The 59,918-nt window shown below is 37.9% G+C and overlaps 4 protein-coding genes across 6 annotated transcripts; 1 reads left to right on the top strand and 3 right to left on the bottom strand.

Annotated features, from left to right (window-relative positions):
* Positions 1-651: 651 nt before the first annotated feature.
* On the bottom strand, positions 652-10,213 carry ppp1cab (protein phosphatase 1, catalytic subunit, alpha isozyme b). The gene is made up of 7 exons (XM_051914200.1): positions 9,883-10,213; positions 8,322-8,453; positions 8,004-8,234; positions 7,333-7,437; positions 3,889-4,112; positions 2,057-2,191; positions 652-1,757 (listed from the first exon to the last, which is right to left on the bottom strand). Exons 1-7 carry the CDS (start codon positions 9,935-9,937, stop codon positions 1,641-1,643), a joined length of 999 nt encoding a protein of 332 aa, XP_051770160.1. The 5' UTR covers positions 9,938-10,213; the 3' UTR covers positions 652-1,640.
* Positions 10,214-10,511: 298 nt separating this feature from the next.
* Positions 10,512-21,161, top strand: pelo (pelota mRNA surveillance and ribosome rescue factor). Its single transcript, XM_051914199.1, has 13 exons — positions 10,512-10,760; positions 11,878-11,970; positions 12,093-12,243; positions 12,502-12,592; positions 13,145-13,308; positions 14,061-14,121; positions 14,228-14,389; positions 17,935-17,981; positions 18,068-18,141; positions 18,301-18,372; positions 18,631-18,705; positions 18,837-18,868; positions 18,954-21,161. The coding sequence occupies exons 1-13, from the start codon at positions 10,720-10,722 to the stop codon at positions 19,046-19,048; spliced, it is 1,158 nt and encodes a 385-aa protein (XP_051770159.1). The 5' UTR covers positions 10,512-10,719; the 3' UTR covers positions 19,049-21,161.
* On the bottom strand, positions 20,590-27,121 carry paqr4b (progestin and adipoQ receptor family member IVb). 3 transcript variants are annotated; one of them, XM_051914201.1, is made up of 3 exons: positions 26,868-27,121; positions 25,136-25,354; positions 20,590-23,652 (listed from the first exon to the last, which is right to left on the bottom strand). In XM_051914201.1, the coding sequence occupies exons 1-3, from the start codon at positions 27,079-27,081 to the stop codon at positions 23,219-23,221; spliced, it is 867 nt and encodes a 288-aa protein (XP_051770161.1). In that variant the 5' UTR covers positions 27,082-27,121; the 3' UTR covers positions 20,590-23,218. The 3 variants fall into 3 exon arrangements, with proteins under 3 accessions (XP_051770161.1, XP_051770163.1, XP_051770164.1); XM_051914203.1 differs by having other exon boundaries at positions 25,136-25,240; positions 26,868-27,111; XM_051914204.1 differs by lacking the exon at positions 25,136-25,354 and having other exon boundaries at positions 26,868-27,100.
* A 170-nt stretch (positions 27,122-27,291) lies between these two features.
* Positions 27,292-58,697, bottom strand: cmn (calymmin). The gene is given in 43 exon segments (XM_051915695.1): positions 27,292-27,956; positions 28,062-28,112; positions 28,391-28,639; positions 30,581-30,619; positions 30,707-30,781; positions 33,894-33,962; positions 34,111-34,170; positions 34,313-34,381; positions 34,594-34,662; positions 34,746-34,817; positions 35,049-35,108; positions 35,201-35,266; positions 35,371-35,427; positions 35,834-35,869; positions 35,988-36,047; positions 36,203-36,247; positions 36,475-36,528; positions 36,678-36,737; positions 37,763-38,183; positions 38,185-38,408; positions 38,562-38,615; positions 38,984-39,034; positions 39,144-39,200; positions 39,314-39,361; positions 39,648-39,698; positions 39,801-39,857; positions 39,970-40,017; positions 40,284-40,334; positions 40,443-40,499; positions 41,598-41,648; positions 41,756-41,812; positions 41,927-41,965; positions 49,014-49,070; positions 49,176-49,223; positions 49,763-49,819; positions 54,149-54,199; positions 54,643-54,690; positions 54,857-54,898; positions 55,728-55,778; positions 55,863-55,916; positions 56,054-56,077; positions 56,805-56,855; positions 58,518-58,697. Coding segments are annotated over 43 exon segments (3,018 nt in total). The 5' UTR covers positions 58,591-58,697; the 3' UTR covers positions 27,292-27,951.
* Between the last annotated feature and the right edge of the window lie 1,221 nt (positions 58,698-59,918).

Here is a 59,918-nt window from a genome sequence, read left to right as displayed (position 1 = left end):
GCAGAAACACGAAACGACCACAGCACCTGAACCTATGCAAGTATAGAACCATTCTTTCCAAAGCGTTCTAAGCTCGATGTGTAAGCTGAGTTTCCTTGCTGGCTCTCAAAGGTTTTAACTGTTAGTAAGTTGCCATTCCTTTGATCACCTCTGTTTTCTTGACTTTACTTTCGCTTTCTATATATGTGTATTGTTTGTGTATGTTTAGTAGTATAGCCTCTGTATCCGTAGTTTCATATATTAAATACATTATATTCATGCTCGATTGTTTTTTTTTGCTCATGCAACAAACCCAGGTCACTTTAACGTTTCGATCCAGTATCCTTGCTTTACGCATTGATGCTAGAATAGGAAGTCTTTCTCGTGGCCAGAGAAAAACCTTCCTTTTATAATCGGCTATGAGGAGCTAACGGTTTGCTGGACAAACTAATAGTTTCTCTAAATTATTATCAAACCAGAACTAATCATATATGTGATTGATTATAATTCGTTGTAATTAATTCACAATATATGTATAATTCCCTCTCGGGTCGGTATATGTATTATAATTAATCATAAAGCTTTATGATTTATTATATTCATATATTTCACCCATAAATTAATTAAATACCTGTACTGATTCGCTACAGGACACAAAATAAAAACATGAAATTTGCACCAGATTCTTACTTTATTGGCTAAATTCATGACTACTACTACTAAAAAAAAAGAAAAAGAAAAAAAAAAGTCCTTTTAACAAGAAAAAAAGTGAGCTTTGCAGTTTACAAATTAGAACAGAGCCACAATCACTCAGTGAACAGTGCATTTCTGCATTTTAAACTGAAACAGCAATGGCACCCACTTTGCAGACATTCACACCTGGTATTATTTGCACATCGTGCATGATTTTAACCTAAAAAAACAAAACAAAAACAAAACAAAAAAAAACACCCTACAACTGACCCCCATCCCACCCCACAAAAAAAAAAAAAAAAAAAAGCCAAAACAGAGCATTTCCACAGGCCAGGCTAAATACTACCTGAGTGTGCAGTTTGAAGAAGCAAAGTATACGCCAAAATAGGTATGTGTCAAAATGTTCAGGGTGCCGTCAATAACTACTGTAAACAGACACGCACTTGGACAAAGCTTCACATTAAAGAGACTGGCAGTGATTTGCACAATCACCTCCATTCAGATTGCTTTAGAGGGGAATGGAAAAGTCTGCCCCACAGAGGGGATAAAAAGCTGGACCCTGAGGCTTGGTCTGACGAGAAGGGTGTTGTAGGTGCAATAAATGACCTAAAAAGGATTATGACGTTATGGCTGAAGACGTGAAGATGTATTCGAAGGAAAATCAACCAAAACAGCTAAAAAACGCAGTAAAAGGTGCGCAGTTACCATAGAAAAAAAACCCTCACACACAAACTCGCACAACAATTTTCTACAAATACACTGTTGTTTCACATACAAACCAACACACTTCACCAAGGGCATTTCAGTCAAGCACACATATATGACCGCTCAGATTCCCAGCAGTCTCGTCTTGATGGAGACAGCTAAAAAAAGCCCTGCACTGATTTGGTGTTTGGAGTTGAAAAGGAGAAGGAAAAGGAGAGGTAGAATGATGGACAGGATGTATAGGCGCGTTGCAGTAGTTGATGTTATTTCTTGGCTTTGCCGCCCTTGGCTGCGTTTCGTGGAGGAGTTACAGGTCTACCAGATCCAAAACCTCCTGCACCACCATACGACGACATCTTCTTCTCCGCTGGTTTCAGAATCTAACAGGAAGCAGAGAGAGCGCCTTAAAAACCATTCATCAGGTAAAATGAATAGTGAGGCTAGGCTTGGGGATCTATTGAATACTTATAACATACTAAATTAAACCAACTTTACAAATAGCACTGCAAACCCAATCTTGTCATTTTTCGTGCTCTCTATACGCTAAACTCGCATTTACAGTGCAGTGCAATGCGATATTTGAATTGAATTGATGTTCTGCAAAAAACTGTTTCTAATTGTCTAAAAGTGAGAAGTTTGCATCCCCAGTAGTTACTAGTTTTAAAGAGCACATACAAACCTGAAATGAGCACATCAGGGTCTCGTCAACACTCATCATAGCACCTGCGTTGTCAAACTCTCCGCAGTAGTTAGGAGCAGAGAAAAGTGTGACTAACTGCCTCTTAGCAAAGAACTCATAGCCATCCTCTACCACCTGTTCAGAGAGCAGAAGATTTATAATTCACAAATGCTGTACAAAAAGACCATGCTATTGCTACTGGTGGATAATAGATGCTTGACATACAAGAATGCATTCTACCTCAAGCAACAAGGAGGACAGAATTAAACAAATAATTTAAATGTTTCTAGTTTGTCAAATCGATGGCAGTCTATTACTGTGGTTCTCAAATTGTTTGGCCATGGGACCCACATTTTCCTATGGTCATTAAGCTGCAACCCAAATTTGTACGAATTTGACCAAGTATAAAGCAAGGTTAAACAAAAATAAAGTTATTAAGTTGGTATAAGCCACCACAGTCATTTAAAAATATACAAAAATATAAATATAAAATATAAAAAAATAAAGCGGTATTTTGGGGTTATGAAAACTACAGTAACCATGGTCAATTCAAAAACTGACATTTGACCCCACTTATCAATTAATGGTGCAGTAGGTGATCTAGGAAATGCTAATGTTAACCTGCTAGCATTGAATGCATAAGATCCCACCCTCCCTGCAAATTGCCGTCCAAAGCCACGCCTCCTCCAAAACACATGAACGCAGACACACAATTGCTCTCGGCAAAGCGTCACAAGAGACGGTGTTAAACTACCATATGTCTCAAAGCACATAACTTAACGATAATAATGAACGTAAACAACTTAAGGCGTGTACCTGACTGCTGCAGATTCATTTCGGTGTTGATGTTGACATGGATACGCATAATTCCGAGTCTGATTGAACAGTTCCGGTTAACGTGAACGCAGCATAAGTTTGTTGTTTTGATTCGTAGGAACTGTAAAAGGTGGCTGCTGTTTGTTTGTGGTGCTCCGTGACTGAGGTCTGTCTGTATAAACTCTGCATAGCATGAAACGCGCTGATGACGTATGATGTCTGTTTGAACAGGGTGCACGAGGGTATGTAAAAAATTACGTTGACAGGCAGGTAAAAACATCGTATTATTTCATTCGGACTGAATATAATAATTGGATGAACATTTTATGGTCCTACGCCTTCCACAGATGATATATATTTATAAAAATACATTTAGACCGTTTAACAGTGATTGCCATCAGGATATAAGGAGACTTTCAAACAGTATAACAAAAAATGTTTCTGTAGACAATCACTTACTGCAACTTTAATGCAGAGTTCACACTGCACTATTTTCAAAGTCGTCAGACCACTGTTTTTTTTTTTTTTTTTTTTTCCCCACACTGCACGACAATCTGGGGTAGCATTCAGTGTGCACATTGCACGATGGATCGGTGACGGGGATTAAAAATTGCATGACTTTACAATAGGAAGAATCGCAGACAACTCTGTCTAGTCTGCAAACTATGTTTCACAACCAAACACACGCAAGAAGTGATAAGGAAGAGACTGGAATTGTTATTAAAAATGGTAGCCTGCAAGCAGCTTGCAATCCAAATTATCTGTGCGCTGATTTGCAGCGAAAAGGAGAAATATAAAAAAAATAAATAAAAAAATAAAAAAATGTGCGAGTAAAAATTGGGGCTAAAATCGTGCAGTGTGAACTTGGCATAAAGGACACTCAAGTTTAATTGGTTTAGAAACATCATTGTGATTATTCATTCTTTGAATGAGGTGTACAATGAGAAACTTTAAATCTGTGTCACTGTAGCGATCAGTTACAATGATGACAATATTCAATAACCTAAATTACTTACCTGGTGGGCCCGGCATATGAGGTCCATGTCATGTTTATGGAGGAACTTGGCCACAACATCAGACCCAAAGGTGAAAGAGACACCACGGTCGTTTTCTCCCCAGCCCATGACATCTTTATCGGGGTCAGCCCAGAGCAGATCACACAGCAAACCCTGGTCAGGAACGTCTGTGGGCCTCATCACACGGCGGATCTGTTCCATAGATTGCAGGTCTGGAGAAAGACCTGGGTGAAGAACCATTCGACTGCAGTTTAGAAGGAATATTTTGAATTTACCCATACTTGTAAGCACAAAGAACCTGAAGTCCACCATATCCTGACTATTTCACAAACCTGTTCATGTAATAAATACACATTTTACAGGAGAATAAGCTATTATGCGTTTTACAACACAGAGCTGTGAGCTGAACGCAATACTAGGGTCAACTAGTGAGTCCAACAACCCACTAATTAATACTAACTACTAGTACATACAGTCTTCAATGTCGTTGACCAATCTTTTTTCTTTAGAATAAATGTTAGTTAATATTTATGTGTATTTATCAAGACAATGTGTTAAATGTTGAAATTAAAGGCCCATTCACACTGAACCCAACATGAATGTATGAGAAAGGTCTATTCACATGTGAACAGACTTTTTGCTGAAACTTTTACCAACGGACACACCACTGTTTTAACTACAGATCCCCACAGTTAAGAATGGCTTTAGATAATTAAGATCAGGGGTGTCCAATCCTGCATAGTTTAGCCCCTGCAAACCTGCCTGAAAGTTTCCAGTGAATCTGTTTCCAGTGGTTTGCAGTGGTCCTAAAGAAGAGAACTTTTCAGGTCAGAATAGAGAATCTTCTCTCCTCTTCTGCACCAGTTACTTGTGGTGTTCCCTAAGAATGCATTTTAGGTTCTTTCTATAGATGCTCCCGTTTTATTTGCAGAAATACAATATTTCATGTGTTTGTTATACTGATGACACTCAACTTTACCTTCCTGTCAGACCTGGGTTCATTCTTTGTACCTCGCTTAATACATCTGAGATGATTTGACAGATGCCAGGTCTTCTAATCATGATAACTGACCTCTGGCTTATTTATTTCTTCAAACGAATTTGCGGATTTGATTAAAATATCTGGATTAAGTTGTGTGAGATTATTGCGTGTTCTTGTGTTAACTGGAATAGGCAGATATATCAATACTCAAAACCATGATCAGCAATGCAGCGATTGGCTGGGGGCAAGATAGCAATGTAATGACATCATATTAAAAATGAACACCACACACCTGACGAAAACATTTCTGGACCTTTACATTAAAAAAAAGCCAAGCGACCAATACAACAAAAGTTATAATAGATAAAATGTGTACCATTTCCCAATTATTTCCATCATTTTAGGATTTCTAGTAGCCTATTTATACAAGCTTTACATTTTTATTTCAATGTTGTAATTAGCAATTAATTTAAATTTTAAGTTTTAAAATCGAATGTTTAAGGACACAAAAGTGGATACAGGAAGTGAGACAGATCGCAACCGGTCATATTACTATAAGAAATACACTGGAGGGGAACGTAATCGGCGACCAACATATGCTAAACAAACAAACAAAAACAAACCATTCATTATTTTTAACCATGTCAAAGAATTATTTCACCTGTCGCCGAATACGTTCCCCTCCAATGTAGTTCTTATAGTAAAATGACACGTTGCGCTCTGTCTCACTGCCTGTATCCACTTTTGTGTCCTTAAACATTCGTTTTTTTGGGGTCGACAGCTTATAAAACTTAGTTCTGGGTTTTTTTAGCTTGTTTGCTGTACACCATGTCACATAGCAGCTTTTAGACATTGTTCTATTTTTTGTTATAAGCCAGAAATGACAAGTAGGCAGCCTCACGGTATATAAAGTCAGTGGGGACTGTTGGATTGTTTTCCCCCCCGGTGGGCGTGGTTTTCAGATTATGAAATCGTGTTGCTCTGTCTCTATCACTGTGTGTATACTCCATAGCAACGAGGTCAACCCCGCCCTTACTCTTAGCTTAAGACTTCAGTCTATTCCTTAGTAAAAGTTTGTCTCAGCAGCTTTGTGAATAGATTTTAAGAGAAAACTCTTAGCTAAGAACTTTTACTGCTATTAAGGAGAACTCTTTGTGGTAAGATAAAATGTTTTGTGAATACGGTCTCAGGTCACCCTACATTCCAGAAAAATTTACTATTAAAACAATTAGCTACAATTATGACCATGCAGAGCTGATCTTAAAATATGAGAAACACTAAAAAAAAAATCCTTGAAATTACTCCCTGAATACAGAAATGTGTGTTAAAGGTGCAATGTGTAAAATTGTCCGCTAGAGGTTGCTAGAGGCCTATTTAAAACAAAGGCGTAGCTTGACGACCTTTGAGTGCAGAATCTTGGGACATGTGGTCTTCACCTCAACGGATGGTGCAAAAGAATAGGGATAGGACTCGGGAAGAAATCATGTTCATGGATGCGATTATTAATGTTATTGTAGTATGAAGCAGAGCAGGACCTAGTGTTGTGGGAGCTGAACGAGGCCGCTGGAGCGATTGCGCAACACACGCCTTACGAGCAGAACTTTTATTATGCCACAGCCGCCGGCACCGCTTCCGCTTTTCGGTTATAAATATGAGGTAACACAGCTCTGTTTATCATATTAGATACATTTGAGAGTGTTGAAAATGATGTTACTCTGTGCGGTCACTCGGTGGTTGCTGTAAGACACTTGTTTGAGACACATTGCAGTAAGCTAGATCGATTTTAGAATATCATATTAAATGCTGGATGGCTTGTGTTTATAAATGGCATGCAATTCATTTGATAACAAATTGTATGATGGAGAAAATTCTGTATTACTGTTACTAATAATAAAGCTGCATCTGATTATGCTATGTTAGCTACTTGACAAAATAGTGTTTTTCTCTGAGGCATGGTAAAGCATGGTACTCGCGCAAAAAAAAAAAAAAAAAAAAAAATTCAAGAAAATTAGATTTAAACAATAAGACTAAACGTGTTGAGCTATATAACAACAATTAGTTTTCTGTCTATAAATATATCAAAACAGTTGTTGACTTGTCTATTAAAAAGTGTAATATATTAAAGCGTCTTTGGTGTTTCCATGGTTTCTACAAAACCGAGGCAGACCGAGGGTTAACGCGGGTATGACGCAATTGACAGGTGACTCCTCACACATCCCCGGAGCCTTGGTTAAAATTGCAATTTTCTCACGATTTACAAATAGTTGGAAACATTTGAGATATTGTAAGTACTCAAGTGAACAAAATATATAACACTGACCTAGTGGTTTTTGGATATTTTACTGCAAAAATATTACATATTGCACCTTTAAGAGGAAAAATGCTTAAAAAAAAAAAAAAAAAAAAGTGCTAAAAAAAAAATGCTAAAAAGTTTATATAAAAAAAAAAAAAAAAATGCATACCTCCATGACAACAAAAAATCTTTTCATCCACAATAGCAGCTACTGGTAAGCAGTTGAAACAGTCTGTGAATGTCTTCCAAAGCTTGATGTTATACCGCCTTTTACCTGCCAAAAAACATGTGCATGTTCAGACATTTTAAAGTTATATGCATCAATCTTGTGTACTTTGAGAGCAAAATTAAGAGCTCCAACCCCTTTTTGGCATCCAAACTGAAAAGAGAGAGAGAGAGAGAGAGAGAGAGAGAGAGAGAGAAAGAGAAAAAGTACCTGGACTTTAAAGCGGACCTAAACTTTTTAGTTGTGATGGTAGTGTCCCATTCCATAATACATTTACATAGTTTTTCGGAGAAGCCAAAAATGTATATTAATACCATTTATTATTATTATATTAATATTATTATAAATGTATATAAACCATATAACATGCTGTGTAGTGTACTTCATAACATAAAAAATCTTATATTTTAAATAGTTTTATCTTGCTTTTTAAGCTATACTTCATAACTCCTGGCAATAGCGTTTATGTTTTACACACTGTTTAAAGTCACATTACAAATTTTGGGTTTCTTCCTCTGTGGAAAACACTGCCTGGGGACAGACAGTGCCCCTATATATAATTATTCCAAATGTGACAAGCGTTTGGTCATACCATCTACCCAAAGCATACTCACATTCATCATAAAATCCATATATCCTGTTGATGGAGGCACATTCATGGTTTCCTCTGAGAAGAAAGAAGTTCTCTGGATATTTGACCTTGTAGGCAAGCAGCAGGCAGATGGTCTCCAGTGACTGCTTGCCTCTGTCTACATAATCTCCCAGAAACAGGTAGTTACTCTCTGGAGGATATCCTCCATACTCAAAAAGCCTGAGCAGGTCATAGTACTGACCATGAACATCACCTGCAGAAAGAGAAAGAGTTACATTTTTTTTTTTTTAAGTTGGCTATTTAAAATCAAAACAGAGTATAAAGTTTAGCAGAAACTTACCACAAATCTTGAGTGGTGCCTCCAGCTCCAACAGTATCGGCTGGCTAAGGAAGATTTCCCGAGATTTTAGACACAATCCACGAATCTCATTCTCAGTTAACTGAACATTTTTACCAGGTCTTGAGCCCTTCACTGAAAATGAATGACACACAAAGGTTACCTTACTAGTGTAATTGTTAGAAATAGGCATAAAAGCATTATGAATTCATATTTGTGCATGTATCTGTTTGCATGTGTAAACAAGTCTCTTTCAAGAAAAATCTGTTCATTCGTGGCCATATTTGCAACGCCTTCAGGCAGCTAGAAAGATCAAGTACTTTCTACCTGAACGGGAAAATGTTGAAATCTCAAACTACCAGCTTAAAAAAAATAAAATCATAGTATATATAGTAGGTGAAAAACAGTATGTGAAAAAATAAGTATGTCTGAATTCACAGTGCTCCTAAAAGAGTAGGCAAAAAAGTACCCTACTGCTGACATACTACTTCCGTCGAGATTCTGAAGTGTGCATATGATGGACACTTTACTATCCCATGAGGCCACAGGAGAGGATTTGTGAATGGCAGTGAAGTGACACAACTGAGGCTTGTAGGTCACATGATAATTAAAACATGGAGAATGAAGTATGTACGGATTACATACAAACACACATTCTACATAGAACATAGTTTTTTTAGCAGTCGCAAATTAATTACTTATTCAAAATAAGTACCTACTCAAGAGTATGTAATTTTGGACGCAGCCTGAATCATCCAGTAATAAAAAATATCAAGTCTTTATGAGTGAGTCAGTGCATTATTCAAACACAAAAAAATTATAATATATAACTCAAATTAATATAATATTTTTTAAAAAGACTGCGGCAATTAACATTTTGCCAGAACCTCTAGTAAACTGCATGGTTTTTTGTTGTCTATTCAGAATAATGAGAACAAAAAAAAAAATTGTGATTCTCAATTTATTATTCTTTGACCCATACAAAAATATCTATTTAAATTTCTGTTTGATGTACTGACTAACAGTTTACTCAACTGATAGATGTTTATTTCCCTTGATTTTAACTAATGAGCATGTGTTAGTGCTGGGCATAAGAAAACACCACGGTGGAACAGCAGGCAATGGTACCGTACTATGACTATATCTCATCATCAAGACTGTTGTTGATGTCGCACTGTCAAAGGCATTTCTTCCATCTCTACTTGTCAATCAAGTAGCAGTCTTAAAGAGGGGGGTAATAATCTGGCAGGAAGTCAAAATTTGGCACAACACTGCACTGGTGACATCTTTGTGGCTTCCTCCGTTTCCGAAAGCGGCGACTGATGCACTGCGCATGCGCTGAAGTTTTGTTCGGATTATATGTAATAAACATGGAAATGATGCAAATAAACATTTGAATTGGATTGATAGTGCTAGGTATTTATACATAATACTACATAACTACATATACATTCGATTATAATGAAAACACAATCATACGCTTTTTAGACGTTTAACCGTTATTAAACATTATAAAACGAGACGGTTTGTAATAAAAATAACAATAAAGAACAAAGCGCATTACCCTCCAAAAGGCGCTGGATGATCGAATCGATGTTTAATTTGTCCGATTCAGCCATTTTGTCGCTCGCTGGAGATTAGCCGGCTAACAGAGCCAGGAACAAGACGACCTCGGAATCCGCCCGATACAAATACACGATAATAACTTGTAAAATTGCCTTTATAAAAAAAATCCCACTACTGATAGTATTCCTGAGTTTGTATTATAATGTTATTGCCGCGAATGGTCCCTTCAGTAGTTCGTTGTATGAGGTAAACTAGCACCACGACCGCTGAGTAGGAAACACTGAAAAGGCGGGATAGACACTAAAGCAGGTATCTGATTGGTTATTCTCGGCTCATGACGGGCGTTTCAAATACCGCACCCGAAGAGCCAATAGGATATTCTGTGTGTCAATCTTTTCCCGTATTTAATTGTTAATAAGCAAATTAAAACCACAACCATCAGTGTATAGTCTCAGATTCATAGTATAAACTTAAAAAAAAACCTCAACCCTCGTCAAGATTGCGATGTAAAGACCGTTCTCAGGTTGGGCGGTTTATATACTTTATTAACACCGATTGCTAATTATTCATAAAATGTACTGTTAAAATTTTGAAATATAAAATTGATGCGTTCTTTCAACGTACGGAAGTAACCAAAGATAGAAATGACTTAATGACGCAATCTATTAGCCAATGACGCGATCAGAAAGCGACAGTTCGAATCGTCTGATTCATTCTAAAGTGGCAGAATGTGCCAACTCTGATGCGGAAACGTTGCCAAAATCGACGATTAAATGGAGTAGGACACTCACAATCAAATATGTATTTTGTTTTTGAATAGCTAATCTCTTTGACCATGAAGCTGGTTCATAAAGACATCGAGAAGGATAATGCCGGGTGAGTGTTTGAGAACCCATGACTGTGTATATCTGTACAGCACTTTTGGAGTGGAGTGCTGTGGCAGTGGCATCATGCAGTAATGGTATCATATGACAAAACCTGGGTTCTTACTTGGTATAAATAAAAACATGATACATTTTTGTTTGTTGAATTGATTCGGAACGCGCCTATATCCCAAAATGCTGTCAGTGTTTGTTAACCCAGTGCTTTGTTGACAAACTTGGCATGTTTCACGCACAATATTGCCACAGCCCAAAAATGTGTTTTCGTTTGCTGTATCGCACCATACAGACCGTATGGGGCGAGTCCTTTGCGCATATATAGAGAGCAGTAGGGTGGAGCTGCCTGTTTTATTAGAGAATAACGATACTAGTTAAACGCTACAAATAAAATAGGGGTTCCACTTTCTAGCACTTTACGCTTCAACTTCAAATAACTGATAATCTAAGCAAACAATATAGTTTACATTACTTCACCATTAAACTTTTACATATAGCCGCAAACAGCAATTACGGTTCCAGCAGTTTGAAAAGTAGGCTAGTGATGATTAAATAAATTTAAATTAAATGAAAATGAGAAATGCTGAAATAAAATAAGGTCAGTTTTTTATGTAATTATTATTATTTTTTTTTTTTTTTCAGTTAAATTATGCCAGAGTGCACTGTCCAACCACCTTAAGTATTTTAATGTATTTCTAATTCTGAGTGAATCAGAATATCGGATGCTAAAATTACATAGCGGGCCAGGGTTGGGTTTTGGGTTGACTCATTTGAAAACATTTTTATTGAATTGAGGTCAGACTTACTTAACTTGTAAAATATATATATATATACAATATATATAATTACTATAATTTAGTCTGACTCTCACCATTAAATAGCCATAGTAGTTGGTATAACTGCATTAAATTTCAAGCAAACAAATAAACCTGAAATATTATTTATCATCATTATTTAAGGGTAAGAAACACCATTTATGATACCTTTCCTGTCAGATTTTATACTTTTATGTCAGAGCCAATAGCCTCATGGGCAATATATATATATATATATATATATATGTCAACACAAACATGATGATTTCTGTTACCAACAATGTATATTTTTTCTTTTAGTCAGGTGACACTAATACCGGATGAAGCAGAGGATATGTGGCACACCTACAACCTGCTACAGGTGGGCGACAGCCTCAGAGCCTCAACCATCAGGTCTGCCTCTTTCCTCCCCTAACCACACTAACCTGTCTTTTTCCAGTTTTGGTTTATCACGCTTAATATCAGAGATTTTGCCCATATGTTAAATGATGAAAACAATCTGATGTCATAAACAGGAAAGTGCAGACGGAGTCCTCCACGGGCAGTGTGGGCAGTTCACGTGTGCGCACCACACTAACTTTATGTGTGGAGACGATAGACTTTGATTCCCAGGCCTGTCAGCTCAGAGTCAAAGGAACAAATATCCAGGAGAACCAGTATGTGAAGGTCAGTGTGCATTTTTAATGGTTTAGTACTTAAAAAAATATATATATTTTTTAATGTATTATTATTTTGTTTTACTGTTTACTGTATTTTAATGCTAAATTTACACCTAAAATATAATTTATACTTCATACGTTTGAATATTGATGACAAAAACATTTATAATTGGCATTGACCCTCAGGGGATATTCCATATATTATTTTAGTCTAAATGTGAAAGCTGGAATGAAAGTCATATTTCTTGTCTTGTGTCATATATAGATGGGTGCCTATCATACCATTGAGCTGGAGCTCAACAGGAAATTCACTCTCGCCAAAAAAGTCTGGGACAGTGTGGTGTTGGACAGAATTGGTAATGTCTTGGTGTGTTTTTAGTGTATTTTCGGATTAAAATGTGCTTTTCTAGCTAATAACAATTTTAAATACTATGTAATGTTTGAAATTTAGAACTATTTTGTAAAAATGGATGGTGATCATGTCTATCAGGCTGAATTTTTTTTTTTTTTTTTTTTTTTTGTCTTGCCTATTTGCATTCACTTAAGACATACCTTTAATCCGGTATCTTGTTACATTATTTCCCGCCTAATCTTGAATGCTTCCATTGGTGATCAATGGAATGAGTATAGAAATGGTCAAAAATGAGTACTGAAATGGAGCACAGAAGATAGAACGTTGTGTTCAGAATAGGTCCAAATAGATTTCAGCCAAATAGTGATACTTCACTGAATGGCCAATTTCATGTGAATTTAGTGTATTTTCAAAATACTGTATTCGTATTTAAATACTTTTTTTTTTTTTTTTTTTTTTCACACAGTATTTTGTATTTTTATTTTAAATACATTTTCATGTATTTATGCCCATCTCTGCTCATCATCAGGTTGTTTTTTTCCATCCTGATCTATAGAGCAGGCATGTGATCCCGCTCAAAAAGCAGATGTGGCTGCTGTCGTGATGCAAGAAGGTCTGGCCAATCTGGTTCTCGTAACTCCAGCGATGACCTTACTCAGGGGGAAGGTTGAGGTCACCATTCCCCGCAAGAGGAAAGGTAGCTGTGCTCAACATGACAAGGTGAACTGATAAAACTTTGCAACAATAAATCTGACAATGTTTTTGTGTTTATCATTATATTAAACACATGAAAATATCTGATACCACTAGAAGTTTATGTTGGGTAGCTATAGGTTGTTGGTAGAGTCACCCAAATCCAATTTTCCCATTAATTTTATAGTAGATCAATGTGAACTATACTTCTAACTTTACCAAGGGATTTCAACTTGAATGTATATAGGTTATGAAATGGAATGTGAAAAAAAGGAATAAAGAGACAAAGAGAATATGGCTTGTGTTAATGTTAGGATTATCTCAGCGGGCCCTCTGACGACGTGTTTCCACATTTATTAACATCATAAATCATTTGCATATTTGCTATAGTTTCACATTCACAAGTTTACCCAATTATAACGACTTCCTCTTCTGAGAACCCCAGAAATGTGATTTTTATTTTTGTTTTTAAATCCTTTTTTTTTTTTTTAATCCATTTAATCCTTGAATTTTAAATTTAACTTTTAAGAGTCTAAGAATGATAACAAGATGTTGTCACTGCTGATATTAATTCTGGTTGCGTTGTACACATTTTGTACAGAGGTAGTAGGTTCTATGCATATAAAAAATTCACAAACACTGTCCAGTAATAGGATGAGCAGGCAGTGTCTGCTTGTTTTCTGTTAGGAATATAACAGATGCAACTATTGTTACTGCATGTATGTTTCAAAATATGATACACAGGTTGTATACAGTGACACTGATGTGTTCTATTTCAGGCATTGGACCGATTTTATGAGGCTGTCATGCAGGGCATTCTGAGACACTTCAATTTTGATGGTATATTTTTTATTTTTTTTATTGGATCAGAATGTACAATGAACGAATAAATACTGTTTTTTTTTTTTTTTTTTTTTTTTTTGTATAATTTTTATGTGTTTCTCAGTGGTGAAGTGTATTCTGGTGGCCAGTCCAGGCTTTGTGAAAGATCAGTTCATCTCGTACCTCTTTAAAGAGGCGGTGAGACAAGACTGCAAAATTCTTCTGGAGAACAGATCCAAATTCATGGTGGTGCACTCCTCATCTGGACACAAGTATTCTCTCAAAGGTCAGGGTCCCTTAATCCTCTCTTCACCTTTTAAAGTAGGGATGTGCAAAACCTTAACCCCCAGTTTCACAGACAAGGCTTAAAGGAACATGCCACTGTTTTTGAAAATAGGCTAATTTTCCAACTCCCCTAGAGTTAAACAGTTGAGTTTTACCATTTTCGAATCCATTCAGCCGATCTCCGGGTCTGGCGGTACCACTTTTAGATGCAGCTTAGCATAGTTCATTGAATCTGATTAGACCGTTAGCATCTCGCTCAAAAATGACCAAAGAGTTTCAATATTTTTCCTATTTAAAACTTGACTCTTCTGTAGTTACACCGTGTACTAAGACCGACGGAAAATGAAAAGTTGTAATTTTCTAGGCTGATATGGCTAGGAACTCTACTCTCATTCCAGCGTAAAAATCAAGGTACTTTGCTGCTGTACCATGGGTGCAGCAGGCGCAATTAAATTACGGAGCCCCTGAAAATAGGCTAACTTCCGTCAACATAACCAACATGACCACCTGCTTGCACAGGGAGCATGCCTTGCAACCATGGAGACATTTGTAAGTATCTTCTGAATTCTATTTACTTTGGTGCAGATCCTGAACTGTATCTATCTGAACCGGAATACACTGAAGATGAGCTTTTGGAATGTGAAAGGCAAGAAAGTGTGGCTGAACAGACTGGGGCAGAAGGGAGGAGGAGAGCAGATTCGTTGGAAGTTACCTAGCTGGGAACTATTTTCAGGCGCTGCGTAATCATTGATATGGCAGCAAAGTTCCTTGATTATTACGCCGGAATGAGAGTATAGTTCCTAGCCATATCGCCCTAGAAATTCGCAACTTTTCATTTTCCGTCAGTCTTAGTACACAATGTAACTACAGAAGAGTCAAGTTTTAAATAGGAGAAATATCGAAACTCTTTGGTCATTTTTGAGTGAGATGCTAACGGTCTAATCAGATTCAATGATCTATGCTAAGCTGCAGCTAAAAGTGCTACCGCCAGACCCGGAGATCGTCTGAATGGATTCAAAAACGGTAAAACTCAACTGTTTAACTCTAGGGGAGTTAGAAAATGAGCCTATTTTCAAAAATAGTGCTGTGTTCCTTTTAAGCTAGTCCCAGACTAAAATGTTTGTTTGAGATGTTTTAACTGAAAGTAACTTGCACTGACACGTCCTAAAATATGTCAGTGTCATTGGTTTGTCTCAAGATGCACACCAGTAATGTTGTTTTTTTTTTTCTAAGGCACATTTATAAAAACTACTTAAATGTCCTAATTGAACTAAGGCCTAATCCTGGCTTAATCTAAGCCCGGGCCTAAATTTTCATAATGGCTTGCCAAGGTTTATGGTGATAGCAGTTATAAATGGTACAAGGGAAGAGGCTGTGAAAAGGGGAAAACATTATGTTCTTAAATCATTATCCTAATGAATAGAATAGCATTAAATAATGTCACTTGCAGCAAAACTCTGCAGGACATTGGCCCTCCAGGAGCATGATTGGAAACCACTGACATAAAGAAACACATTGAAAGTGCAGTATTGCACATACACTGACAGAAAACATTAGCTTTTATTTGACAGAAACAACTGTGTGAGGGGCAGCACAAAACCTGATTCCCAAACATGCATAGTAAGTGTGTAAAACATTAATACAGTCATGGCCAAAAGTTTTGGCAGTGACATAAATTTTGTGTTTGTGTCAGTATTTGTATATATATTTTTTCACATTTCTATGGTGTACTGAAAAACAATAAGCATTTCAAAAGTTTTAAAGGGACCTATTTTGCTCCTTTTTACAATAAAGCCTCGTTTCCACCGAAATTACCCGCAACAATTTGTCCCAGGGACATTTTTTCCAGGAACTTTTTTTCCCCAGACCTATTGCTAGCTGCGTTTCCATAGCAGTCTAAAGTACCATGAAGATAGTCACGACTTTCCAGTTCCCCATCTGGATTTTGTCCTCCGTGTATAAGCTTAATAAAGCCTGAACCTCATTGTCAGTCCAACGATTGTATTTTTTAAAAATGCTGCGTGGAGTCAACGAATCAAAATGCTGCGTGAACTCAACCAATCAGCATGTTCAGCACCAAGTCCCACCCCCCAAAAGTTCCAGAACTTTGAAAAAGTACTACCTAGCGAGCAGGTACTTTCTGAGGGAGAATTTTTTTACCCGGAACTTCATTTAGACCCTGGTTCCTGTGGTCGAAACACACCGAGTACCACCCCAAAGTTCCTGCGGTGGAAACGCGGCTTAAGTCTCAGGTGTTCCCAGAATGTGTATGTGAAGTTTCTGCTCAAATTACCCAACAGATAATTTATTATGCCATGTTGTAATTGCCTCTTTTTATGTGGAAGCAAAAACATTGTTTTCGTGTGTATATCTTTAATTGTAAATAAGATGCTGCTCCCCACCCTGCTTTTCAGAAGAGGGGGCGGAGCCTTTACATCTTATGCCTCAGATACTTCTGCAACAGATACTTTTTGATTATCATCTGAATCGTGGTTACACTAACGAGACATTGCAGTTCTTCGTCATCATCAAATGTTGTTATTATTTGCTTGCTTTTTAAAGGCATATCAGTTTAAACTTTTGATATGTGGTTTTCTGAGCATATACATCCAAAGCATGCGCACAGCTTCTGGGCCAAATCCTGACCGATGGCGATCCATTCTTGCCTTATTAGTGCTTGGGGTTAATCAGAGTTTGTGGGCTTCTGCTTGTCCACTCACCTTTTGAGGATTGTCTACAGGTTCATGTGATCACTCTGTACAATAATCTAGAAACAATGTGAATCAACACCACAACAACAGCAAAACACAAAATTTATGTCACTGCTAATACTTTTGGCCATGACTGTACAGTGAATTAAACAATGCAAAGGTATGAAGCTAGCTGCTTTTACAAGTCAGGACCATTATCAGAATAAAGATAAGCATCTGCTTGCTGGTTTGGTCAACAACACACAATTTAATCTGATTGCGCTATATTTTGTTTCATTTTCGTATTTAGTTGGTAAGTAAAAAAAATGGTGAAATTGGTTTCATCACTAACCGTATGTACACACAAATTTTGTGCGTGATGTGTACGAACATTCAAACTACACTCAAATTTATAGTAAATTTAGGAACAATTGAAACGCATATAAACAAATCACATACTCTTGGTGGCCTTATAAATGTCTTAGATTAAGATTAAGATTAAGACTAAGATTAAATGCAGATTTATGTATAGATATTTAATCTTGCATGTAATTCATCATATGTGTATGCAGTATATGAGATTTTTTTTTTGTTTGTGTGTGGAAACCCTTTATATGGGTGTGTTTTATGCAGATTATTCATCTTGAGCATGCGGAAAAATAATAAATAATTGAATATGCCATAATTCAAAAGAGCGTTTGACTGGACAAAAATGTGTATACTGAGGAGAATTTCGTTTTATTACCTTTTTATGTAGTGTGTAATATAGCTGTTTGTTTAAAAAAAGAAAAAAGTTTATTTAGTCAACTTTTAGTTTTTAAAGTGACATTATAAATTTGAGATTTTCCTTCTACAGAAGTGCTGTGTGATCCAGCAGTCACGGCTCGATTGTCTGACACCAAGGTGACAAAGTTTGGATTTGTACATTTGCACATATAGCACAGTGTAGTCTTTATTACTATGAGTTTTTTTTTTTTTTCCTGTTTTAGGCAGCTGGAGAGGTCAAGGCTTTGGAAGACTTTTACAAGATGCTTCAACAGGAGCCTGATCGAGCATTCTATGGGTGATCAAACTCCTTGCCATTTAAATGAGTCATTTCTTTCAATATTACACACAACCTGAATGAGAACACATTTGCGTTTCAGGTCAATGACTTGTAACATATTATTGATACATGATCATTTAACAGTCTTTGCATTCATTAATCTTTTGTTCTGGACAGATTGGCTCATGTGGAAAGAGCGAGTGAAGCTTTAGCCATCGACGTCCTGTTGATCAGTGACAAACTATTTAGGTACTTTTGAAAGTAATAAATTCATTATTTGCCTTGTTTGACTTCATATAGAAAAAAAAAAATGTGTGTGTATATACATATATATATATATATATATATATATATATATATATATATATATATATATATATATATATATACATATACATATACATATATATATATATATATATATATATATATATATATACATATATATATTATAATGTATGTGTGTGTGTGTGCGCATGTACTTACATTTTTTCTTCTTTATGATAGACATCAAGACATAGCCACCCGCAGCCGGTATGTTCGGCTTGTAGACAGCGTAAAGGAAAATGGAGGAAATGTCAGGTATTTATACATGACTTTGCAATTCAGTAAAGTCATATATTTATAGTTTTACCTGCTTTATGGAAAATATTTTGCTCTTGGCAGGCACCAATAATGTTGAGTCCCCCCCCTCCCCCCCCCTTTCCTTTTAGAATATTCTCAAGCCTGCATGTATCTGGAGAACGTAAGTTTCTTTTTCGATGTCTTTGTTTCAGAGAGAATTTTTTTGGATCGTCATGTGACTGAAATGGTGTGATTTGTCTCTGTAGAGTTGAATCAGCTGAGTGGAGTGGCGGCCATCCTGAGGTTCCCCATCGCTGACGTGTCTGAAGCTGAGGAGGACAGTAGCTCCGATGAAGACTAACATTATGGTCTTGTGCAAAAGGATCTAGTATGAAAGGTCGGAAATTCTTCACATTTAGGACTAAATGGAATAATAATACATAATGGCCTTAATAAAGGATTTGAAAGCAGTTAAAGCATCACAAAAACGTGGATAATTTTGGTTATTTGTGATTATGCAATTATAAAATAATCTTACTGAAAGTTCAACTTTTCTATGTACACTACTCGGAATAACACCCATTCGTTCCATTTTTGAATTTCATTTTCAGCAGTGATTGGAGTGCATTCAGAAAGTGGTTTGCTTAATAGACCAATTCTTTGTCAGTGTCACAGTTTACGTCGCACATAAGTAGTGGCAAACATACCCAAATAGTCAAACTCAGTAAAGCATAAACACAAAGTTGTTTAATCCATTTACAAACTTGCAAAATGCAAATGCAACTTACCTAGCAACACAGTTGCAATTTCCAGTCATTATGTAGCTTAGATTTAATGTAGCTACTTTCTTCGTAGACGACGACTCATGTCTTACACATCACTGTCTTGGCAATACCTCTGATCACAATACACGTGTCACACTGACAGCGTTTTGCTGTGTAACATGCTAACAGCTCTGCCACTAAAACCCAAAGTATACTTAGTTTTTTATGAATACGTTAGGGCAGGGGTGTCCAACCCTGCTCCTGGAGAGCTACCATCCTGCAGATTTCAGCTCCAACCCCAATCAAACACACCTGAACCAGCTAATCAAGGTGTTGCTTGATAATTACAGACAGGTGTGTTGGAGCAGGGTTGGAACTGAAGTCTGCAGGACGGTAGCTCTCCAGGAGCAGGGTTAGACACCGCTGCGTTAGGATATGTTTCAGGGTTGCCAATTCTGGATAGCAAAACTAGCCCAGTGACCCTATTCCAAATGATCAAAACTCAACTCAAATTATGCCACTCGCATACCTAAAATACATATTTTACAGTCACTGTTATGCGTTATATTCAATTTCAAATTGAAAATCACTATATAAAAGTAATCATAAACAGTCTGCTTTAAAGGAGCTCACAGGCTTCCTACTAGTGCCCCTCCCTCACAACCCTTCGTCTAGCACAGTTATATCATTTGTAGAATGTAAAATGGATAAAATATTTCAATACAAGCGTTTTAGTCAAATGCAATTTGTGCGCTGTCAAACTTTTTCCCCACTGAAAAAAAAACCAACCCATGGCAACAGTTTAAAAGCCCAATTCCGTGGGATAACCACAGACTTGGCAACCCTGATATGCATACAGTGTGCGTGACATAAATTTCATCATTAGCATAGTAGTATGAGCTTACTGTATACACGCAGCCTGGTTTTTCTAACCATGCATATGCATTGGTTTGAAATTTTTTGCACTAATTAATTGGTCCTAGTGTTAATTTCGTTAACAAATCAATGACAAAAATGACTTTTGTTTCTATTGTTGACGAATAAAGACAAGACTAAAATGTAGTTTTAAAAATATTTAACTTTACCAAAACCTTTACCTATTTTCTTCACCAAAAAAGAGGAGAAATATATCATAATGTTTTTATCAAGCCTCCACGAGCTTTCATGATTGGGGTTGCCAAATGTTGAGTTTAAATCCCCAAAATCTGAGCTTTTCCTAGATGAATACATTTTCTGCCCTGTGTCTCTTACTTAATCATTGCAACCTGGCAACCATGCTCGCACGCTTTCTCTACACTGTGGAAAAACTTAGGTTGGAGTTCCATTGTGATATTCTGCTCAAATGAAAGTGTAATACAGCCAGTCTGTGTTCCTTCATGAGCCGCTTGTGTTGATTGCTTTGGCTAAATCTGCAATCAAACCTTCTTGGTGATGAACTGTAATAAATCCAAACATGAATCTTAACTATGTTGTTTGCTAGTGTGGTTGCAGAATAAATGCACTTGCGCAACCGATCTGTGACAACACAAAGTCTTATTGTTTCAATAGGAAAAACCTAATTTGGAATTAATAAGAATTTCACTGTTTTAGCTTTTGAGTTTTACTAGTTGTCATAATGTAGAGCTTGTTTATTTATATAATAAATCATATTAAAAAAATTCAAGGAAATAGATGAGTAAATAAATAAAATAAAACACGTGTATGAACTGACATTCTCTTGGGCTTGTGCTTATAGGTGAAATTACAATAATTCAGACAAAATGTAAAAAAACAAAATAATTTTTTTTTTTTTTTTTTTTTTTTTTTTCCAAATGACGACAATCATAATCAGACCTCCTTTTTTTTTTTTTCTTTTTTTTTTTTTTCCCCAAAGGAGTGTGTGAGTAGTTGACTCCATTATTTTGTGCTTCTTCATAAAGTACTATATTTTAGTTGTATGTGCTGATATAAGTTCATAGTGTATTTTAAATGTTTTCTGCTTGGTTCAGAATTTCATCTTCAGTTTCCTGTGTGAAAAGTCAGTCATGATCAGTGTTGGGGGTAACGCATTACAAGTAACTTGAGTTACATAATCGGATTACTTTTCCCAAGTGACTAGTAAAGTAACTCATTACTTTTTCAATTTACAACAAAATATGTTGCTTTTTTCACATTTATTGACTGACAGCTCTCCTGTCCCCATGTTGAGAGAAATAAAGTGCAGAGGCATTGTGTGCGCTCGATGGTTATTGTAGTTCTAAATGTGAACGTGCATTTATTCATCTCACTTGCACAAAAACATTCATTATTCATTAAAAAAAAAAAAAAAAAACAGTGTGCAATCTCAGAATTTTATGCAAACCTGTAATAATTAACTATATTAAATTACACAAATATACTTTATGTATTTAATCTCACTTTATTTACGAATGTCTTTGCTGCTGACCTTCAATGATCTAATTCCACCATACTAATAAGCAAAAATTACTTTAAATTTGATTTAGAAATAGGAGTGTTGAACTTCCTTCTCCTGTATCCAATTGTTCTTTAATCCAGAATGGCAGCAGAGCTAAAAGGTTTGTTTGAGCTGCGCCCTCTACTGTACTGGCATAAATATGCATTTCCTTCAGCCTGAGGCTTATTCATTTCACTTTTGGTGTGAAAGGGCCTTAACATTTATAACTTTTTTTGTTGTTATTAAAAAACAAGCAAGCTGAGCCCAGGTGGAAAAAAAAGTAACTCAAAAGTAATGTAAGTAACACAGTTAGTTACTTTTTTTTTAGAGAGTAATGCAATATTTGTAATGCATTACTTTTAAAAGTGACTTTTCCCAACACTGGTCATGATGCTAAGGTGTTGCTGGGTGGCTGAATGAGTAGAAGAGCACATCCACAGGTTTCCGTGACTTTCTGTTCTGTATTTTTGCCCGTTTTCTAGTCTTTATCATAAGTTCAAGAAATAATAGCACACCTCAACAAGCCACACAATTTGTCATCATCAATGTCTAAAATGAAAAATACTGCACTGTTGAAAATATGAGAGTACGTGCTTTATAAACTTTCACTAAGCGTGCCTAGATTACTTCAGTGAGTTACAGAGAAAGACTTTCAAGTCCAGCTTGTTTAATTCAAATATTTTATATTGATATACATTTCATATTTCACATTTATAGCACCTTTTAAATAGAAATCAAGTTTGCCAGCAGTAATGCTCCAGGATACAGTCTTCTGGATTGAATTTCTGAACCTTGGAAGCATAAAGTGCATTCAAAGATTATCATTTCACATTGTATTGGGGTTTCCCTTCACTACATCTTATTTCATTTTTTAACAATATCTTGCCAAAAACTTCACCAAAAATGTACACACCAGTATGGCTTTACAATATATATATATATATATATATATATATATATATATAATATATTTTTAGGATTTGTACAATGGTATTCTTTGGTTCTCAACTCAAAAATAGGTCTGTTCTGATATGGCTGTAGCCAGCAGTGAAAAACAGTGCTGAATGCAAATTGTGTACAATTCAACTAACCATATAATTGTGCGTGCATAATATATAGGCCTATCAACTTTTAAAAGAAAAGGGACTCTTTCCATATATTGTCATTGACATCAAAGGTTGTGTGCCCATCTGTGGAAATTCATCTCTCATTTTGTAGATGTAAATAGGATATAGTATACCAAAGAAAGTACCATTGCATTTGATATGACGCTTGATATGACCACCATCACACTGAGATTTCTTTAAATATCATGACATATCAGTCTGCAAGTTTATTCACCAGGACAGTGATGTACCTTTAACCATGTTAAATCCTCCAGCATGCCCCAGTGTAAGTACAGAATGGACAGGATGACCATGATGTGCATTATTTGGTGACTATTTAACCAGTAGTCGAACCGTCCGGGACTGAAACGCTCAGGCAGGCGGGAAATATTGACGAGTCCTCCTAGCAATGCCAGAGCATCCATGGTGAAGTAGAGACGAAGGGAGCCGGGGCTTCCTCTGCCTGTGCCAGTCAGACGCAACATAAAGAGAAGGAAGCGGAAGAACGCCTGCCAGGCGAAAGATTGCAGGCGGTGCACATTACTTCGTGCAGTGACAGCGCAGTGAACACCATAGCCAGAGAGGAGGAGATATGCCAACATCGCCACACGACGGGAAGATGGGTAACACAACAAAGTTATGTAAATGATTGGCAGAGCACCTGCAAAAAGAAAAGTACAGTGAATGCATTGAACTTTGACCTTTGAAAGAAGCAATGATTCTTGGACTCTTGAAATTGTTCAATACATTATTAAGGTTCTCTCTCTTTTTTTTTTTTTTTTTGCAGTGATGCCATAAAAAACCTTTCAATGAACATTTTGCCATTCACCATTCAGAAAATAGTAAATGTGTCAAGTAACATATTATGACATATGAAATATAAACTTAAGCATCATATTTGACACATCAGGCTTTTATGGCTCATGTAGTATGAATATGTACAATATGGAGCTCATACTCAAAGAGGGAAAAAACACCTGAGTTTTATTCAGAGGCCCAAACTGAGCAAAAATATGCCAGTTGTGCAGTTGCTGATATTTATATGGCCAAAAAGTAAGTTGGAATTCTGATAGCTATAATGGTATAACAGACTACATAAAATACATATAAATATCAGTTGTCACTCCCAATAATATTAGTAAGATGGTATTTAAATGGTTCGTTTTATGATCAAAGCTTGGAAGTTTTAAATGTTAGGGGCAAAACCTAATGCAACACAAGATGATGATTAAGAGATAACTGAGAGTACAAATAAACGTTCTTCCAAAGCCTGATATATCACATTTGACACATTTTAACATGCTTTTTCAAAAACAAAATAAAGATGATCAAAAAGGGGGACATATTTACAGTAATACTAAAAGGCATTTTACTTCTTTATGATTCTCCCATGATAGAACGTATATGGAAAATGCAAATTCCTTTTACTTGGGTTTAAGAAAAAAAAAATCCTGACTTTATATTCATGCAGTAGTGTGAATGAGAAAATGTACCGTGAAAACATGTCCTGTTACATGGAGGCCTGGAGGCCTGGAGGCCTCCCACCACAGCACATTTTCCAAGTGTTAAATATTTTTACTGTAGCCTACCAATATTTTATGGTAGGCACTTGAACTTCACATACAGGACATTGAGGACAAGTTATTTCTGTTGCCTTAAATTTAAATATATTTAAATTTTCTGTACAAGTCATTTAAACTCTTTTTTTTACATAGTTGAATCTTAAAAATGAAGTTGAAATTGGTTAAATTATTTTTGTAGATTAAAGTAATGGAAAAACATGTCATGACTTATTGATCGTATATTTTTTAAATGTACTTTTTTTTTTTCATTTGCGATAAATCATTACACTCATATGTACACCAAAATATGAAAGAAATGATCTATCGCTCCCATTTCATCTTCACTTTAATATGACTGAAGTTGATTCATATTTAGCTGTAGAAGCCCTATGATGGGCTGGCCATCTGTCCAGAAAGTTTCCCCTGCCTTCCTGCCTTCCTCTTCCTTCCTAATCTCATCAAATAAACCTGGCATTGTATTATGAATATTGTTGGCTCCTTGCTTTTGTTCCTCTCTTCTGAATTGCTGACTTGCTAAATACATATATGTAAACGCAAATTCTAAATTTGGTAGGCACTCACCAAGAGTGTTGACAAGACAGACGCCAACCATGTCGAAGCACAGCAGTGTGTCATAAATAGGCGCTCCACCCTCATGATTCATGAAGAGATGGTAGAAGACTGAACAAACAGTGGGAGACAGACAAGCCAGATAATGCACCACACCAATCCACCACTCATCAACTTCAGCCCATGGGATACTCACAGGCAAAAACAGCAAAAAACAGATGAAGGGGATACCTGATGGACAAAATACCAAGAAGAGAACATGTTACTGGTTTAGAATGAGTGAAATTAACTACTGCAATAGAGTTGGTACAGTGAGCAATCCAAATATGTATTCATTAACAAACTTAATAATAATGTTTTTTAACCCAGCATGCACTGTAAATAGGAAAATATGCAATTTGATGCAGTTGCTGATATTTGTATGGTCTATAAGTAAGAAAAAATTCTCATGTAAATCAGATTTTCTTGTAATGTAAATCAGATCTTTACAGTATAGCAGACTATTTCCATAAAATGAATATATCAGTTGTCACCCAATAATGTCTTAGTACACTGAAGTAAACCCGAATAAGTTGGCAAAACTCAAAAAAATTGAGGTAGTCAGTTTAAGCAAGCAGAACTGGCTCATAAATTATTTTTGTACTTGTACATTTTAATTTAACTTGAAATATTTGAGGAAGCTAATTCATACATTTAACTTAAAATATAACGCAATCTGAACTTAAATATTTTAGTAATGGAAACTTGGCTAGCTTTAACTAGCTAATTTAATGAATTCTAACTTGCTAATTGGTAACAAAGTTTTGATAGCATAGCATAGCAATTGCTAAATGAGTACAGCAATAATAGAACATTTAACATCTGTTCTTAAACCAAGCCCATGCTCCACCTGTCACCATGATGGTAACCCCAACTCTTCTCAAATTAGCATAGCAAAACATCAAACACTACTAAAGCTCCCACTTAAAATTAATCTTGCACAAAACATATTATATAACACTTAATTTTAGCATTTTCTCTACCTTTTGAATGTCATGGTGTGTCAATGAGTGTCAATGTAAACGTTATTTTTAGGTTTACTATATAAAATGCCTTTAACTTCCTAACAAAGCATGACCTATCAGTCAGACGACAGAAGGCATGTAGTAGATTGTGTACAACAGGTTTTTCAGCAAAGCTTTGTTGATAACCATGTTGATATTTTAGAGTCCTTAGAAATTTGCGTATGAAATATGATACAGTAGGCTTTATCGGTCTTTTTAACATGAAGACATGGCTTAAAATGTGTTACTTCTTAATTCTAAAGTCCAATAAAATTCCAAAAATAAAAATCCATTAAAATAATCCTAAAAACTGGTTTTAGTTCCTTCCAAAATATAGGCCTCCAGAATTTTTACTGCACTTTTACTGATCACACCAATTATACATCATCACTTCCAAACCAGCAACTCTCTAACGCGGATTAGGTGTAATCCCATGTAATGCAATTTACGCACCCTTCTGAAGAGAGTTAGTGGGTGAACAGTGGAGAAAGTAGCCCTGTATTTCATGTTCAGAAGGTTCCCCTCCTCTGTGAGAGCCTTAGGATTTCCCCACCTTGTTTCTTTCCCATCAGTGGCATAATGCAGGCATTAATTGAATTTTAACATGCCACAAAATTCCTTTACAGATCCCTTAGTTTACAGTACACTGTATATTAAATTTCTAGACGTTACAGTACAAATTATGCATTTTTTTTCCATACCATGTGTATAGATGTTCCCAAATTCATTATGCAGATAGAACAAACTTCGCAGACAGTCTCTGTAAGTGGATATAGGCCGGTATCCTGTCAGGACATACTTGTTGAACTGAAGATGTGGTGGTGAATTCTTAAAATCCAGAAGTTTTGGCCCAGCAAATAAATCCATAGTAGAAAAAGTTAAATGTGCTCGAGTGTCCTTGACCACCTTCTTCATCTTCCTTTGGCAGGAAAGCCTGTAATCTCTTCAGATGTCTTAAATCAATCTATGAATGCATAGTCAGTTAGTTTTTAGCTAACTAGCTATTTTAGCTAACTAGTGATTGTAAAAGTTACTTTCTGACACCAGATACCCATTGTCTTGAAAGTACTGACAGGTAGAACTGCAGCAACTAGTTGCTTGCAGAGAAGCTGTGGGCCAATTTACTGCTACTTAGTGTGTAGCCAATCAGCAGGCAGCAGTCAGGCTCAGCAGAGGTCAGCTCATGGAAGATTACAGTTCCTTAAGTACAAACACTAGCCTGCTGATAGACTTCGACACATCTGCTTTTTAATTCTTATTACTAACATTTATTTCAGAAACTGTCAATATAATCCTGGGATTTTTTGAAGTATAGGGAATAGGTATAAGTATAAGTATAGGGAAAACTGGATTTAAATGAAAGATTTAAATGAAGGTTGGATTTAGAGTTTATCTGTATTTATTCAAAACCATACATAGCCTTACCACAAGAAATTAAAAAGTAATAAATAACAATGGCTTCTAAAAAAAAAAAAAAAAAAAACAACTACATAAAAAAAAAAATACAAGGAATTAAAGAATTTAAAAACAAAGAAAAGAAAAAAAGATGCATCAGATATAATTATATTTAATCTAAAATGTCTTCATTTGTACAAGCAGCTGTTTATTTTTATGGCAAGGTACCAAATATTAAAAATACATTAAAATACAAAACTAGAGGCTAAGGAGAACAAAGGCCTCAAATAAAATGACAGAAAATGTACAACATTCACAGAAACATTGTGTAAAAAAAAGAGAAATCAAGTGAAAATACACATTCTTGCAGCATGAACTTCCACTTCAAAATTATCCTAAGAAAAAAAAGGGAGGTATGGGTTAGAAAAAAGCATTATTAGGATTCATATGATTTAATTTTTATTATTGTTAAATGTGTTTATACTGTACATTACCCATACCTTGGTATTTATTTCCAAAGAATCCATTCAATTTGTATTTGCCTTCCTTTCCTGTTAAAAAGAACCAAATTTTAATGTATTAAGTTTAGAAATGGCTAAATTTAGATTTTAAGATTTTTTTTGTTTGTTTTATTTTGATAGGATAGGTGTCATGCATTAAATTGGTGGAAAATATTACATGGCTAATTGCAGGTGAAAATATGATAAAAATGTCAATATTCAATATATAGTTAACAGTTCATTAGTCTAGCTGTTATCAGTTGTAAAGCAACTTTGCATGATGAAATAGAATGTATGATCTCTCAAGAGTGCTTTTATTAGCATCTTACCTGTCTGAGAGTCGTCATGTGGGTGGATATGGAACTTGAGGTGCTGCTGGATGTGGATCTGTTGTGGTGGTGCGGGCTGCAGCATTAGAGCGGGCAGCTCAGGCTGAGGGACGATGGGTGAGACAGGCACCTCGGGAACAGTGACGGGGACCGAGGAGGAGCCGTCCAGTGAAAGGGTGCTGTCTAGTGAGGTGACAGCTGGGATGTGAGGAGCGGGGCCCACAGTGGGAACACCAGGGAAAGAGACAACTGCAGGACAGTCAAGAAAGACAAATGGTGGAATAATTGGATTTGAGTTCTCTCTCAATTTATTTGAAATGGAAGAATATGTGGCGATCGGTCAACGGCAAGGTTAGAAATTAACGGGGTTTGGGACAAAAAATTCCACCAAAATTAACAAAAATGTCCCCCAAATTCAAAAAATGCCCCTCTGCTGCAATTATGAAATATACAATTATCACGTCTATGAAAGGTTATAATCCAATTTTTAACTCCATTCACAACCACACAGTCTGTAAATAACAGATACAATGGTGGTCAGAATTATTGACACCCTTGGTAAATATGAACAAAGATGACTGTAAAAAATAAATCTGCATTGTTTATCCTTTTGATCTTTAATTCATAAAATTAGCAAAAACCTAACCTTTCATTGAAGTAAAAGAACTGAAAGTGGGGGGAAAAAATCACATTATGAAATAAATGTTTTTCTCCAAAACACATTGGCCACAATTATTGGCACCCCTAGATTTTTTTATGAGTAAAATATCTCTGAAGTATATTCCCATTCATATTTAAATTTTTTTAGCACACCAGGGTGATCATGAACATGAATTCGTCCAGCCATGACTTCCTATTCCACAGGAGTATAAACATGAGGAAACACAAAGGCCAAATTCCCTTAATCATTCACCACAATGAGTAAAAACAAAGAATATAGTTCTGATGTGCAGCAAAAGATTGTTGAGCTTCACAAAATAGAAAGTGGCTGTAAGAAAATAGCTGAAGCATTGAAAATCCCCATTTCCACTATCAGGGCAATAATTAAGAAGTTCCAATCAACTAAAGATGTTACAAATCTGCCTGGAAGAGGACGTGTGTCTAAATCGTCCTAATGCGCGGTGAGGAGGAAAGTTTGAGTGGCAAAAGACTTTCCAAGGATTACAGCTGGAGAATTGCAGAGATTAGTTGAGTCTTGAGTCTCAGAAAGCCTAAAAAAAAAATTATCAAACAGCACCTACATCCCCACAAGTTGTTCAGGAGGGTTTCAAGAAAAATCCTCTGCTCTCATCCAGAAACGATCTCCAACATATTCAGTTGTCAGACAAGACTGGAACTTCAAAAGGGACCTGGTTCTATGGTCAGATGAAACTGAAAAAAGAGCTTTTTATCAGCAAACCCACCAGATGGGTTTGGTGCACACATGGATAAAAAGTACCCCATGCCCACGGTTAAATATACTGCTGGATCTTTAATGTTGTGGGCCTATTTTTCTGCTGGAGGTCCTGGACATCTTGTTCAGATACATGGTATCATGGATTCTATCAAATACCAACAGATAAAAAAATCAAAACCTGACTGCTTCTGCTAGAAATCCAATTATGGGCCGTGGTTGGATCTTCCATCAGGACAATGATCCAAATCAGACATCAAAACCAAAACAAAAATGTGTCACTGAGCACGAAATGAAGCTTCTGCCATGGCCATCCCAGTCCCCTGACCTGAACTCTAAAGAAAATGAGTGGAGTGAACTGAAGAGAAGAAGCACCAACATGGAGCTGGGAATCTGAAGGATCTGGAGAGATTCTGTATGAAGGAATGGTCTCTGATCTCTTATCAGGTGTTCTCCAAACTCATCAGGCATTATAGGAGAAAACTCTGAGCTGTTATCTTGGCAAAAGGAGGTTGCAAAAAGTATTGAATAAAAGGGTGCCAATAATTGTGGCCAACGTGTTTTGGAGAAAAACATTTATTTCATAATGTGATTTCCCCCCCCACTTTCAATTCTTTTCCTTCAATGAAAGGTTAGATTTTTGCTAATTTTATGAATTGAAGATCAAAAAGGATAAACAATGCAGATTTATTTTTACAGTCATCTTTGATCATATTTACCAAGGGTGCCAATAATTCTGAGCACAACTGAATGTTGTACATTCAGAGAAACATCAGAGTTTTGAACATTACTTTTACCTTCTGGTTGTACTCTTCCATCTGTATAATCCCCCGTTCCTTGAACAAAGATGGTGAGAGATGTTTATATGCAGATTTACACACCTCAATCTTGTAGATATACACAGTCTAAACAACTGCTTGTACCATATTTCTCTATGGATTGTACATTTGCTTCTTCAGCTCCTAGAGGATCAGGATGGGGTGGAATCTCTCCATCTCCTGAATCAAGCACAAACACACAGAATAAATATTTTATGAATATGGAAGGCGGCAGTGAAGATGTCAGAGGAGGGACAGTGAGCTGTTGCACTACCATATACTGTATAAGTATTACAGTGACAGCTCTATACAAGCGAAACTTGAGGGAAAACTATTTGAGAAAAACTATTTCTCCTCATCCATGTCCTTCAGTGGCCTCCATGTTTCTTGGGTATGACAACATGCTGTGTGCCGCCTTTGTCAGTGTTCTTTTGTGCATGTGGTTCAGTTCAGTACCATGACCAGTTCACACTGGAGTCTGATATTGGTCGCATTTAAAACAATGTGCCTCATGGCACAGATATATGTATTTTTGCTTTAAAGGAGATTTTAGATTTGTATAACAGGCATAATTCCACAATATTTATATGTTTTATTGATGCCTCTAAAGCCTTTGATCGTGTAAATCATGAAAAATTATTTTACAAGTTACACAACAGAGGAGTTCCTAAATCTCTTGTGAGAATTCTGGCTTTTTGGTAAGCTCATCAGTTAATGTATGTGAAATGGGGTGAACTCGGTGTCTGCTCCATTCAACGTATGTAATGGAGTTAGACAGGGAAGTATTTTATCTCCTTTTCTTTTTAATGTTTATATGGATGATTTATCGAAGTTGCTGTACAGTTGTGGAACAGGTTGTATGGTTGGTAACACTATCATCAACCACTTGATGTACGCGGACGACTTGGTGATTTTTTTGTCCATACAGTGCTGGCCTTCAACAGTTACTGAGGGTTTGTTCTCAATATGGCTCAGACTTTGACATTAAATACAATGCAAAAAACAGTAATATTATGATTGTTAGGAGTAGGGAGGACAGGAAACTGTCATTTCCTGACTTCTCTCTGTCTGGTATTGTCCTTAAAGTATGTGATGAGGTTAAATACTTGATGACCTGTCTGATGATAGGGACATTTACAGACAGTGTCGTATGATGTATGTACAAGCTAACATGTTTATTCGTAAATTTAGTATGTGCTCAGAATCTGTGAAGACCACACTTTTTAGAGCTTATTGTACCCCTATGTATACTGTAATGGCGTTATAGAAAGAGCAGTTCAATGTAGCATATAATGATGGAATGAGGCTGCTGCTTAAGGTGCCATGACGGAGCAGTGCAAGCCAAATGTTTGTCAGTGTCGGCGTGCCCACCTGCTCTGCTATGCTGCGTAATATCATGTACAGATGTATGTGTAGGTTATCAGACTCTGCAAATAGTATAATCTCAACACTGACGAACCTGGCACTTAGTTCAGTCAGGTTCTTCTCCAGAATGTGGAACCATTGGCGTTTTTGCCACTATGTAAATATATGATATTGTGGACTCTTGTCTGTTTTTTGTTTTTTTTGTTTTTTTTCCTTTGTCTGTTGTACTGTTGTATTGTATTTCTGGACCATGTGTGTCCTTAATTAAGTTTGATTGAATGTGCCACACAAAAAAATTGGATCTGAGCAATTAAACAGAATTGAACATTAAGGCTTGCAGTGTGAACATAGACAATGATTCCATTGGTGATCGCTTTTAGTGACATGGTCGACCCCAAAGCCACTTGAAGGCAAGCCCGCAAGGTTAGGAAAAAAAAAGTGTAACACCTGCTAACGCTATGGCATGCAGGGAAGGAGACAAAAGGGACGTTTTTTTATGAATGTCAATGGAGGAGAGGCTTTATAAACTGAATAAACTGCTTTTCGGCTTATTTAATGAATAGACAGCTCATCAGCTAATTTTCAAATTGTTTCTCTCTTAAACATTAGTTTTGGATTGATCAATTTTTAGTTTACACTGAAAAAATGCTGTTTTATAAGAGAAATCACGGACAATTGTGTGACAGGTATGATTCAGTTTATGGCACTTCTCATTCATTTCTATCATATCCGCAAACAGAGATTGACTGTCGCACAACTCTGAACGAAATTCAATGATGTCAAGGCTGTAATGTGATTGGTTATTAAAGGGTTAGTTCACCCAAAAATTCTGTCATTAATTACTCACCCTCGTGCCTTTTTACATCCGTAAGACCTTCGTTGATCTTCGGAACACAAATTAAGATATTTTTGTTCAAATCCGATGGCTCCGTGAGGCCTACATAGGGAGCAATGACATTTCCTCTCTTAAGATCCATAAAGGTACTAAAAACATATTTAAATCAGTTCATGTGAGTACAGTGGTTCAATATTAATATTATAAAGTGACGAGAATATTTTTGGTGCGCCAAAAAAAACAAAATAACGACTTATTTAGTGATGGCCGATTTCAAAACACTGCTTCATACCTTTATGGATCTTGAGAGAGGAAATGTCATTGTAGCCTATGTAGGCCTCACGGAGCCATCGGATTTAAACAAAAATATCTCAATTTGCGTTCCGAAGATTAACGAAGGTTTTACGGGTGTAAAACGGCACGAGGGTGAGTAATTAATGACAGAATTTTCATTTTTGGGTGAACTAACCATTTAAGGCACACGTGGTCCATGTTAGCCATTACGCTTTCTCCAATGGTAGGGCCGCGGACCCAATATTATTGGGATTATCTTCCAATAATAAGACCATCTCTGTCAACCCTCAAGTTTTAAATGGCCATATATAAAAATTATTTATATAATTCACGTTAAGTGGTTCTTTGACTTTAATGCACACCAAATTTGATTATTTCACTTATACCATGATCACTTGCTAGTATGGATAATTTAAAGCGGTCATTGGTGTTTGCAGCTCGTAATTTGACTGAACGATAATGGTAATTATTTTTAGTGAATAAAAGTTACAGTGTTTTTATTTGTTATTTTATGTGGGTAAATGTGTTTCCCTCACCTTGCGGTGGCTCGGAATTCCAATGGGAATCATAAATACGTGTTTAGCAGTATGTCAGATGTCCAGATATCAGATATGCATCTCATTTACAATAACATTTGCATGTGGCTCAGAACAGATACGGAAAAAAAAAACAATTCTGATCTCATGCAAATTTCTGCTTACACATGTTTAACAATATCCTGATGTGAATAAAAAATGCCAGTGTAAACGCAGCCTAACTTAGAACGTAGATATCTGAATATCTGAAAACATGACAAACCATAATGGTCAATGGATTGCTGTCCATCGATCTCAGGACCTTGATGCAAAGCCTCCAGGCTTCTGTTTTCTGTTCCGAAAAAAAAAAAAAAAAAAAGGATTAAATGACAGACTTCTAATGATAACAATCTTGCATTTTCTTCAATAAACTAATGGAATTACAGCCAAGTATTTCAATAGTTAATAAATAAGTGTACTAAATAAATAGATGTATGTACCATCAACAGACTGGCCATCAGTCACTGGGCCGAGGAGTTCGTATGACACTGATGGATTACCTGTAAGTACAAAACAACTATTACTTTCACATTAGCCTTAATGTATGCTGTTTGACACATTTCACATACAAAGGAATGATGAAGTGGATCTTTAAACTACTAGAGTATGAATAGGTAAGTTTAAAAAAAAGAGATTGCACACCATATTTAGCTGATTTGGCATCACCACCGAGACTGACAGTTTCTGGATTGTACAGAGATTCTGGAGAACCTACAGAGAGTGGAGAGAATGGACATACCTATCAAAACAGTAATATTATGATATTACATTACATATACCATAGTCTCCAGACATGGCATCAGGCCCAAGTGGTTGACCACCATATTGAAGACCCTTGTTTCTTGAGATAGAATTAAAGAAATATTCACTTTCAGAATTTGTAGAAATAAGACAATGCAAGTTAGAAAAGAAATATCAGTCACCATATTTGCCAAAGGATTTGTCACTACCATATCCAAGTGGCTGACCATTGTAGGGTAACCCTCCAAAATCTGAAAATACAGAAACTTATATTTTAAAATATCTGCAAAAACAGATGTACTTTATGATCAGTCTAAATGCTTTATTAACTTACCATATTTACCAGGGGATTTGGCAACAGTTTCAGGAAGAAAAGTTTGAGAGTTGTACGGTAAACTACCTTGTCCTATTTTGGGGTCAGAGAACAGAATTATTATATATATAAAAATAAACTATGTATTTAACAGCATTCTGTATAATGTTTTAACATGTCTTACAATTGGTTCCCAATTTTTATTGCAAATAAAAAATAAGATTTAAGTAAATGTTAATTTAGCACAAACTGCCTGTCAACTGGTAAATGCATTCAAACAATCATGAAAAAGTGCAAGGGTATATTAAAGCATCTTATCTTTACCATATTTTCCCAATGCTTTAGGATTGTAGGGTTTTGCTCCATAGCGCTGACCATCATTACCTATGAGAAAGACACACATAAATCCATGTGTCCAATCAGCATTACAGTTAAGGTCAATACTAACCCTAAATATTATAAAGAAGATAAAATACCATATTGTCCAGAAGGGTTTGTTTGATATCCACTGGGGGAACCACCAAATGGAAGACCACCAATTCCTGAAAAAATAAGACCTCGCTTATGAAAACTGAGCAAATGTCAGTGTGCAGCATTTTTGATGAGCAATTTTAAAATTAGCCGATAGGATTTTTACTATACTAACCATATTTCGCTTGAAATTTTCCCTTAAATCCTGTTGGTTGCTCACCTTGTGGTCCAGCTATCAGAGCAACAAAAAAGCCTAAATATTAATGAATATATAATCAAATTGTTTCTTATCATTCACATAGATACAGCTGTAATTTTACGTAGTCTATAAAAAAAAAAAAAATCAAAGTTTTGAAATGGAGACCTATTTATTTATTTAAGCAAAACTTAAAAGCATAAATATCTACATATTTTAAAAAATGTGGAAAATGGAAAACTGATTTAAATTAGTTACTGTATTATTTATTTTCTTTGTAGGTAGAGTAAATATGGTATTGCACTAATAAGCCCTAGACTATTGACACCCTAGCACTAAAGCCTAGATATATACACGTCAGATTAAATATTTAATAAATGTATATGTGTCCATGTTAACAAATTAAATTTTGAAAAATCCATGAAGTAGGACATATTCCAACCTGGCTTTTTGAATTTGTTTCCATAGCCTCCATAACCTGTATAGTAAAGACAGCAAAATAAGGGCCATGTTTTTCAGAATTTTAGACAAGCATAGATTTAGATGTTAATTAAAGTGATGTTAATTACAATAAAATGTTATTTGTAATGATTTACCTGCTTTGTAGCCATTGTTCATGCCATGAGCTGGATAACCACCCATTCCTGCTCCAAAGCCTAGTCACAGAACAGTTATATAGGCTTTTTCCCCCCCCAAAGTAACTTTTTATTCAAAGAGGTTAAATGATATGGGATGGGATATGGGATGGGATATGGGATGGATGGATGGATGGGTGGGTGGATAGTTAATGTTTGTAGAGATTTTAATGCACCTGGTTGTGATGACACTGCTCCTTTTCCATTTGTATACCCTGACCCTGCAAATCACATTTTTAGTTTTAAACTGACAGCTTATTTTTGATTCGTCTTTGAACCTGTTTAGGAGTCAAAGCTAACGGACATGGACTAAAATGTCCTCTCTTATTTTTATTTAATGGTGTCATTAAAACATTAAGATTTTTGGTAAGCATTACCAATAGCTTTATCATTTATATGACAGTAAACAAGTGGGGGGGGGGGGGGGGGGGGGGGAATGAGAGTTTACCAGGACTTGGAAGTTTGACCCATTGTCCATTAGGTTGTCCTCCAGGTCCACAATCTTAAAAAAAAAAAAAAATAAAAAAAAAAATATATATATATATATTTCAACAATTAAATATTTTGTAATTAAACCAATAATGTTGGTTTATAAGAGCACAGATAATTTAATGTGATTTAATGTCATATCGATGGATTATTAGGATTTACCAGGCTTTGAAGGTATAGCTCCCAGCACCTGTCCATTTGGTTGTCCAAGACCAGTGAGCTCTGCAGAACACAAACAAGTTATAAATAAACTGAAATTCACTTATCCAATAAAGATGCCCCGATATCACTAGCAGAGTTGTATTACATGCATAATGTTTTACAAAGCAAATTGTTAGGAGAATGCTTCCAAAAGAAATTCCAACACAATTCATAACTATTTTACGTTTTGCTGAATGTGGCTAATTTGTATGAATTCGTACAATCTCATTTGTACATTTTCATACAATGTGCTTGCACTACAGTGATGGGTATTTTTAGGAGTTGGGTTAGGAATGGACTAATGCTTTTTCTAATAATGTTGTTTTTGTATGATTCACATTGTTTGAATTTATACAAAATCACCACCTCGTAACGTTTTCCTGTGAGATCAAGTTGGGAATTCAGGGTTTTATTAAATCTGTCTAGTTAATTTGTTAAAGATCTGTTGTTACTTTTGGGTGGTGTAGGGTAAATCAGTATGCACTACATTTCTTGTAAATGCAAAAGCATGCATTTATGAACAATTTGTACAATAGATAGTTTGAATGTATGCCATCAATGACTTAAAAATGTCTTTGCCCAACTCACTGATACAATTAAAATGAAGTTATGAATCGCAGCCATCATCCAGAGTTTTAGTAGGGATTAACATGTCATCCTAGTTGCCTGTTACCTTATGGACTGATTAAAATCAGAACATAAAAACAAAGATTGGTTGAAAAGGAGCACCACCCTTTCCCCATTTTGAGATAACATTTACACTAATCACAATTTATCCGCAATAACACAAAAATGTATCATAAATGTGAACAACATTTGCAGTACACAATGTGAGGTTTACATAATAATCTGGATTAGTACAAAAGTTAGAGCAGAAGCGAAGTAATACACAAAAGTAAAGAAAGAGGGAATAAGGGAATTTTATAGGAGTTATATGAAGTATCTTTGTTTACATTAGTTAAATATTGCGAAGGGGTGTAGCTTCAAGCTGTTATATGGTTTCAGGAAATCATTTAAGATTTTACTTTGAAACTATACAGGTTTACCAGGATTTTTTGTTGTTGGATTCTTCATTTGAGGAAAAGCCTGGTTTGACTGAATCTTGGTTTGTTGCATCAATGGAGTTGATTGAACTGATTTTTGCACTAAAGGACCCTGTGAAGAAATACTGGCTTGTGGCGTAATTGGTTGTGGCACCACTGGACTTATGTTTTGTTCCTGTGAAAGGACTTGTTCCTGCTCTAGTGCAACTGTCTGTGATGTTTGAGGAGAATTCTCTTGAGGAATGGGAGCTGATTCTGGTACGGGAATTTCTTGAGGGACTACTGGTGAAACTGGTTTTGGAGCTTTGTTTTGTGGAAATACAGGTGTGGGTTGTTTATAAGCTTTACCAGGTTTATAAGAACCTGGACCTTGCATAAATGGCTTTGGAGCAGGCTGAGGTGCCATAGAGTTGGGGGACTTTGCCCTGTGGATGAAGATTTTGTCCTTTTGTTTGTTGCAGAACTGGTGGAAGGTCTTTAGTTTGTTCTGGAAGTAATCCTGTATTTGGCTCACGTCCCGATAGTGGTAAAAACCCCTTGGTGTTCGATGTAACTGGGAGATGACTTGCTTCTTCAGGGCTTAAAATCTCCCCTTTAGGTCCCTTTCCACTGAAAACACCCTCTTTTCCAGTTATTAGAGGCCTGTAACCTAGAAGCCAAAGCAATTTTACTACAGATTTACAAAACTCAATATGACAAACTCACAAGCCGAGACATAACATGCATTTCTGAATGACAGATCTTCTATTCATGTCATGTGGAGGAAGTAAATAAAATGTACTTTTAATAATCATTATTTTACCTGAATTAGCTGCTTTATAAGGTCCTTTTGACATATAGCCAGGAACACCATAACCTATACATCACAAAATATGTGATATGTTAATATAACTGTGAAGGTTTTACGTTTGATGATGCAGAGTTTGTTTGTTTAAAACTGGACCTAAATGAATACATGAATGAATGGTAAAATTATGTAAACTGAAATGTGTAGAATATGGTTTTAAAAAAAAAAAAGGTATAGTGAAAACCTTAATAAAACTTCACCAATAATATATATTATTAATCAATCAAAATGGGGCTACACTACAATTGGTTTATTAATAAAGAGCTCAATTAATGTGTGGATATCATATATTTTACAGTGGCTTTAAAGGTGCCTTATCCAACTTGATTTTAGAGCCAAAAACTGTTTTATAATAGTAATAATGACATGCTATTTACCATTAGGCTTTGCTCCTTGTCCATTTGAGGGTCCAGCTTTAGCACTATATCCTTTAAAGCAGACCCAACATACATACGATTTCAAATAATACAGAAAAATCAGACAAAGGAAAAAAGAAATACGCATTACACAACATTTCTTTCTTCTTTTTTTTTTCACCTGGTTTAGGTCCCTTGGTTCCACCGTTGGGATACCCCATATTTTGAAGTGAAGACCCTAATTAGAGAAAAAATACTTTAAACCAGTGTAATATCCTCAGTTCTCTTCAGAATTCAGTATTATCCACTCTGTAATAACTGCACTAGAGCTGGTGACATCCAGTGTATTACCTGTATTAGGCTGGTTTGCTGCACCTCCATTAGGATATCCTCCATATCCTGAATAAAACCAATCCCAAATCAGTTTAGAGGCTCTCCAGTTACCTCAGTTTACAATACAGACCTTTAGTGCTTTACCCCCTTATAAACAACTCCTCCACCAATTCATTATTAATATAAATAGGGCTACACTACAGTTGGTTTATTAATAAAGAATTAAATTTATGTGCAATCAAAGGTGTTTTGTATATAATATTTTACAGTGGTTTTAAATGCGGCTTATCCAACTGAAATTTAGAACCAAAAACAATATGTTTTATAATAGTAATTATTACAAGCTATTTACCATTAGGCTTGGCTCCTTGTCCATTTGAGGGTCCAGCTTTAGCACCATATCCTTTGAAGCAGACAGAACATACATAAGATTCAAATGATACGGTAAAATCAGACAAAGAAAAAAATACACAACATATGCATTACACATACAAAAACTGTTTACCTGGTTTAGGTCCCTTGGTTCCACTATTGGGATACCCCATGTTTTGAAGAGAAGAGCCTAATTAGAGAAAAGTACTTTAAACCAGTGCAATATCCTCTGTTCTTTTCAAAATTCAGAATTTTCCACACTGTAATAATTGCACTTGAGCTGGTGACATTCAGTGTATTACCTGTATTAGGTTGGTTAGCTGCACCTCCATTAGGATATCCTCCATATCCTGAACAAAACCAATCCCAAATCAGTTTAGAGGTTCTCCAGTTACCTCATTTACAATACAGACCTTTAGTGCTTTACCCCCTAATAAACAACTCCTCCACCAATAATATACATTATTAATCTAAATGGGGCTACGCTACAGTTGGTTTATTAATAAAGAATTCAATGTGCAATCAAAGGTGTTCAAATATTATATTTTACAGTGGCTACAAAATTTAAAGCCAAAACACATATGTTTTATAATAGTAATAATCACATGCTATTTACCATTAGGCTTGGCTCCTTGTCCATGTGAGGGTCCAGCTTTAGCACCATATCCTTTGATGCAGACCCAACACACATAAAGTTTCAAATAATACTGAAAAATCAGACAAAGTAAAAAAAAAAAAGCACACTATATGCATAACACACACAATAAAGGTGTACCTGGTTTAGGTCCCTTGGTTCCACCATTGGGGTAACCCATATTTTGAAGTGAAGAACCTAGTTACAGAAAAGTACTTTAAACCAGTGTAATATCCTCAGTTCTTTCAGATTTCAGTATTATCTACACCATAATAATTATGTAGAGCTGGTGACATCCAGTTTATTACCTGTATTAGGTTGATTATGTGCACCTCCATTAGGATATCCTCCATATCCTGAACAAAACAAATCCCAAATCAGTTTAAAGGTTCTCCAGTTACCCTATAGGTTACAATAGTGCTTTACCCCTAATTAACAAGCCCTCCAGCAATAATATAGATTGTTAATCTAAATGGGGCTAAACTACAGATGGTGTATTATAAAGAAATTCAATTAATGTGCAGCCAAAAGTGTGCAGATCTTATAAATTTTACAGTGGCTTTGAACGTGGCTTATCCAACTGAAAGTTAGAGGCAAAAACGACGTGTTTTATAATAGTAATAATGTCATGCTATTTACCATTAGGCTTGGCCCCTTGTCCATTTGAGGGTCCAGCTTTAGCACCATATCCTTTGAAGCAGACCCAACATACATAAGATTCAAATGATATAAAAAAATCAGACAAAGGAAAAAAATACACAAAATACGCATTACACACACTCAAATAGTTTACCTGGTTTAGGTCCCTTTGTTCCACCATTGGGATACCCCATATTTTGAAGTGAAGAGCCTAATTAGAGAAACATACTTTAAACCAGTATAATATCCTCAGTTCTTTTCAGAATTTAGTATTTTCCACACTGTAATAATTGCACTTGAGCTGGTGACATCCAGTGTATTACCTGTATTAGGTTGGTTTGCTGCAGCTCCATTAGGATATCCTCCATATCCTGAACAAAACCAATCCCAAATCAGTTTAGAGGTTCTCCAGTTACGTCAGTTTACAATACAGACCTTTAGTGCTTTACCCCCTAATAAACAACTCCTCCACCAATAATATACATTATTAATCTAAATGGGGCTACGCTACAGTTGGTTTATTAATAAAGAATTCAATGTGCAATCAAAGGTGTGCAAATATCATATTTTACAGTGGCTTCGAAAGCAGCTTATCCAATCAGATTTTAGAGCCAAAAACCATGTGTTTTATAATAGTATTAATCACATGCTATTTACCATTAGGCTTGGCTCCTTGTCCATTTGAGGGTCCCGCTTTAGCACCATATCCTTTGAAGCAGACCCAACACACATAAGGTTTCAAATAATACTGAAAAATCAGACAAAGGAAAAAACAAATACACACTATATGCATAACACACACAATAAATGTTTACCTGGTTTAGGTCCCTTGGTTCCACCCTTAGAGTAACCCATATTTGGAAGTGAAGAACCTAATTAGAGAAAAGTACTTTAAACCAGTGTAATATTCTCAGTTCTTTTCAGATTTCAGTATTATCCACACTATAATAATTACACTGTAAAGCTGGTGACATCCAATGTATTACCTGTATTAGCTGCACCTCCGTTAAGATATCCTCCATATCCTTAAAATAACCAATCCCAAATCAGTTTAGAGTTTCTCCAGTTACCTCAGTTTAGAATACAGACATTTAGTACTTTACTCATAATAAACAACTACACCAACAATAATATAGATTATAAATCTAAACGGGGCTAAACTTCAGTTGGTTCATTAATAAAGAATGCAATTAATGTGCAATAAAAAAGGATGTGTGGATATCATATATTTTACAGTGGTTTTGAACATGGCTTATCCAACCTGATTTTAGAGCCAAAAAAAAAAAAGTTTTATAATAGTAATAATGTCATGCTATTTACCATTAGGCTTGGCTCCTTGTCCATTTGAGGGTCCAGCTTTAGCACCATATCCTTTGAAGCAGACCCAACATACATAAGATTCAAATCAGATAAAGGAAAAAAAATACACAATAATACACATTACACACACTCAAATAGTTTACCTGGTTTAGGTCCCTTTGTTCCACCACTGGGATACCCCACATTTTGAAGAGAAGAGCCTATTTAAAGAAAAGTACTTTAAACCAGTGTAATATCCTCAGTGTTCAGTATTCAGTATTTTCCACACTGTAATAATTAAGAGCTGGTGACATCCAGTGTATTACCTGTATTAGGTTGGTTAGCTGCAGCTCCATTAGGATATCCTCCATATCCTGAACAAAACAAATCCCAAATAAGTTTAGAGGTTCTCCAGTTACCTCATTTACAATACAGACCTTTAGTGCTTTACCCCCTAATAAACAACTTCTCCACCAATAATATACATTATTAATCTACATGGAGCTACACTACAGTTGGTTTAATAATAAAGAATTCAATGTGCAGCCAAAGGTGTGCAGATTTTATATATTTTTCAGTGGCTTTGAACGTGGCTTATCCAACTGGAATTTAGAGGCAAACAATATGTGTTTTATAATAGTAATAATGTCATGCTATTTACCATTAGGCTTGGCTCCTTGTCCATTTGAGGGTCCAGCTTTAGCACCATATCCTTTGAAGCAGACCCAACATACATAAGATTCAAATGATATGGAGAAATCAGACAAAGGAAAAAAAAAAAAAAAAAAAACACAAAATACGCATTACACGCACTCAAATAGTTTACCTGGTTTAGGTCCCTTGGTTCCATCAGTAGGATACCCTATATTTTGAAGAGAAGAGCCTAATTAGAGAAAAGTACTTTAAAACAATGTAATATCCTCAGTTCTTTTCAGAATTCAGTATTTTCCACACTGTAATAATTGCACTAGTCTGGTGATATCCAATGTATTACCTGTATTAGGCTGGTTAGCTGCAGCTCCATTATGATATCCTCCATATCCTGAACAAAACCAATCTCAAATCAGTTTAGAGGTTCTCCACTTAACTCAGTTTACAATACAGACCTTTAGTGCTTTACCTCCTAAATAAACAACTCCTCCAGCATATACTTTATTAATCTAAATGGGGCTACACTAAAGATGGTTTATTGATAAAGAATTCCATTAATGTGCAATCAACGTTGCAATCCTATTCTACAACGGCTTTGAAAGCGGGTTATCCAACCAGATTTTAGAGCTCAAAACCATATGTTTTATGATAATAATAATAATAATAATCACATGCCATTTACCATTAGGCTTTGCTCCTTGTCCATTTGAAGGTCCAGCTTTAGCACCATATCCTTTGAAGCAGACCCAACACATATTAGATTTCAAATAATACTGAAAAACCAGACAAAGGAAAAAGAAATACACACTATATGCATAACACCCACTAGAGGTCGACCGATATATCGGGCCGATATTTGTCTTTTTTTAATATATCGGCATCGGCCGATATCCGTGTTTAGTAGCGCCGATTTAAAGCCAGGCACGTCCGCGGGCAGCCCTGTGTTATTGGTGCGGTGGAATGTGCTGCTGCCGCATGTGAATTGAAACTTTTGAAAGATTCAACAACAGTACTGGGAGATAAAGGTAGCCTAAGGCTTAAATTCTGATATTTCAAAGTCCTATGGCCATATATTTACTATATATTACTAGTAAACTATGAAGTGTTGCTTCACTTAGTGAAAGAAACAACGGATAGCATAGAACCGTCGGAACTGGCATAATGCTACAGCTGGTTGAAGGTTCGCTTACTTGTAGTTAACTTTAAGGACTGTAGTCCAAAACTACCAGCAGCTTGCTTGCTAACATATTAGCCCCAATGTTATAAGTTCTGTTTTATTTTTCCTGTATCGGAGTCGGAGAATTTCACTCTGTGCTTGGGGTGGAGAAGGCGGCAGCTCTGACAAACACTGCAGCGTGATTGAGAGCTGTCACGATCACTGTCTGTTCCTGTCAGTTCCTGGACTCCATTTCCCATAATCCTCCTTGCCAATCACATGCACACTCCACACCAATCACCAGTTGCCACATACAGCTTAGCACACTACCTGGACTATAAAGGACTTACACACACACCACCTCATTGCGAAGTCTTGATTTGCTGTTGTGATCATTACTGAGCGTTTTCTTGTGGACTGTTTCCTGGTTTCCGGTTGGATTGTTTATTCTTTGTGATTCTCTGCTGCCTGCCCTGATCTTTGCCTGTTTCCTGGACTGTGATTGTTTGCTGCCTGCCCTGATCCTTGCCTGTACCCTGATTCTGTTTGTCTGCCGCCTGCCTCGACCATTGCCTGTCCTTGTTTATGTTCCTGCCTCTGCCCCTGTCTACCTGTGTAAATACTGTTCTTAATAAAGCTTGCAAATGGATCCCCGCTCTGCCGACCCATCATTACAGAAGACTTCGCCAAAACAACGATCCAGCAGCTTTTCTGATGAACACTGGTCTGGTAGGAACCTTGCATTATTGTTATTAGGGCTCAAGCAGGGCTCACGATCGCTGGAGGAATATGTTGTGGAATATTTGGACATTGCTTATCATTCCGACTTGCCGGACTGTGCGCTGATAGACTTTTTCTGTGAGGGCATTAATCAGCCACTCAAATCACAACTCATTCGTGAGGGACCCCGTTCATCTCTAAGTCAGTTTCTGGATCATGCTTTATTGAATGTTGGCTCTCCGTTTACTGTGGGTGTCGCGGAGGAATGCGACACCTCGTCTGGTCGCGTAATGGCTGCCGCGCCAGATGACACTCACAAAATGGCGGCCACCACTACTACAATGCCCAGTCAAGTCCAAGTTAAACTTCTCGAGTCACGTCCCATCTCCGCTGATCTTCTAGATTTACATCACGTCTCTGGATCTGTTTGGGAGCGGAGTGGGTTGCGTTCCAGTGTGGCTGATCCACCGCTGACTTCAGCACGAGCGGCTGGCATTCCTAAGCCTCCGCCGGCCGCTTCGCACTCAAGCCCGCTGGCCGCTACGCCCTCAAGCTCGTCGGTTGCGACGCCCTCAAGCTCGTCGGTTGCGACGCCCTCAAGCTCGTCTGTTGCGACGCCCTCAAGCTCGCCGGTTGCGACGCCCTCATGCTCGCCGGTTGCGACGCACTCAAGCTCGCCGGTTGCGACGCCCTCAAGCTCGCCGGTTGCGACGCCCTCAAGCTCGCCGGTTGCGACGCCCTCAAGCTCGCCGGTTGCGACGCACTCAAGCTCGCCGGTTGCGACGCACTCAAGCTCGCCGGTTGCTACGCACTCAAACTCTCGGGATGCTATGGACAAGATGGCCGCTTTGCCAGTGCCCACGGGCAAGATGGCCGCCCCGCCAGTGTCTGGGAACATAGGGGTCGTCCCAGCCAGTGAGTCCGCTCCACCCCGTGAGCCCGCTGCAGCGCCCACCGAGGAGGTAGGCCCGGAGGCCTTCCCAGAGCCCGCTGTAGGCCCGGAGGCCGTCCCAGAGCAGCCCGCTGCCGTCCCAGAGCAGCCCGCTGCCGTCCCAGAGCAATCCGCTCTTCCTGATACGGCCACGGAGGCCGGCGCCGAGCTCCTCGCCCTGCCGGCGCCACCCGAGCTCCTCGCCCTGCCGGCGCCACCCGAGCTCCTTACCCACGAAACCGCCACGGCCTCAAGCTCGTCGGTTGCGACGCCCTCAAGCTCGTCTGTTGCGACGCCCTCAAGCTCGCCGGTTGCGACGCCCTCATGCTCGCCGGTTGCGACGCACTCAAGCTCGCCGGTTGCGACGCCCTCAAGCTCGCCGGTTGCGACGCCCTCAAGCTCGCCCACCGAGGAGGTAGGCCCGGAGGCCTTCCCAGAGCCCGCTGTAGGCCCGGAGGCCGTCCCAGAGCAGCCCGCTGCCGTCCCAGAGCAGCCCGCTGCCGTCCCAGAGCAGCCCGCTGCCGTCCCAGAGCAATCCGCTCTTCCTGATACGGCCACGGAGGCCGGCGCCGAGCTCCTCGCCCTGCCGGCGCCACCCGAGCTCCTCGCCCTGCCGGCGCCACCCGAGCTCCTTACCCACGAAACCGCCACGGCCTCAAGCTCGTCGGTTGCGACGCCCTCAAGCTCGTCTGTTGCGACGCCCTCAAGCTCGCCGGTTGCGACGCCCTCATGCTCGCCGGTTGCGACGCACTCAAGCTCGCCGGTTGCGACGCCCTCAAGCTCGCCGGTTGCGACGCCCTCAAGCTCGCCGGTTGCGACGCCCTCAAGCTCGCCGGTTGCGACGCACTCAAGCTCGCCGGTTGCTACGCACTCAAACTCTCGGGATGCTATGGACAAGATGGCCGCTTTGCCAGTGCCCACGGGCAAGATGGCCGCCCCGCCAGTGTCTGGGAACATAGGGGTCGTCCCAGCCAGTGAGTCCGCTCCACCCCGTGAGCCCGCTGCAGCGCCCACCGAGGAGGTAGGCCCGGAGGCCTTCCCAGAGCCCGCTGTAGGCCCGGAGGCCGTCCCAGAGCAGCCCGCTGCCGTCCCAGAGCAGCCCGCTGCCGTCCCAGAGCAGCCCGCTGCCGTCCCAGAGCAATCCGCTCTTCCTGATACGGCCACGGAGGCCGGCGCCGAGCTCCTCGCCCTGCCGGCGCCACCCGAGCTCCTCGCCCTGCCGGCGCCACCCGAGCTCCTTACCCACGAAACCGCCACGGCCTCCGTTGAATTCCCCAAGAACTTTTTTGGGGGGGGCCATATACCTGAGGGTGGGGAGCTTGTGGGTGGGGACCCTGCACGGCCGCGATCATCAGCGGCCTCCGAATTGCTTGAGCTTGCGGGTGGGGACCTTACACGCCCACGGCCTTCAACCGCCTGTGAACTGCTGTGGCCAGCTACGGACCCTGACCTGCCGTGGTCGCCCAAGCCACCTGACCTACCGTGGCCGCCTAAGCCACCTGACCTGCCGTGGTTGCCCAAGCCACCTGACCTGCCGTGGTTGCCCAAGCCACCTGACCTGCCGTGGGCGCCCAAGCCACCTGACCTGCCGTGGCCTCCCGACACTCCTGACCCGCCGTGGCTGCCCGTGGCACCTGACCTGCCGTGGCCTCCCGACACTCCTGACCCGCCGTGGCTGCCCGTGGCACCTGACCCGCCGTGGCTGCCCGTGGCACCTGACCCGCCGTGGCTGCCCGAGTTCCTGGACCTGCATTGGAGACCCCGTTCCCGTCTGCCAACAGGTCTCCAATGTACCCACCCCCCCTCCCTATCTGTGCCATTTACGCCGCGAGGACGCGCCTTCCGGAAGGGGGGCGTTATGTCACGATCACTGTCTGTTCCTGTCAGTTCCTGGACTCCATTTCCCATAATCCTCCTTGCCAATCACATGCACACTCCACACCAATCACCAGTTGCCACATACAGCTTAGCACACTACCTGGACTATAAAGGACTTACACACACACCACCTCATTGCGAAGTCTTGATTTGCTGTTGTGATCATTACTGAGCGTTTTCTTGTGGACTGTTTCCTGGTTTCCGGTTGGATTGTTTATTCTTTGTGATTCTCTGCTGCCTGCCCTGATCTTTGCCTGTTTCCTGGACTGTGATTGTTTGCTGCCTGCCCTGATCCTTGCCTGTACCCTGATTCTGTTTGTCTGCCGCCTGCCTCGACCATTGCCTGTCCTTGTTTATGTTCCTGCTTCTGCCCCTGTCTACCTGTGTAAATACTGTTCTTAATAAAGCTTGCAAATGGATCCCCGCTCTGCCGACCCATCATTACAAGAGCTACGTTACTCCGACAAATATTGGCAATATTAAGAGGATTTGGCATTTCCAATTAATGTAAGCCTGTTACATTCTTCTAGTCTATTATTATTACTATTAGGTAAGCTACTTTTATTATTAAATTAATATTATAATAAATTTGCCCCGCAATAAATTTAAACATTTTTTTAGGTCTATTATATAATGAATTAGACCTATAATTATAATTATTAACAGTCTATAATATTTCCTAACACTGCAGTCATAAATGAAAATTAAGAGCAGCTTTAGGCTAGCTACTTCAAGCACCAACTTTAAAAAAACAAAAAAACAAAAAAAAAACAAGCTGTTTAACACGAAATACTATTCTTCTCATTTGTTTCACTATATGTACGGGCAACAAGAGAAGTAATGGAATAAATTAAGACAGTTATATACCGTTATCAGCATATTATGTTGAAATTCGTCTCTGAGAGAAAATGCTCCGTTAATGCAGCGTCAGGCAGCTCCGTCACTTTTACTTTCACTTTGAATACTGACCGAGTTTAAGCTTTTACCGGCATAACTTTTCCGCAAAGTTTGCACGTTGCTTCTTGTGTGATATCCATTGGTCCCCTTCTTGGTTAAACTCCCGCGGATTTGTGCTACGCCACTGCGCAGAAGTGTATGACATTTGTTCGGAAGCATGGTTTGATGCAGACAATAACCGGGTTTCCATCCAACTTTGCATTAATGAAAATTCAGCTCAAGAATATGCGCATCTGCGTGTGTTTCCATCAACTGTGTAATGCGAAATGGACATCAGCCTAATAAAGATTAGAAATGTTGTGCATCCACTTATTATTAGTGTGACATTTTAGCATGCAAATGAAGGGGAAAACTTCAAGATATCGGCCCTAAAAATCGGCAGCACATATCGGCCATCGGCTGACCCTGACCTCTAAACATCGGCATCGGTTATAGAAAAACCCATATCGGTCGATCTCTAACACCTACAATAAACGTTTACCTGATCTAGGTCCCTTGGTTCCACCATTGGGGTAACCCATATTTTGAAGTGAAGAACCTAATTAGAAAAAAGTACCAGAGTAATATCCTCAGTTCTTTTCAGATTTCAGTATTTTCCAAACTGTAATAATTGCACTAGAGCTGGTGTCATTCAGTGTATTACCTGTATTAGGTTGGTTTGCTGCACCTCCATTAGGATATCCTCCATATCCTGAACCAAAACCAATCCCAAATCAGTTTAGAGGTTCTCCAGTTACCTCAGTTTACAATACAGACATTTAGTTCTTTACTCATAATAAACAACTACACCACCAAAATAGATTTAGATAGATTATTAATCTAGGTAACGCTTTACAATAAGGGCTCATTTGTTAACATTAGTAAATTAATCAACTAACATGAGCAATATGTTTTTACAGCATTTATTAACCTTTGTTAATGTTAATTATTAAAAATTTTCATGTTCATGTTTGTTCACAGTGCATTAATGCTAACAGATTCAACTTTTGATCTTACAAATGTATTAGTAAATGCTGAACATTTACATTAACTAACATTAATAAATGATGTATAAGTAGTTAACATGAACAAACACTAAACAATAATGTGAAACCTCATTGTAAAGTGTTACCTTAATCTAAATGCGGCTACAGAAAAATCAGACAAAGGAAAAAGAAATGCACAGCACACACACACACACACACACACACACACACACACACAGACACACACACAAAAAAAAACATTTACCTGGTTTAGGTCCCTTGGTTCCACCATTGGGATACCCTGTATATTGAAGAGAAGAGCCTAATAAGAAAAAAAAACTTTTAGATTTGTGTAATATCCTGAGTTCTTATCAGAATTTAGTATTCTCCATAATGTAATAACACTGTAGAATCAAATTTAGTGCATGAGTCCCGCACTGCTCTTCTGTTCTCTTCCTCGCTCAAGCCGAGACAGAAGAAACAGCGGAGCCGTGGGGCAGAGCAAAAGGGCTGTAGTGAGCTCACATCGGCCGAACACCAGCGTGCCTCACTCCCCATAGCATGATGGATCTACAGTGCTCTTCACCCGGGAAGACCAACGCCCCTCATCTAGTGCGAGTGGCATGGTTTAATTTGAGGGCTCTGAGGAAGACTTTAATGAAGTTCACAAAGAAGTCATGCCACGCCCCCATCCACAATTCCTTTTCATCTGCCCTCACCTCGGTTAATGGCACGAAGGAAAAAGGGTACATCAAAGTTCCCCTATTGGAAGAGGTCGTCGCCAAGCATCTCTGCCTGCCCATGGCCCTCGGCTGGAAGATTAAAGCTGTCCATGCTTCCAAGCCATGCAGAACCATCTGCCCTTACGGCCAGAGCATATGCCGCGAATGGTCAGGCTGGTTCTGCCCTTCATACAATGGCGGTCCTTCAGGTCTACCAGGCCATGCTTTTCCGCATGAAATGAAACTGGTCCTGGCCTGGCGGCCTTCAAAGAGCTGCGGAGACTGACTGACCTCGCCCAAGCAATTGGTCATGCCATGGCCAATTTGGTGGTCCTCAAGCGCCACCTTTGGCTGAACCTGACGGAGATCAAGGACGCAGACGAGACAGGCCTCCTTGACTCCCCTGTCTCTCCCTGGGGTCTATTCCGTTCTGCAGTGGACAGCTTCGCGGAGCATTTTACAGCAGCCCAGAAGTCGTCGCAGGCGATGCACCACTTCCTGCCGCAGTTCTTCTGCAAGCTAAGCGCTACCTGTTTCCCAGGCGCTAGGGACCCCAGCTTAAGTTAGTGCTGGATCCCGAGCAGTCCAAGCAGCCCTGATGTTTCGGTCACAAGGAGGAGGCGGCTAAGTAGCCCCAAGGATGCCTACTTTCATCTCCAGACAGCACCTCGTCACAGATCATTCTTAAGATTCGTGTTCAAAGGGGTGGCTTGCCAATATGCAGTCCTACCATTTGGACAGTCCCTATCTCTGTGCACTTACAAAATGTGTGGATGCAGCCCTCTTCCCCTTGAGACAGATGGGAGTACGCATCCTAGACTACAGTGCACAGCATAAATGAGTACACGCCCTCTGAACTGAAATACAAAAGATGTATTTTCTTTATGACCACTAATACAATTCATGGAACGATGGCAAAACTAAAATGTATTAAACATATACATAATAAAAACTGTGAAATATATGTCATTAATAGCCATAAAATAAATAAAAGTAGCCAATTTTGTTTAAATTAAGGTTTGCAGAAATTAGTACTCCCTAGATTTAATTCAACAAATGTATAATATGGTAGCACTTAGTATGCCCTCCATAATTTTGAATATACTGCTCTGACCCTTCTTGGCACAGAGTGTACAAGTTCATGACAAATTGTCACATCTGTCCTGTTTAACTCCTGAATGATGAGCTCCTTAAATGCCCTGATCTTTAATGGGGAATGTTGCTCAACTCGTCTCTACAGAATCCCCCACAGGTGCTCAAGAGTGTTAAGATTGAGTGCAATATATGTCCACAGAAGGTTTTTCATCTTGGGAGAATGCATATCATTGTCATGTTGAAAAAATGCCCAACAATGCAGGGAATGAGGAAAGGGTAACATCTTCTGTTTCAAGTTTGTGTATTAAATTACACAGTGGTGTGGGAATTCATGACAGCATTGATAAAGCACAACTCCCTCACACCTTCAGCACTCATACATCCCTATATAAGAGCTTTACTACCACTGAACTTTACTGTGGGAACCAGGCACTTCTCACTGTACTCCTCCTCTAGCAACACCATAACATTTTGGATGCTGTTCGATTCAAAATGATTGGTTTGGTCTCATGAGACCAGAGTATTGATTCCCAGAATCTATATTTTGTACATATGGGCTTTGGAAATGGCTAACTGACTTTATTGTGCTTTGGCTACAGTAGGTAGTTCCAGTGAGAACAACAACCATGCATATCATTTCTGCAGGCTGCATCTTACTCTGCGAGATAAACAGTCACTTTTTCATAGCTTTTGCTGGCTCTGAGACATTTGCTTGGTATTTCTCCTGCTCTTTGTCAAAAAAATCCCTCATCACTAAATGAAAGCTTAAAATGAAGGCCTGATTATTTCAGGGACCTTGTCACAAGTTGAATTTCTGTGTTACTTTTGCTATATTTTCACACTTAAAATGATTTGGTAATCCTCCTGTATCACTGTCCTCTTTTTGTGCTAAAGAAATAAGTCTCCTGACAGTTCTCTCCCATGTGGTTCCATTGTTGTCAGCATTAAGTCTGAGAATGATTCAGTGGGCTATATAACACTTTTAATTGTCAAGAAATTACTTCTCTTTGAATGTTTTGGTTCAACATACTTACCAAACATCGCCTTAAACTTATACCAGAAAATTTTTGTTTCATTTTATTTAGTAACTTTTACGAGGGTGTACTCATTTTTGCTACACAACATTTTATCACCTTGATAAGAAAAACTTAATTTCCTGAATAATTTTGACATGCTTCTTTGGTAATTGATTAAGCAGACTTGCTGGAACATTATATCTCTGGAACATTAGAACCCTAGAATATTAGAACATTAGAACATTAGCTGGAACATTAGAACCCTAACATGTCTTCTAAGTAATTGAGTAATTGCTGACTTTCAGAAGTTTCAGAGGGGGTGTAGTCATTTATGCTGTGCACTGTACCTCCACAATTGGTTGCTTTTAGCTCAATTGAAGTAGGAGCTATGCACACACAGATCTCTGCTCCTCAGCCACTTGGAAGTTTGGGGTTCAGGATCAACCTAAGCAAAAGCTTACTGCTGCCCATCCAACAAATCTCGTTCCTGGGGGCAGTCCTCGACTCTGCCCAGATGTGGGCCTAGATTTCGCTGGAGCGCTACCTGAAAATTTAGAAGTTGTTGATGTCATTCAGAGTCTTCTCCTAAAAATGTTTCAGAAGCTACTGGACCTCATGGCAGCACTCTTCTCAGTAGCTCCCTTGGACCTGTTACATATGCAGCCACTACAACACTGGTTGAAGGCCCACATCCCACCTCGTGTGTGGCGCGAGGGCAGCCTCATTCTACGGCCCCTGGCCTTCAAGGAGTTCCAGTCAGAGCCCAGAGGGCACATATAAATTGCCAAGGGGGTCTCAGGTCTCACCCAATGAACAAGTTGGCATGCCGCCTCCTTCTGTGGGCACAGCGCAATCTTCGCTCATTGAGAGCGCTGCATGTGCCGGGCTCCATGAACACAAGGCCAGATATGCTGTCCCGAAAAGACCGCCCTTCTGATAGATTCGGAATTGGTCAAGCAAGTGTTTCAGTGGAAGCATCTCGAGTTTGGGCCTAATGACCGTAAAGTCGTCCTTAGACCAAGAAGAGGCTATGTGCCCAAGGTGCTACCAGTTACCTCATTGGATAGTGGATGCAATAGCACTGGCTTACAAGTCTTTGGACTTGCAATGCCCTATAGGGATGAAGGCCCACTTCACTAGGAGAATAGCTTCCTCTTGGGCTTAGTCTAGTGGAGTGTCCATTGCCGACATTTGTGAGGCGGCCGGCTGGTCCTCGCCATCCACCTTTTTACAACTTGGACGTCCCTACTCATCAGGCATGGATATTGTCCGCTTAACCACTCCCTAACCTCTGGGTTTTTTCGGGTGGCATTTTGCTAGACAAACCTTTTAAGTCCCTATCTTTCATGTAGCCTGCTATGGGGCCCTTGTCACCAAGCGCCCCGGGCTACGGGCTCACAGGATGGCCTTCTGTTCTGCACTAGTAAGACGGTGCTTTGAATTGCGTTCTCTATATACATCAGCTACTGACGCAATGCAAGTGAACTGTATCGAAAGGGAACATTTCAGTTACTAACGTAACCTTGGTTTCCTGTGATAACAGGAACGAGCATTGCATAGCTTGCCGTGCTACTGAACCTGCACACGAGTTGACGTTGCCGCTCCTTAGTCGAAAAATTCTGATGAAAATGACTTAGCAGCTTAGCAGGTGGCCCCGCCCATTGTAGAGGGCTGTGCAGGTGGTTACGTTATTAACATAAATGTTTTCTTTACTGACTTCGATAACATTTTCCTTTCAACCCTGGCAATAGTATCATATGAAATTCATTCAAAATGAAAAGATGTCCTTTACAAATACTACATACAAAAATAATTTACCTCTAGGAATTGAGCCTTGTCCCTTAGCAGCTAAAGATCCAGTGCCATAACCTAGGAAATGTAGTTATGGTGTAAATACTAATTTGGTTAAAGGGTTGTTAACGGATTGTTATACATTCCTAAATTTCTTTAGCAATATCAAACAATAGTTTACTGCCAATTTGTCAGATTTCGTATTGAAAATAAGCAGCGCTAAATCTTTGTCATTTCAAAATGACTGATTGTGTTTGAAAGAGTTGAAAAAATGGTTCTTCTGATAAAAACAAAACTTCTCTAAAACATCCTCTACTGCGTAATAAAGGTAATGTCAAAATAATATGCTATTCTCACACAGGCTCCCCAACACCCCATACAACCATCCCTGTGATCAATTGTAAAATTTTACTTACTCTTATGAAATTTACCATTTGTGTTCCACATAAGATAGTAAGTAAAACATAACAGACCTTGCTGGGTGACTTAATCCTTACAGAATATGTAGATAACAGACTTACCTAGACCAACTCCTTTTTGGGGATGAGTGCCCATTAAATTGCTGTAGCCTTCAAACAACATTAAACAGACTTTTAATGCAAGTAAAAACACAACAGCACCAGTTTTATATGCTGAAACAAAACACAACGATGTTTGTACACATTCTTAATGGGAACATTTATGCACAATCTGTATGCACAAACCTAACACATTGACTCTTGAGATTAAACTCACCCCCATAAGACGGAGCTCTGTAGCCATTCCCATTCCCATAACCTGTAACAATAAATGACAGGAATTTAGTGCAATTAGAGAGTTTTACACACACACACACACACGTTTGTTTCGCTATATTAGTGAGGACATTGCATAGATTTACAGTGATTTTAGATCAGGTTAATGATATTTTCTATTGCCTAATTTCAACCCGTGGAAAACACTAGATGAAATAAAAAAAGCCTTTTTAACTAGTGAGGACCAGTAAAATGCCCTCACTTGTCAGGTGTCATAATACTATAAGTGAGGACATTTGGCCTTCAAGTATAGTTGAACCTGTACACACAGACACAGACACACACACACACACACACAGAAAGACAGACACAGACACACTCCTGTACATCTATCTATGTCAGGACTTTTATTGACACAATGCAATCATAACACACGCACACGCACGTCTAAATAAGTGATAGACATGCAGAAAGACTTTAAATGATCTTTTTGGGTGAACCAAACACTATACAAACCTTAAATACAAATAATTCAGAAGTTTGCTTAGGGGACTGGGATGACTGGGATGGTTATAACTGGGATGGTTGTAACAGGGATTTAATCGCTGTATGCAATTTCTAAATTGAAGGTGTTATAACTGACCCCCATGTTACAACCATGCCTGATCTCCCCCATACAGAATATTTTCTAGTATACTTTTAGATTTTGTTTTATACACTAACATGCAAAAATCATCATCAAATCTTTTAAAAGGAAGCCTATAGAATATACTCGGATCACCAGATTACTATTAGACAGTGTTCAAAGCCATTTTTTTTTCTTCAGGAGAAAAAATTTAATTTTCATGATTTATTTTATTTAGATCACATACCTCCCCTCTGCTTCAATGCATGTTGGTTCATTGTTCCCATGCCTGTTCCACCTTATAACAATCAAAAAATATATGTTAAAAAAGGAAAACCTGATTATATACTTATGTTACAGCACAAGCAAAGGAAGCTCATACCATATGGGGGACGACCTCCGTATCCAGGCTTATTTTGTGCACTTCCATAAGCACCTGAAAGACAGCAGACAGGTGTATGACGATCTTATTCAAATTTAGGAACTGTTTCACTAAATGATATTGTACATTACATATCACATACTGAATTTCATGGATTGGTTGCTTTTACTTTACACATGGTTTGGGCTTACCTGTACCCTTGTTTGCAGGATAACCTGATAATGAATAGAAAACATTTCAAAAGAGAATCACAAATAATCCCTAATAATCAAATAAATAAAAGGTCCAAATGTACATATACAAGCATATCAAGAGATAAAGACAGCAAAATCATTAAACAAGTTTCCTTAATATATAAATAAATGTAAATATACTTCATTTTATAAAACAAACAACACTGCTGTACATACACACAAACAGATATGCCAAATATAAAATACTTCAAACCAAGCAAAATAATATAAAACTTGAGATAAACCAGTGATGTTTTATTCACATCACATTTTAAATGTTATGGTATATTTATTTATTTTTTTCTCTCCTTTTTAGTGGAACTTCTTGTCTTGAAGCAAACTAATTCTTCTGACAGAGAGGCATTAAATATTGTAATTTAAAAAAATAATAATAATAATAATTTTTTAATTTCTAAAGAAGAAAGAAAATCAGTCCAAAAGATCAAAAACCATGTATAGTATAAATTCTGTTCTTGCTCACCATTTCCTTTCATATTTGCCGAGTTGCTATTTGGACCCAAACCATAACCTGAAAATACAGGTTTTTTTTGAGTTATTGCATTTTTCTAAGCTGAATATTTGCAAAAGCAGAAAATCATGTTAAAAATTGCATGATAATGTCACAGACTTGGATTAGTTCTGAATAACTAATGGAAATAGCCATGCACTTAAACTGTTGTTTACATCAACATAGAAAGATTGATATTACCTCCCGGTGACATTTGTCCTGTGCCGCCATTTGGATTTTGAGGTTGGTACCCTTAAATAATAATAATAAAAAAAAATAAAAAAAAAGTACTGTCAGAGCATAACCTACTGCACATGACAATATTCAATTGAATGAAGAATCACAAAAATCTATGAAAAAATTTAAATACGAAAAATGTCAACAAATATTTTCATGTGTAAATCCATTTTTGGTTTAGAATACAGACACGTCACTGTTCAATACAGCATTGCTATATAAAACTATAGTATATTGATAAATTGCTTTATACTTTTGTCATTTGAAGTTCATGATAGATCTATTATGACACTGTTTCCATTAACTGTTTTCACAGGCAACGTGAGCAAATAAAACTGCTGCATCATACAGTAGTGTTGTCTAAATATCTTAGGTACATGGAGGAACAGACAGTTCCTGGAGACAGCGGGGGCAAGAGAATCAGCTGAGCAATTCTGTGCAGGTAATAAAATCATATTCTCACTGGGAGATGTTAGATTCCAGCATTGCAGGAGAACCTTACTCTCTTTGCTTTGGTGTTAAGAAGCCCTTGGCAAGAAAAAGATGTTTCACAAAATACTGAGAAGTTTCAGGAATTGAAATGCACAACATGGAGATATTGGAATTTGTTCGTATGTGTGGGCTAATTATGGAAAAAAAGTATTAATGAAAATAGAAAAAGAGTTTAATGTATAACTAGAATTTTAATTAATTAATGAAAAAAATAAATGATTTGCATAAAAACTTTTTTTAACCAAAATCTAATTTAACCATGTGTTTCTTAAAGGGCTGAGAATCAATAAAACTTTATTTATTTATTTAAACTCAGGATTCTGTAAGTATCCTCATATTATTGCCAACTGTACTATCAAGTTTTTCTTGAATAGACTTATTGGACTATATAAATAAAGGTACGAATGAAACAGTCTCTTTACTCCAATTGAAGTGTTTCCCCCATTTGATATTGTTTTCCCTTCAAATGCTGAAATTACTTTATATACAACATACTGTGTTTCTGTTACTGTCCAAAGCACATGAATATGAGGCACATGATTGGCTGTCTGTTGCTAAGCATCTAGCATAACTTACTAACGCTAATGCTGGGTAAAAAAACATGCTAACACCGCTTCAAAATTACAAGCCTGTTCCTCTATGGCTACTTTTAAGTCTGATTGAGAAACTAGTCTGATTCAAAGGTTTACGCAGCTAACATTTTTCTATTTAATGGATTATTTGAGATCTACAACACTTTTTTCAATCGGACTAAAATTTAATTATCGATGGAGTGATTGAGTTTATGGTGGCTTTTCAGTCGGAGCGGTTAGTCCGATTATTAACAGAATATTCAATTTCAAAATAGCTACTGAAACAATCACTTTACCGGCAGGATCAACCTGGTAGCCATACAGAGATCAACGGTATTTGCTGCAGGTTATTTTACCAAATTATTTATTTTTATGAATTTCTTAACCAAATTTAAACAAAATAAGGAACTTGTTATCGATCAAACCCTCAAGAGCAGTACCAATGTTTTCCGGGACCTGCTATGAATCAAATACAGTGTTTTTTTTTTTTTTTTTCGGGGGTTCATTGCCATTACTTTGCCCAGCTGATGGCCATAGCAAATCTACAGTCCAATCCCCACACAGATTTTAAGGACTAGATATGAGCATTATTTTAACTTATCAGCATCCTTACCTGTGCCACCCTGAAGTGTTACTCTTGTCATCCAGAGCAATAACATCATCCTTAGAAGTGTCCATTTCAACATTGTGGATATCTCTATAGGGGAAAAAACAAGGAAAACAGAAAGCGACAGAACACCCAACCCAAAGCGTACAGGGAACAGCTCATAGACAGAAGACACATAAGTCCTCCACTGAGCTTTTAAACAGTTTTGTCCACAGTGGCACCTCCTCTTAGGGGTCATCCAAAAAAAGGGACCTCTGCAGCCTCATAAAACTTTATGTACCTCACCACATGTGCTAAATAACTACAGGGCATTCTATTTCTTCTCACATTATAGCTCAAATCAATAGTTCATTTCCAATTAATTATCTTTTTGATAAGTAGCTGTATATTAAGTGGGATCATGCAAGTTCAGCAGGTCATTATAAAAAAATGCACTACACTTTTCAATTTGCCTGTGTATTTCTTCTTACAGTTTATTATTGTCCGATTTCAATTGTCAATTTTAAACCGAAATGTGTTTTAAATTCAAAATGTGCAGTTAAAAACAGCAATCATATAATCTATAAATGTATTTTTAAACAAGTAAGATTTTTTGCCCACATTGTGTAACGACCCAATCGGGTACTTGTTCATCAGGACAGCGTCTAATGTCGCAAAGGTTGATTTTTGAGATCGAAGCTAAAGCAAGTACCAATATGGTCACCAGAGATTGTTTCTATGTGAATGTTAAACAGAGCAAAAATACGTCCATCCAAACAGCAGTTCACTGTATGCTCTTCAAATAAACCATTATATCTGCACTAGCTAGTGAAAAGACTTATGTCTGGCGCAGAGTTTGAAGAGACACTGTTTATAGGTTTGACTTGCAGACGTAGAATAAAACCAGCTGACAGTCAGACACTATGTAAACTATGAGTCTTGTCACTCAAATGCTAATCCACTTGAAACACAATGAACAAATACACAGGGCTCCAAGTCAATAACATTACGCAATACCAGCAATAGTTGCTCTGTTCAATGAAGGTAAACTGAATGGCTATAGTCTTTCAAAAAAATAAAATAAAATAAATAAATAAAAATACACATGATAAAGTTTCGGTAACACTTTACAATAAGGTCTCATTTTTCAACATTAGTTAATGCATTAGCTAACCTGAAATAACAATGAGCAACATATTTTTTAAAGCATTTATTAATGTTTGTAAATGTTCATCAAAATATAATTGTTCATTGTTTGTTCACAGTGCGTTAGCAAATTCAACTTTTGATTTTAATAATGTATTAGTAAATGTTGAAATTAATATTAACTAAGATAAATGCCGTAGAAGTATTCATAAACCAATCCACCAGAATGAATCAGGCTTTCCAGAGCTATGGAGTCTGTTTAAGATGAACCAATTCACAAGA

This window comes from Ctenopharyngodon idella, chromosome 12 (assembly GCF_019924925.1).
Source record: "Ctenopharyngodon idella isolate HZGC_01 chromosome 12, HZGC01, whole genome shotgun sequence".
NCBI classification, from domain to species: Eukaryota; Metazoa; Chordata; class Actinopteri; order Cypriniformes; family Xenocyprididae; genus Ctenopharyngodon; species Ctenopharyngodon idella.
The sequence above is the reverse complement of the archived record's forward strand: the minus strand, read 5'-3'. Positions and strand labels throughout refer to the sequence as shown.

Coding starts and splice junctions, on each gene's coding strand:
- pelo (XM_051914199.1), top strand. CDS start 10,720: ATGAAGCTGGTTCATAAAGACATCGAGAAGGATAATGCCGG. Junction 12,244..12,501: donor AGGAGAACCAGTATGTGAAG/GTCAGTGTGCAT, acceptor TGTCATATATAG/ATGGGTGCCTATCATACCAT. Junction 18,142..18,300: donor CCTGATCGAGCATTCTATGG/GTGATCAAACTC, acceptor TGTTCTGGACAG/ATTGGCTCATGTGGAAAGAG.
- ppp1cab (XM_051914200.1), bottom strand. CDS start 9,937: ATGGCTGAATCGGACAAATTAAACATCGATTCGATCATCCAGCGCCTT. Junction 8,235..8,321: donor GGCACCACTCAAGATTTGTG/GTAAGTTTCTGC, acceptor CTCTTTCTGCAG/GTGATGTTCATGGTCAGTAC. Junction 4,113..7,332: donor GATTTTTTGTTGTCATGGAG/GTATGCATTTTT, acceptor TTCTTCACCCAG/GTCTTTCTCCAGACCTGCAA.
- paqr4b (XM_051914201.1), bottom strand. CDS start 27,081: ATGAAGAAGGTGGTCAAGGACACTCGAGCACATTTAACTTTTTCTACT. Junction 25,355..26,867: donor TGGGAACATCTATACACATG/GTATGGAAAAAA, acceptor TTTGTCCATCAG/GTATCCCCTTCATCTGTTTT. Junction 23,653..25,135: donor CTGTCTTGTCAACACTCTTG/GTGAGTGCCTAC, acceptor TTCTTTTTGCAG/GTGCTCTGCCAATCATTTAC.